The sequence below is a fragment of the Macaca mulatta genome, chromosome 1 (genome assembly GCF_049350105.2).
Source record: "Macaca mulatta isolate MMU2019108-1 chromosome 1, T2T-MMU8v2.0, whole genome shotgun sequence".
Lineage (NCBI taxonomy): Eukaryota > Metazoa > Chordata > Mammalia > Primates > Cercopithecidae > Macaca > Macaca mulatta.
In genome coordinates this window covers 227929691-228001188 of record NC_133406.1, presented here as the reverse complement: position 1 = coordinate 228001188, position 71498 = coordinate 227929691, and the positions used below count along the sequence as shown (strand labels likewise).

The 71498-nt window shown below is 43.9% G+C and overlaps 2 protein-coding genes and 1 non-coding gene across 3 annotated transcripts; all 3 read left to right on the top strand.

Moving 5' to 3' along the window:
- The first annotated feature begins 3479 nt into the window (after positions 1 to 3479).
- AADACL3 (arylacetamide deacetylase like 3) lies at positions 3480 to 16465 on the top strand. The gene is made up of 4 exons (XM_001118876.4): positions 3480 to 3714; positions 6782 to 6998; positions 8533 to 8596; positions 13221 to 16465. The coding sequence occupies exons 1-4, from the start codon at positions 3547 to 3549 to the stop codon at positions 13993 to 13995; spliced, it is 1224 nt and encodes a 407-aa protein (XP_001118876.2). The 5' UTR covers positions 3480 to 3546; the 3' UTR covers positions 13996 to 16465.
- A 16626-nt stretch (positions 16466 to 33091) lies between these two features.
- On the top strand, positions 33092 to 33195 carry LOC114675359 (small nucleolar RNA U13). Its single transcript, XR_013413323.1, has one exon. It is a non-coding gene; the product is annotated as a small nucleolar RNA U13 (small nucleolar RNA).
- Positions 33196 to 38624: 5429 nt separating this feature from the next.
- On the top strand, positions 38625 to 54103 carry CFAP107 (cilia and flagella associated protein 107). Its single transcript, XM_001106171.5, has 4 exons — positions 38625 to 38932; positions 48283 to 48396; positions 52248 to 52425; positions 53702 to 54103. Exons 1-4 carry the CDS (start codon positions 38822 to 38824, stop codon positions 53881 to 53883), a joined length of 585 nt encoding a protein of 194 aa, XP_001106171.3. The 5' UTR covers positions 38625 to 38821; the 3' UTR covers positions 53884 to 54103.
- Positions 54104 to 71498: the final 17395 nt, after the last annotated feature.

Below are 71498 nucleotides of genomic sequence, written 5' to 3'. Positions count from 1 at the left end.
ATTGAGGGTTTGAGGATGGGTCCCTGAGTCCAAATAAAACAGCAACATTTTATCATTTTTTGCTTTTTCCTATGTTTAGTCCTTTCATTATCCTTCCAGTATTTTAACATGAGACCTAGGGGACTCTCTGGGGGATATCTTTGTTACTATCTTTATCCCTCTTGCTCCCTGTCTTGCTCAGGGTATTTCCCATCTTGATGGTTTTGGGGTAAGGCTCAATTTCCCTTACTGGAAATTTCTTGCCTTTTGGGGTGAGGCTCAATTTCCCCTATTGGAAATTTCTTGCCTTTTCTACTACTGGAGGTTTGTGTGAGGTTCAATCCCCACTAATGGGGATGTCTCACCTCTTTTTAACCCCTAAGCCACTCCAACCAAGGAGTATTTCACCGCCCCCCTGCGACTTTCTTACCTTGGTCCCAGCCAACAAGGAAATACTTTACTAGCTCCTGCGGTGTCTTTTGCTCGGTCCATGCACAGACTTGCATGGCCGTTATGGAGGATCCTTTACCCCAGGTTGCTGGCCAGTTTCTTTCTGCATTACTGAGCTTGGGTTATTTCTCACACTGGATGGGTCCTGATTTCTCACTCCTGAGGCCGCCACAAGGGGGCAGGGCGCGCCTCCTCCTGAGAGAGAACCAAAGACCGCTCCTGGAGGGGAATGTAATCCTGGACGAGTCCCAAAATTGTTATACGTAAAGTTTTGGTGCTGCAAAAGAAATAGCACTAAAATACAAATGTTTTCTTCTCAGCAAGGTGATTTACTTCTATAGAAGGATGCACCCTTACAGATGGAGCAATGGTGAGTGCACACTTGGACAAGGGAGGGGAAGGGGTTCTTATCCCTGACTCATGTGGCCCCTGCTGCTGTGTCGTCGCCCTATTGGCTAGGGTTAGACCACACAGGCTAACTAATTCTGATTGGCTAATTTAAAGAGAGTGATGGGGGTGAGTGGTTTAGCGGGAAAAATGAATGAGTCAGCACGGAGCAGGTAATCAGAATGATTCAAGGGGGAGCAGGTAATCGGAATCAGTCAGGGCAGAGCAGGTAATCAGAATTAGTCAGGGCGGAGCAGGTTATCAGAATGAGTCAGTGCAGAGAAGGTAATTCGAATGGGTCAGGGTGGAGCAGGTGATCGAAAAAGTTTGCTTTATGAGGAAGTTAAGTTTAAAAGTAGAAGGTAAAGAACTGAACATACTAGGCCGGGCGCGGTGGCTCAAGCCTGTAATCCCAGCACTTTGGGAGGCCGAGACGGGCGGATCACGAGGTCAGGAGATCGAGACCATCCTGGCTAACACGGTGAAACCCCGTCTCTACTAAAAATACAAAAACTTAGCCGGGCGAGGTGGCAGGCGCCTGTAGTCCCAGCTACTCCGGAGGCTGAGGCAGGAGAATGGCGTGAACCCGGGAGGCGGAGCTTGCAGTGAGCTGAGATCCGGCCACTGCACTCCAGCCTGGGTGACAGAGCGAGACTCCGTCTCAAAAAAAAAAAAAAAAAAAAAAAAAAAGAACCGAACATACTGACATATGATTCTTTGAAGAGAAATTTACAATTCATATCTAATACAAGGATCTGACCTCTGCCATTGTAAGGCTCAACCTTCTGAAGTCCTTGTCATGTACTCTGGAGCAAGGGAGCACAGAAGATTCTGTGGAGACTCTGTGGCCAACCATTGGGGGAATCACATGGACATGGTATATAGCCAGGGAATGGCCACAGTGTTCTCATTCACATTCCAGTGGCTAGAATGCATTACTTGGTCCCACCCAGATGCCTTAGGGGCTAAAACATTGTCTTTCTGTGGGCATATGAGAAAAATGAGAGAGTTTGAAGAACACATAGAAATGTTCAGTCCTGGCCAGGCACGGTGGCTCATGCTTGTCATCCTAGCACTTTGAGAGGCTGAGGTGGGCAGATCGCTTGGGTCCAGGAGTTCAAGACTAACCTGGGCAACATGATGAAAACACATCTTTATTAAAAATATAGGCCAGGCACAGTGGCTCATGCTTGTAGTCCCAGTGTCAGGCCTCTGAGCCCAAGCCTGCACGTATCCATCCAGATGGCCTGAAGCAAGTGAAGAATCACAAAAGAAGTGAAAATGGCCTGCTCCTGCCTTAACTGATGACATTCCACCATTGTGATTTGTTCCTGCCCAACCTTAACTGAGCAATTAACCTTGTGAAATTCCTTCTCCTGGCTCAGAAGCTCCCCCACTGAGCACCTTGTGACCCCCGCCCCTGCCCGTAAGAGAAAAACCCCCTTTGACTGTAATTTTCCACTACCCACCCAAATTCTATAAAACAGCCAGGATTTAAATCCAAGTGTTGCAAATGCAGGGTTTCTCAACCACCTTACTGTCAGCTTGGTGGACTGCATAAGTCTTTGTGCATTGCAGGATGTTTGGCAATATCCCTGGCCTCTTGTCTATGGCACTCCAGCACCAGCCCTCTGCCCCTTCCTGAGTGGGGACAACAAAAATGTTTCCAGATATTCCCATATCTTCTGGGAGGTAAAATCTCCCCTGTCTGAGAACCACTGCTCTCTCACTCAAGCAGGGAGGCAGGAGACACAGCACATATTGCTATTGTTACTGCAGATGTGGGACTTGGTTGTTAGGGGAAGATTTCCAACGGTGACATCAACCTTTGACCTGACCTGGAAAGGCAAGCAAGCACAGTTTCCTGGATTTGCAAGAAAGAGGACAAAGCCTGTCTATTCATTCCATCACTCCATAGGCATTTGCTGAGCACCTACAAGTACCAAGCGCTGATCCAGCCTCTGGTGATAAAATGGCACAAAAAGAAAATCCCTGTCTTCCCAGACAATAAGCAGACAAGTGAGGCAGGTGATGATAAAGGTCACAGGGAAAAACCAAGCAGTGCGGGGGTGAGGAAGGTGGGGGATGGGGAAGATGGGGGATGGGGAAGGGCGGGGGATGGGGAAGGTGGGGGATGGGGAAGGTGGATGTAGTCATGCTGGTGGGAGTTAATTTAAATAAGATTGCCAGGGATGCCCTCACTGAGAAGGCAACATTTGAGCAGAGACCAGCAAGAGGGGAGGCATGGAGCCCGGCCGAGGTCTGGAGGAAGAATGGCATACAGAGAATGGCTTGCTGTACAACAGCTCTGGGACCTCCTCCACAGGCTGATGGATGGATGATAAGCTGGAGTTGAATCAGGGAGTCGGGGGACGAGGTCCAAGGACCGGTGGGAGGAATTGTGTTTGTGATGTCCATTGTGACTTGTGGCTTACCCAAGACTGTTTCTAGTTAGCAGTGCCAGATTGTAAGCTGAGACTCTAGAACTTTCTTTTCTGGCTGGATCAGGCTGGATGGGCCACTTTCTCCTCTGCATGGGCCCTGTCCTAGAACCACATCCTCACCTGAGTCTGTGACTCATCTGGGCTGGGTCAGTGTTTGTGGGACGGAGGGAGGTGGGGAAGGGCAGGTGTGACTTATAAATGGAAGAGATCTGCGGCTCCGAACCGTGTCCTAAATGGTTTACACTGCGCACAGCTTCCTCTCAGCCCGCTCTGAGCTGGAAGCAGCATGTGGGTCCTGGCCCTGATCTTCCTGGCAGCAGACTGTGTGTTCTCACTAGGGGTCACTCTGTGGGTCATTTGCAGCCAGTTTTTCATTGTGCACATCCCGGCAGCAGTTGGCCACCCCGTGAAACTGAGAGTCCTTCATTGCATCTTCCAGCTGCTGGTGACATGGGTGAGTTTTGTGTTTTGTGTGTCCCCTCCAGCTGAGCATTAAGGAAGGGAACAGGAACAATCACACACCAGAAGCTTCTAGCTGAATGAACACCGGTATTATGGGGCCCGCAGTGACGGGGAATCGCACCTTCTGAAACCTGCATAATCTCTATTCGGTGGTTCTCAGCCTCTTTGGGTGTTTCTGAAGCTGGCCCCGGCTAATAACCACAAAATTCGAAGAATGATCTGCTTTCTCAGTTAACAGAAGGAGAAAACCAGTCTGGTTCTATCCACCTGTGTGTCTCCCATCTGACTTTCTTTTTTGTTGTTGGTTTGTTTTATTTTTTAAATTGAGGTAAAACATGCACATAAAATTTACCACCTTTCCCATTTTTAAGTGTATATTTCATGTGTCCATAAATGCGTCCATATTATTCACAGCACTCGCCACTCTCTGAAGTTGTGAAGATACGAATGAATTTTCCTGAGTCTCTGGGCCCCCATTGCTATCTGCCTGCTAGCTAGAGTCAGCAAGCCACAAAGTAAACAGGTAGCAGATGAGTAAATTAGTGTCGGTGAGCAAAACTACAGAATATGACTTTAAAAATATGTTGTTGCTTTTGAGAGCTAGAAAGCTATCTAGGTAACATCTGGTGTAATTTGTTCAAATACCTGTAAATGGAACTGTGTAGGTGTTGCCAATATGGATTTCTTATAGTTTTTCTTGTACTTTGACAGAAATTGAATATACAAAATATTTTTTTGTAAGTTTCTTACATAACGAAAAGCAATCGCCAGCGCGTCTTCTCAAGAGACACCCTAGGTGTTTCTTCTATGTTATTCAAAATAACTTCTATGCTATTCAAAAGAATGTAGCTATTATCTAAAAGAGAAGATCCCGGGAACTCAAGTCTTCTGATCTCCAGAGTCAGCTTTTATAAGATGCACTGATTGGGTCCTAGGTTTTCCTGCCCTTGACTCTCAGATTCTGTAGTCCAGGCTCCCAAATACAGTGACTCGATTTCCTCCTTTACAAAGTAGGGAAAATTGCCCCTGCTTCACAGCATTTTGTGGAGACTGCATGAATAACCCTCTCCAGAGGGCTTATTATAATGCCTGGCACAGAGGGAGCCCTCTCTAAATAGTAGCCATTGTTACTCTTTCTTGATTCATTTATTTTTTATGCAAAGATGTGTCATGCAACTGCTGTGTGTCCTGCGCCAGTTCTGGGCCCTAGGGCCAATGACAGGTGAGAAAGATAAAGTTCCCACAGGTCTGCCTTGAGGGAGTTTGTAGGGTCCAGGCTGTGGGGGGCGGGGAAGTGGTCCATAAAGGACCAAACCCACAAGTGAACAAGCTACAGATAAACAGCTTCCCAAAGTGGAGAATGCAAGGAGGACAGCAAAACCCATCAGGGGAGTCAAGCAGGGCTTCTCTCTTTGGGCTCCTTGAGCTTCTGGGGTCACAGAACACAAGGGGGTCATGTATTTGGATGGGGTCAAAATTACCCTATTTTCACAACTAACCTCCAATTGAAATTCTTTCTATGAGGAATGAGGGCAACAAACCACAGCCCTGAAAGCCAGACCTTGACTTTGTCACCAAAGAGGAATCAGACATATTTGCATAGCCTATTAGATATTGTGGAAACTCATGTATTCTCCTCATTTCTTTGAAACTAGGGTAGTGTCAGGCAGCAGCTAGATCTTACTACTCTATGTGCTAGTAAGGAAACACCTATGTTACTATGTCATACATTTTAATATTTTGATAAGTATATTTAAATAAAACTGCTTTTCTTTATAATCCCATGTATTTATTTTATGTATTTAAAAATGTTCTGGGCTGGGTGTAGTGGCTCACACCTGTAATCCCAGCACTTTGGGAGGCTGAGGTGGGAGGATCGTTTGAGTCCAGGAGTTTGAGACCAGCCTGGGTGACATAGTGAGGCCTCTGTCTTTCCAGAGAAACAAAACAAAACAAAACAAAACAAAAGTTCTCAAATGAGGCCTGCAGTCTTTTACCCGTGGCCAAAATTGCTGTGGCACAGACAAGGATTAGGAAACACTGGAAAGGATACCCAGAGGGAGAGCCCTCTTTATTTATATATTTTTAACTTTTTTTTTGAGCTGGAGTTTCACTCTCATTGCCCAGGCTGGAGTGCAATGGCATGATCTTAGCTTATTGCAACCTCTTCCTCTCGGGTTCAAGAGATTCTTCCACTTCAGCCTCCCAAGTAGCTGGGAATACAGGAACCCACCACCACACCCGGCTAATTTTTGTATTTTTAGTAGAGATGGGGTTTCACCATGTTGGCCAGGCTGGCCTTGAACTCCTGACCTCAAGTGATCCACCAGCCTTGGCCTCCCAAAGTGCTGGGATTACAGGCATCAGCCACTGTGCCCGGCTGTATTTTCAACTCTTTATGAAACCTTGACATATACCAAAGGGGGAACAGGGTGCCCACTCTCCAGTGTCACCATCACTGACTCCTGGCCCATCTCCCTTCCTTGTGTCCCTAAATGTCCCTAACTTTTCCCTCATTTTCATTTATTTAAGAAGCTAATCTTGGACATCATATTATTTCATCCTAAAATTGTTCAGTAGGCATTTTCAAAAGATATGAACTCCCCCTTCCTGTTTTTAAAAAATGTACCCACACTATAGTTAGCTACACAGGCTTGGGGTGGCCAGATTGGCTGGGATGGCACAGGAAGGCCTCCCTGGAAACAGAGGTCGCGCCCGGGCTGAGGTGGAGCAGGGCCTCGTGGTGGAGGTGGGTGTTGCAAGTACAGGGGCCATCGAGGGCGCCCAGAAGTCTGGCTTGTAGTGGCTGGAGTGGAAGGTGTCAGGAGAGTGGGTTGAGAGGAGCTGGCTGGTGCTGTGGTCACCTGGGCCTGCATGAGAGTGGATTTTCCTGCAGGTGTCCTGAGGGCACTGAGGGCTTGAGCAGGGCTGTGGTCCAATCTGACTGCAGTTTCCAATCACTCCTTTTGTCACCTGTGGAGGGTAGGTTGTGAAGGCCAGACTCCAGATGGCCTGTGAAGAAACCCATCTCGACAGATTTCTTCTTCTCTCTCCAACAGGGGATGATTTTTGAGAAGCTCAGAATCTGTTCTATGCCCCAATTCATCCGTTTCGTGCACGATCTGCCGCCGCTAAAGTACGACCCCGATGTTGTGGTCACAGATTTCCGCTTTGGGACAATCCCTGTGAAGCTGTATCAGCCCAAGGCATCCACCTGCGCCCTGAAGCCTGGCATCGTGTACTACCACGGTGGCGGGGGCGCCCTGGGGAGCTTGAGTAAGAACCCTTTTCTCAGACCTCCCAAAGGGTGGTGGCACCCCTTAACATGACTTGAAAGAATGGCCATCTTCCTGGGGCTTAAAGTCTGCTATTATTACCAGGGAACACCAGGGCAGTTCATGGTTTGCAGATCATTGAGGGGGCAAAAATATGGGATATATTGCCCTCTTATGTATCTCCTTATTTACCTAAATGTAATCCTTAGTTAAATGTAATAATACTGTAATATAAGGAAGGATACTGTAAGGTAAAGATCCTGAAATATACCCTTACTTGCATTTATATGTGTACATATGTATATACATATAAATATATACATGTATATATCACTACTCTACTTATAATCACCACCTCTATTTAGTTGGAAATAAGGATATTTTAAATGAAAAGAATTAAAACACAGCATTTTGTGTCACATCAGGTGTTGCTAAGACAAATTCTGGTACAGGGCCGGGCGCGGTGGCTCAAGCCTGTAATCCCAGCACTTTGGGAGGCCGAGACGGGCGGATCACGAGGTCAGGAGATCGAGACCATCCTGGCTAACACGGTGAAACCCCGTCTCTACTAAAAAAAATACAAAAAAAAACTAGCCGGGCAAGGTGGCGGGCGCCTGTAGTCCCAGCTACTCGGGAGGCTGAGGCAGGAGAATGGCGTGAACCCAGGAGGCGGAGCTTGCAGTGAGCTGAGATCCGGCCACTGCACTCCAGCCTGGGCGACAGAGCGAGACTCCGTCTCAAAAAACAAAAAACAAAAAACAAAAAACAAAAAACAACAACAACAAAAAAATTCTGGTACAGACAAATAGGAAGATTTGAGAAAAATCAATGAGAGGAAAAAGTCACTACTGAGACAAGTTTACTATCTTAATTATTACTCCCAGGGAATTGGGAGAGGGGAAACATCTTTATATGCTTTCTAATCTGTGGAATGCCAGGGTCCCAGTGTGGCAGCCTTTGAGAATAAGGGATTTAATGCAAGGGTGATGTTGGTTTTGTCTATATGAGAATGATAGTAACAGCCAATATTTATTAAGCAATATTTATTAATATTACTAATTACACACAGGCACTGTGAGAACCCTACAGGTGGATGATCTCATTCTAACTCCAACACTCTATGAGTTAGATATTATCATTACTCCAGTTCACAGATGAGGAAATCAAGCCTCAGGAGGTTAAGAGGCGTGCTAGGCACTATGTCATCTCAAACTAGAAGGAGGCAAAGATGAGATTTGAACTCCAGTCTGTCTGAATCCAGAGCTCACACCCTAAACCTCTGCACTCTACAGTCAAACAGCTTTGCAGATATTTTTAATGACTTGTAGGATGGATCGGAGGGTGGGCATCTTAGAGAAAGTTGTTCAGGCAGTACCACGAAGGAGAATCAGTGAGAAGATTGACCGGCGCTTTGCTGGAGTAGAGGAAAACCTAGTCAGCGTCGGCCCAAGGGCTGTGTCTATAAGAAGAAGACAGCAACAATGGCTGGCAAAGGAAGCCTTCCTAGTGAATGTTAAAAACCATTTATTTTCTAGAAACCCACCATGGCATATGCTCTCGTTTGTGCAAGGAGAGTGACTCTGTGGTTCTGGCAGTTGGGTGAGTAAAGGGGAGATTCCAGGGAGCCAGCAGGGAGCAAGGCTCTGATGTGGAAAGATGGGGTGGGAAGAAGAAATGGGGGTGGGGGGTGGGAGCAGATTGGTGCTGGAGGAAGCCCAGAGGCGAGGATGGGCTGGGAGAAGCCAGTGAGTAGAGAAAGAGAAGGCAGCTGGGTGCGGTGGCTCACGCCTGTAATCCCAACACTTTGGGAGGCCACAGCGGGCGGAATTCTTGAGCCCAGGAGTTCAGACCAGCCTGGGCAACATAGTGAGATCCCATTTTTACAAAAAATACAAAAATTAGCCAGGTGTGGTGGTATATCCCTGTAGTCCCAGCTACTTGGGAGGCCGAAGTGGAAGAAGAACCTGAGCCTGGGAGGTTGCAGTGAGCCGTGATTGCGCCACTACACTCAGCCCGGGTGACAGAACAAGACCCTGTCTTAAATAAAACAAAACAAGAAAAAGAGAGTGAGAGAAAAATAAGGGGAGGTGAAGACAGATGGAGAGACAGAGAATGGGGAACCCCTTCCTCTGTGCATGTGGGCCTTGGGTTTGTTTAAACAGAGGCGTTTTGTGCGTTTGGAAGCTGGGTAGGAGGTGGTCTTCTTTAAGCAGATGAGGTGCAGAGTTTCACTACACGAACACCTGGGTGACATAGCTCTTCTTTGAGTAAAACAGCCCTGCACCTCCCTCTGCCAAATGCCTGTGGTACCCTGTACCATCACTCAAACAACCGAAATGCTGCCACATCCACTTCCAAGTGCTCCCAAAAGGGAGGTCCCTCTGGCAGAGACCCACTGAAGAAAGCGAGAAAAACAAAAACAAAACCAAACCCATTGTCTCTCCTAATGGATCTCTGACAGTCACCACCCAGCCTGGAGCCTCAAAGAGGGCGTGGTGGGCATTGGGTCCCCTGTTCTGCTGCCTGACGCAGCATCACACACATGGTTCCTCCTGGTTAAGTTTCCCTGTAGTTTCATGTAAAGGTACACACTCCAAAGAAATATCAGTTCTCTGCGTCTCAGTGGGGGTACATATGCCAACTTTCTTATGGCACAACTACCTGAAGAGAGTAGAAAATGAAGAGATGAAGCTGGGCACAGTGGTTCATGCTTGTAATCCCAGCACTTTGGGAGGCCAAGGTGGGTGGATCACTTGAGGCCAGGAGTTCAAGACCAGCCTGGCCAACATGGTGAAACCTTGTCTCTACTAAAAATACAAAAATTAGCCAGGCGTGGTGACATGTGCCTGTAGCCCCAGCTACTCAGGAGGCTGAGGCAGGAGAATCACTTGAACCGGGAAGGCAGAGGTTACAGTGAGCTGAGATGGCGCCACTGCACTCTAGCCTGGGTGACAGAGTAAGACTCCGTCTCAAAAAAAAAAAAAAAAAAAAGAAAAGAAAAGAAAAACAAAATTAAGAGATGAGATGAGAGAGAGAACTGGATAAACCCCTGACTTTACAATTCTTAGCTCCAGAAGGGTTTCTACCATGGGATGTTGCTGGACACCTTATCCTTCTGGTTGTGCCAAACCAAGAGATTGTCAGTAGAACATGCTAGCAAGTCTCCGCTAGAAAGTTATTTTCTAAATCCAAGGTAGACAGGATTTTGGAGTTAAGGGCATTGCTTTCCAGGACTTCCTATTCCCAGGTGGCCTGAAATGGGGGTATGGAATGGAAATGGCATCAGCCATTTGTTGGTCCCATAGAGTATTTCTGTTTCTTTCTCTTTCCTTTCTTTCTTTTTTTTTTTTTTTTTTATTTGTGGCCAGCATTGAAAAATAGTGAACTTTCTCACAAAATCTGGATTTCTGGAATCTCTTAGCAATACCAGGTAGGCATGGCAGCAATGGTGTTGAGTGTGCATAGCTTGTTTGGAAGAGTGCTGTATATCTCTGGCCTCTGGTGGTACAGTCAGTCCTCAACACTGTCGACAGGTTCTTGGAACTATGACTTGGAGTAAAACCAATTTTACCTATTACAAAACCTAGGCTAATTGATATAAACAGAATTAAGCTCTGATGGTATAATCCTGGCCACAAAACACCAGCAAATTTATTAAATTTTTTAAAAATTTATTTTACTACTTTTATATTTTATCATTTTTTTTTCTTTTTCTTTTTCTTTTTTTTGAGACAGAGTCTCGCTCTGTCACCCAGGCTGGAGTGCAGTGGCGCGATCTCGGCTCACTGCAAGCTCCGCCTCCTGGGTTCACGCCATTGTCCCGCCTCAGCCTCCTGAGTAGCTGGGACTACAGGCGCCCGCCACCGTGCCCGGCTAATTTTTTTGTATTTTTAGTAGAGACGGGGTTTCACCGTGTTAGCCAGGATGGTCTCGATCTTCTGACCTTGTGATCCACCCGCCTCGGCCTCCCAAAGTGCTAGGATTACACGCGTGAGCCACCGCGCCCGGCCTATCATTTTCTTTAGTAGAGGTGAGGGCTTGCCATGTTGCCCAGGCTGGTCTCAAACTTCTGAGGTCAGGCAATCCTTCTTCCTCAGCTTCTCAAAGTGCTGAGATTACAGGCGTGAGCCACTATGCCTGCTGTAAGCTTCTAAATAAAGACCAAAACCTGCTAATATTAAAAATTGAAATAAACGTGAGCTATACATATATTTTTAAAAGATTGATAAAAACAAAAAGATAATTGTTTACCCAATTCTTGGTGAATCAGTGAGTGATGGTGGTCATTCTGGTGGTGGGTTAAATCTAGGAATAAATGTTTGCAAGGTGAAAATTGTCAGGAGTACCTCTGAACATCTCCCAGTTCAAAACTAAGCACTCACAAATGTGGCAGGCTCACTGAGAGCTTCTGTACTGCATCATTTATTTTTGTGCAGATGTATGATTATTGTAGACTGTACGCATTTTTTTTTTTTTTTTTTTTTTTGAGATGGGCTCTCCCTCTGTCACCCAGGCTGGAGTACAGTGGTGTGATCTCGGCTCACTGCAACCTCCGCCTCCTGGGCTGAAGCAATTCTTGGGCCTCAGCCTCCTGAATAGCTGGGACCACAGATGCGCACCACCACGCCTGGCTAGTTTTTTGTATTTTTGGTAGAGGCAGGGTTTCACCATGTTGCCCAGGCTAGTTTTGAACTCCTGAGCTCAGGCGATCCATCTGCCTTGGCCTCCCAAATTGCTGGGATTACAGGCATGAGCCACTGTGCTTGGCTGACTTTATAATTTTTTTTTTTTTCTGAGACAGAGTTTCACTCTTGTTGCCTGGGTTGGAGTGCAACGGCGCGATCTCAGCTCACCACAACCTCTACCTCCCGGGTTCAAGGGATTCTTCTGCCTCAGCCTTCCTGAGTAGCTGGGATTATAGGCATGTGCCACCGCGCCCGGTTAATTTTGTATTTTTAGTAGAGACAGGGTTTCTCCATGTTGGTCAGGCTGGTCTTGAACTCCTGACCTCAGGTGATCTGCCTGCCTCGGCCTCCCAAAGTGTTGGGATTACAGGTGTGAGCCACCGCACCTGGCTGGCTTTATGCATTTTTCATTTTGCAATAACGTATATTCCTTCATCTATTTGGTTTCCAACTCACTTATTCTAATTCAGGGTCATGGGGGCTGGATCCTATCCCTGCAGCTTAGGGAACAAGGCAGGAACCCGCCCTGGACAGGACACCCTCCTATCGCAGGGCACACTCACACCTACACCCACATTCACTTGGACCGGGACAATTTAGACATGCTCATGAATGTAACATACACATCTTTGGGATGTGGGAAGAAACTGGGAGACCGGGAGAAAACCCACACAGACATGAGGAGAATGTGCAGACTCCACACAAACAGTAGTAGCCTAGGCTGGAGTCATTTTTCTTCCTTTCATCAATATAATGAAACAATGTTGAATGAAATGACATTATTTGAGGGCTGCTTTTTTTTTTTCTTCTTTGAGACAGAGTCTCACTCTGTCTGTCGCTCAGGCTAGAGTGCAGTGGTGTGATCATAGCTCACTGTAGCCTCAACCTCCCAGGCCCAAGCGATCCACTTGCCTTAGCCTCCTGAGTAGCTGGGACTACAGGCATCCACCACCACACCCAGCTAATTTTTTGTATTCTTTGTAGAGATGGGGTCTCACCATGTTGCCCAGGCTGGCCTTGAACTCTTAGACTCAAGGGATCGGCCCACCTCGGCCTTCTAAAGTGCTGAAATTAAAGGCATGAGCCACTGGCCTGGCCGACCTGCTGTATTTAAGTCTATAAGATCCCCCCTAACAAAATCTGTAGGTATGGCATGATTAATTAAAAACTCAAGCAGGCCTTGAAGTTGCTCATACAAGAATCATAAGACAGGAAGCAGGAGCAGGTGAGTCAGGGAAGCAACATGAGGTAGGTTCAGGAAGATGGGGCCAGTGTGGGTGATATTTACACTGTTGGCCAATTGGTGGATGTCTTGTGACACAGGTCCCCCATTAGGGCATTGAGATAGTAGGAATGGCACCTGCCTAGGTATGTGGGCTGTATGTGTCTCGTCTCATTTAAACCTCACACCTAACTACCTGCTCAAGTTTCAGAAAGGGAAGTGAATGGACTAATTTGGGCTAAAAGATGCTAGACGCTGATATTTTTGGATCTGCTGGGACGTTGGGTATCAACTGTGTTTCTTGATTCCTTTTCAGTTACCGCCAGTTACCTAAGCATAAGTTTCCAGTGCCAATAAGAGACTGCTTGGTGGCCACCATCCACTTCCTGAAGTCCCTGGATGCACACGGAGTGGATCCAGCCCGGGTTGTGGTCTGTGGTGACAGTTTGGGAGGGGGAATAGCCACGGTGGTTTGTCAAAAACTTGTGGACAGGCCAGATCTGCCCCGGATCCGAGCTCAGATCCTGATCTACGCCAGTCTCCAAGCCCTGGATTTACAAACCCCTTCCTTTCAACAGAGTAGAAACATCCCCCTGCTCAACTGGAGTTTCGCCTGCTACTGTTTTCCTCAATACCTGGACTTCAGCTCCTCCTGGCAAGAGGTCATCATGAAAGGCGCCCATTTGCCTGCCAAAGTTTGGGAAAAGTACAGAAAGTGGTTGGGCCCGGAAAACATCCCCGAGAGGTTTAAGAAGAGGGGCTACCGACCGATACCCCCTGAGCCCGTGAATGAAGCTGCTTACTTGGAAGTAAGTGTTGTCCTGGATGTGATGTGCTCGCCTCTGATTGCAGAAGATGACGTAGTGTCTCAGCTCCCGGAAACTTGCATCGTGAGCTGTGAGTATGATGCTCTCCGGGACGATTCACTGTTGTACAAGAAGAGGCTGGAAGACCTGGGAGTGCCCGTGACCTGGCACCATATGAAGGATGGTTTCCATGGAGTGCTTACCACCATTGACATGAGCTTCTTTCACTTTCCGTGCTCCACGAGAATTCTGAATGCGTTAGTCCATTTCATAAAGGGGCTGTGACCATCTTTCTTCTCTGCTGGTACTGCGGTGTGGATTCCACTGGCCTCCAGCCTCCCACAGGGCTCTCTGTTGCTGATTTAGGTGGTGCATAGTGGGGCTAGGGAAGGGGTGGAGGTTGCTGTCACTTTTCTAGTCCAGGTTCTAGAACCACATGATGCATGCTCCTGATGTCCAGAGGATGTGGTAGAAAAGACAGGTTTGGGGGTGGGAGTGGGGGTCTCTGTCTCTGTTCTCTGTTGGGAAAATCTAGGCTGACAATCTTCAGTGGCCATTTGTGGGAGTGAATCAGCAGGTAAGAGCTGTTCTCAGCCTCCCTATGGGGCAGTTCAGGCTCTCCAGATTGATCCAGACTGTGTGTGACTTGTGTCCACTTGGCTGGACTTTGAAATAGCACAAGGGCATCACGCACAACCTCACGGGGCTTTCCCAATGTGGCTCAGAGGCAGGAGCTCTGATGCTCTCGGCTGCTGTGAGGTAGTGGTGGTGGTGGAGAAACTGGCTTCACCCACCTCTTCTGTGAACAGTAGTGACTTTTCCTGCTGTTTCTCAGCCTCTGGGATCAGAGTCTTGACTGCCTGGGCTGGAAACGTTAAGATAGAATGGATAGAGCTTCCACAGTTGTTGGCATCGAGTGGTGGGTGAAGACAGCCTGCAGCTGCCCGACTTGGGGAGCTCTGGAGCTCCTGGAATCAAAGCCTGGCTTCCAACCAGAAGCCCCAAAGCAATATTCTAAGAGTTTGAGGAGAGAAGTTGGGAGGGAAGTGGGGTCCTGAGCTAGAGAACCATGAAGGCTGAGTCTAACTAGATAACCCTGTCCACAGTGCAAAGTCAAGACAGCCAAAGGAACAGAAGATGTATTCGTGAGAACTATTTCTTTTTTAAGACATGGAACCAACTCAAATTGGCCTCCATTAGAAAGAGAATAGATTGGCTTAGGTAGCGATGCATGCTAGGCATACATTAGGCAAGGTTTGATCCAGGAACTCACACAGTGCCATCAGCTGTCCTGTCTTCTCTGCTCTGTTCTTCTCTCCTCTTAATGCCACCTTCACCTCTCCATGTGGTGGCACTGATCAGCTTGATGCTTACCTTCTCCCAGGGTCAAGTTCATTATCATGGACTTGCCTCATTCTCAGCAGTCCCAGAAAAAAACCTCATTGCAACTTAATGGCTTTGTTGGCTTTCTGAGCAATGTGTCCAGTTGCCACAGCCAAGGGAATGGAATGATCTAAATGACCATTCCCAAGTCCTATGCCATCTTGAGAGTGGAGGGTGGAGTCAATTCACCTTGGTGCTTGGACTAAACATGGGGTGGTAAGTGACAACTTCCCTAATTGAAGGGTAAATGGTTGTTGGGTGGACACCAACACTTATTCTACTACAGAAGCTAAATTGAACCCTCAGGCAGGATATGTGAAAGTGGCAAGAGGTGTCAAGGACCACTGGGCAAGTTGGCCAACTGTTCCTTAGGAATGAAAATTCATTTGAAAAGAATGGTCAGGCTCCCATGCTGGCCCCACCTGGTCTTCTGGAGGCTCTGATCTTGGTTAGTTAGTGGTCTTTACAGGTCAAGGTCAAGGCCATTGCACAAAAAACCCTGTGCATGCCCTTAACTTGCTTTCAGTTGAACATTTGGGTTGAACTATGAGGCAGAGAGGAATCCTGTTGGGTGACTCCTTGCTCTATTCACAGTTGACCAGCAGGTGGTTTGTTGGAGAAACAGTAACCATCCCCTGAAAACACACACTGTGGTAGCCACTCAACTGTTGAAGAGCACTGGAGTCCAAGGGGTGAGGCCGCCTCTGAGACAGGCCTCTGAGTTGAGTCTGGGAGAGGCTCCCTCCCTGGAGTGTTGCTTTTCTTGTTTCACCCCTGCCTCTGGAGATGGGTGGAGGAACATGAGCTGACCTTCTGGGAAGTTAGGTTGGCGAGGAGTTGCTGAGGCACTGCTGGGCCGTGCCCAGTAGAGAGGAATGTATAACATTTTAAGAGGCTGAGAGCACCCCTGGCTGGGCTCATGCCCATGGCAGCTTCCTTCTGCAGATCATGGGAGAAATCAAGCACTTTCACCTAATGGCTAGATGATTGATTTGGGGATGAAATTCTCCACTCCTCTCCTTTACCACATCACCACTATCCTTCCTGCAATCCACCCACTAGACTCACTGAGTGGAAAAGGGATAGGAATGAATGTTCACCCAGGGCCGGCTACATGCTAGGCACTGTACTGGACCGTTTAAATTTGCCACCTCTTAGGTTCCTCACATTAATCTTACAGAGTAGGTACAGGCATACCTATGGATATTGCAGATTCAGTCCCAGACTACAGCAATAAAGCAAGTCACATGAACTTTTTCTTTCCTTAGTGTATATAAAATTACATTTCCACTATATTAGTTTATTAAGTGTGCAATAGTGTTCTGTATTTAAAAAGCATGTACATACCTTAATTTAAATATACCTTGTTGCTTAAAAATGCTAACAATCGTCTGAGCCTTCAGTGATTGCAGTAGCCTAGGCTACCACCGTCTATATGGTTTGCACATTCTGCCCATGTCTGCATGGGTTTTCTCTGAGTCCTCCAGATTTCTCCCAAATTCCAAAGATGTGTATATTACATTCATGGGAATGTCTAAATTGTCATAATCTTTTTGCTGGTTGATGGTCTTGCCTTCATGTTGATGCTGCAGGTGGTGGTTGCTGAAGGTGGGGGTGGCTGTGGCAATTTCTTTTTTTTTTTTTTTTAATTTATTTATTATTATTATACTTTAAGTTGTAGGGTACATGTGCATAACGTGCAGGTTTGTTACATATGTATACTTGTGCCATGTTGGTGTGCTGCACCCATCAACTCGTCATTTACATCAGGTATAACTCCCAATGCAATCCCTCCCCCCTCCCCCCTCCCCATGATAGGCCCTGGTGTGTGATGTTCCCCTTCCTGAGTCCAAGTGATCTCATTGTTCAGTTCCCACCTATGAGTGAGAACATGCGGTGTTAGGTTTTCTGTTCTTGTGATAGTTTGCTAAGAATGATGGTTTCCAGCTGCATCCATGTCCCTACAAAGGACACAAACTCATCCTTTTTTATGGCTGCATAGTATTCCATGGTGTATGTGTGCCACATTTTCTTAATCCAGTCTGTCACTGATGGACATTTGGGTTGATTCCAAGTCTTTGCTATTGTGAATAGTGCTGCAATAAACATACGTGTGCATGTGTCTTTATAGCAGCATAATTTATAATCCTTTGGGTATATACCCAGTAATGGGATGGCTGGGTCATATGGTACATCTAGTTCTAGATCCTTGAGGAATCGCCATACTGTTTTCCATAATGGTTGAACTAGTTTACAATCCCACCAACAGTGTAAAAGTGTTCCTATTTCTCCACATCTCTCCAGCACCTGTTGTTTCTTGACTTTTGAATGATCGCCATTCTAACTGGTGTGAGATGGTATCTCATTGTGGTTTTGATTTGCATTTCTCTGATGGCCAGTGATGATGAGCATTTTTTCATGTGTCTGTTGGCTGTATGAATGTCTTCTTTTGAGAAATGTCTGTTCATATCCTTTGCCCACTTTTTGATGGGGTTGTTTGTTTTTTTCTTGTAAATTTGTTTGAGTTCTTTGTAGGTTCTGGATATTAGCCCTTTGTCAGACGAGTAGATTGCAAAAATTTTCTCCCATTCTGTAGGTTGCCTGTTCACTCTGATGGTAGTTTCTTTTGCTGTGCAGAAGCTCTTTAGTTTAATGAGATCCCATTTGTCAATTTTGGCTTTTGCTGCCGTTGCTTTTGGTGTTTTAGACGTGAAGTCTTTGCCCATGCCTATGTCCTGAATGGTACTACCTAGGTTTTCCTCTAGGATTTTTATGGTATTAGGTCTAACAGCAATTTCTTAAAATAAGACAACAGTGGATTTGCCACATCAGTGGACTCTTCCTTTCATGAAAGATTTCTCTGTAGCAGGTGATGCTGTCCTATAGCAGTTTTACCCACAGTAAAATTTCTTTCAAAACTGGAGTTGGTCCTCTCAAACCCCTATGCTACTTTATCAACTAAGTTTATGTAATATTCTAAATCTTTTGTTGTCATTATAGCATTTTCACCGAGAGTAGATTCCATCTCAAGAAATCACGATTTTTACTTATCCGTAGGAAGCAACTCCTCATCTGCCCAAGTCTGTTCCTGAGATGGCAGCAATTCAGTCATATTTTCGGGCTCCACTCCTAATTCTAGTTCTCTTGCTGTTTCCACCACATCTGCAGTTAATGTCTCCCACTGAAGTCACGAACCCCTCAGAGTCATCCATGAGGGTTGGAATCAACTTATTCCAAACTGTTAATGATGATATTTTGACCACCTCCCATAAATCGTGAATGTTCCTCATGGCTTCTGGAATCGCGAATTCTTTTCAGAAGGTTTCCAATTTACTTTGCTGAGGTCCATAAGAGGACTCACTGCCTACGATAACTATAGCCTTACAAATTGTATTTCTTAAATAATTAGACTTGTAAGTCAGAATACTCCTTGATCCATAGGCTGCAAAATGGATGTTGTGTCAGCAGGCATGAACACAATATTAACCTTGTACATCTCCATCAGAGTTCTTGGGTTATCAGGTGTCTTGTAAATAAGCAGTAATATTTTCAAAGAAATCTTTTATTCTGAACGGTAGGTCTCAACAGTGAGCTTAAAATATCTAGTAAACCATGCTGTAAACAGATGTGCTGGCATCCAGGCTTCTTTGTTCCATTTATAGAGCACAGGGAAGATAGATTTGGGACTCTCGGAATGGAAATGAGCATTGGCTTCAACTTAAAGTCACCAGCTGCATTAGCTCCTAACAAGAGAGTCAGCCTGTCCTTTGAAGCTTTGAAGGCAGGCATTGACTTCTCCTTTCTAGCTATGAAAGCCCTAGATGGCATCTTCTTCCCCTAGAAGGCTGTTTCGTCTACAATGAAAATCTGTTGTTTCATGTAATTACCTTCATCAGTCATCTTAGCTGAGTCTCCTGGATGACTTGCTGCAGCTTCCCCATCTTGCACTTGCTGCTTCACCTTGCACTTTTATGATTATGTTATGGAGACAACTTCTTTCCTTCAACCTCATGAACCAACACCTGCTAGCTTCCTCACTTCCCCCTCAGCCTTTATGGAATGAAAGAGTTAGGCTCTTCCTCCAGATTAGGCTTTGGTTTACAGGAATGCTGTGGTTGGTTTGATCTCCTATTCAGATCATTACATTTTTCTGCATGTCAGCAATAAGGCTGTTTTGCTTTCTTATCTATCGTGTTTCTCTGGAGTAGCACTTTTAATTTCCTTCAAGAACATTTCCTTTGCATTCACAAGTTGGTTAACTGGTATAAGAGATAGAGCTTTTGGCCTGTCTCAGCTTTCAACATGTCTTCCTCACTAAGTTTAATCATTTCTAGCTTTTGATTTCAAGTGAGAGATGTGTGACTCTTTCTTTCACCTGAACACTTAGAGTTCCTTGTAGGGTTATTCATTAGCCAAATTTCAATATTGTTGTGTCTCAGGGAATAGGGAGGCCCTAAGAGAGGGAGAGAGATGAGAGGGTATCAGTCAGTGGAGCAGTCAGAACACACAATATTTATTAAGTTCACTGTCTTATGTGGGTGTGGTTCGTGGCACCAAAACAATTACAGTAGTAACATCAAAGATGACTGATCACAAGCCAGGCATGGAGGTGCATGTCATGGCCCCAGCCACTCAGGAGGCTGAGGTGGGAGGATTGCTTGAACCCAGGGATTTGAATACAACCTGTGCAACATAGTGAGACCCCTGTCTCTAAAAATTTTTTTTAATTTAAGAAAGGAAACAAGGCTGGGTGCAGTGATTCACTCCTATAATCCCTCCTAACACTATCCCTCCCCTTGCCCCCAACCCCCTGACAGACCCCAGTGTGTGATATTGCCCTCTGTGTCCATGTGTTCTCATTGTTCAACTCCCACTTGTGAGTGAGAAATGCGATGTTTGGTTTTCTGTTCCTGTGTTAGTTTGCTGAGAATGATGGTTTCCAACTTCATCCATGTCCCTGCAAAGGACATGAACTTATCCTTTTTTATGGTTGCCTACTATTCTACAGTGCATATGTGCCACATTTTCTTTATCCAGTCTATCATTGATGGGCATCTGGATTGGTTCCAAGTCTTTGCTATTGTGATTAGTGCTGCAATAAACATATATGTGCATGTGTCTTTATAGTAGAATGATTTATAATCCTTTGGCTATATGCCCAGTAATGGGATTGCTGGATCAAATGGTATTTCTGATTCTGGATTCTTGAGGAATCGCCACACTGTCTTCAACCACAATCGTTGAACTAATTTACGCTCCCACCAACAGTGTCAAAGTGTTCCTATTTCTCCATACCCTCTCCAGCATCTGTTGTTACCTGACTTTTTAATAATCGCCATTCTAACCAGGATGAGATGGTATCTCATTGCGGTTTTGATTTACATTTCTCTAATGACCAGTGATGGTGAGCTTTTTTTCATATGTTTGTTGGCTGCATAATGTTTTCTTTTGAGAAGTGTCTGTTCATATCCTTCACCCACTTTTTGATGGGGTTGTTTGCTTTTTTTCTTATAAATTTGTTTAAGTTCAGTATAGACTGTGGATATTAGACCTTTGTCAGATGGATAGATTGCAACATTTTCTCCCATTCTGTAGGTTGCCTGTTCACTCTGATGATAGTTTCTTTTGCTGAGCAGAAGCTCTTTAGTTTAATTAGATCCCATTTGTCAATTTTGGCTTTTGTTGCAATTGCTTTCATTGTTTTAGTCATGAAGTCTTTGCCCATGCCTATGTCCTGAATTGTATTGCCTGGGTTTTCTTCTAGAGTTTTTATGCTTTTAGGTCTTATGTTTAAGTCTTTAATTCATCTTGAGTTAATTTTTGTATAAGGTGTAAGCAAGGGGTCCAGTTTCAGTTTTCTGCATATGGCTAGCCAGTTTTCCCAACACCATTGATTAAATAGGGAATCCTTTCCCCATTGCTTGTGTTTGTCAGGTTTGTCAAAGATCAGATGGTTGTAGATGTGTGGTGTTATTTCTGAGGCCTCTGTTCTGTCCCATTGGTCTATATATCTGTTTTGGTACCAGTACCATGCTGTTTTGGTTATTGTAGCCTTGTAGTATAGTTTGAAGTCAGGTAGCGTCATGCCTCCAACTTTTTTCTTTTTGCTTAGGACTGTCTTGGCTATATGGGCTCTTTTTTGTTTCGTATGAAATTTAAAGTAGATTTTTCTAATTCTGTGAAGGAAGTCAATGATAGCTTGATGGGAATAGCACTGAATCTATACATTACTTGGGGCAGTATGGCCATTTTCATGGTATCAATTCTTCCTATCTGTGAGCATGGAATGTTTTCCATTTGTTTGTGCCCTATCTTATTTCCTTGAGCAGTCATTTGTAGTTCTCCTTGAAAAAGTCCTCATGTCCCTTGTAAGTTGGATTCCTAGGTATTTTATTCTCTTTGTAGCAATAGTGAATGGGAGTTCACTCATGATTTGGCTCTCTGTTTGTCTATTGTTGGTGTATAGGAATGATTGTGATTTTTGCACATTGATTTTGTATCCTGAGACTTTGCTGAAGTTGCTTATCAGCTTAAGGAGATTTTGGGCTGAGACGATGGGGTTTTCTAATTATACAATTATGTAATCTGCAAACAGACAATTTGACTTCATCTCTTCCTATTTGAATATCATTTGCTTCTTTCTCTTGCCTGATTGCCCTGGTGAGAACTTCCACTACTATGTTGAATAGGAGTGGTGAAAAGGGCATCCTTGTCTTGTGCTGGTTTTCAAAGGGAATGCTTCTGGCTTTTGCCCATTCAGTATAATATTGGCTATGGGTTTTTCATAAATAGTTCTTATTATTTTGAGATATGTTCCATCAATACCTAGTTTATTGAGTGTTTTTAGCATGAAGGGGTGTTTAATTTTATCAAAGGCCTTTTCTACATCTATTGAGATAATTATGTAGTTTTTGTCTTTGGTTCTGTTTATGTGATGGATTATGTCTATTGATCTGCATATGTTGAACCAGCCTTGCATCCCAGGGATGAAGCTTACTTGATCATGGTGGATAAGCTTTTTGATGTGCTGCTGGATTTGGTTTGCCAGTATTTTATTGAGGATTTTCACATTGATGTTCACCAGGGATATTGGCCTAAGCTTTTCTTTTTTTGTTGTGTCTCTGCCAGGTTTTGGTATTAGGATGATGCTGGCCTCATAAAATGAGTTAGGGAGGAGTGCCTCTTTTTGTATTGTTTGGAATAGTTTCAGAAGGAATGGTACCAGCTTCTCTTTGTACCTTTGGTAGAATTTGGCTGTGAATCCATCCAGTCCTGGGCTTTTTTTGGTTGGTAGGCTATTAATTACTGCCTCAATTTCAGAACTTGTTATTGCTCTATTCAGGGATTTGACTTCTTCCTGGTTTAGTCCTGGGAGGGTGTATGTGTCCAGGAATTTATCCTTTTCTTTTAGATTTTCTAGTTTATTTAAGTAGAGGTGTTTATAGTATTCTCAAATGGTAGTTTGTATTTCTATGGGATCAGTGGTAATATCTCCTTTACCATTTTTTTATTGTGTCTATTTGATTCTTCTCTCTTTTGTTCTTTATTAGTCTGGCTAGCAGTCTATTTTGTTTATCTTTTCAAAAAACCAGTTCCTGGATTCATTGATTTTTTGAAAGGTTTTTTTGTGTCTCTATCTCCTTCAGTTCTGCTCTGATCTTAGTTATTTCTTGTCTTCTGCTAGCTTTTGAATTTGTTTGCTCTTGTTTCTCTAGTTCTTTTAATTTTGACATTAGAGTGTTGATTTTAGAACTTTCCCCCTTTCTCCTGTGGGCATTTAGTGCTATGAATTTCCCTCTAAACACTACTTTAGCTGTGTCGCAGAGATTCTGGTACATTGTCTTTGTCCTCATTGGTTTCAAAGAACTTATTTATTTCTGCTTTAATTTCATTATTTACCCAGTAGTCGTTCAGGAACAGGGTTTTCAGTTTCCATGTAGTTGTGCAGTTTTGAGTGAATTTCTTAATCCTGAGTTCTAATTTGATTGCACTGTGGTCTGAGAGACTGTTATGATTTCTGTAATTTTTCATTTGCTGAGGAGTGTTTTACTTCCAATTATGTGGTCAATTTTAGAATAAGTGCTATGTGGTGCTGAGAAGAATATATATTCTGTTGATTTGGGGTGGAGAGTTCTGTAGATGTCTATTAGGTCTGCTGGGTCCAGAGCTGAGTTCAAGTCCTGAATATCCTTCTTAATTTTCTGTCTTGTTGATCTGTCTAATATGGACAGTGGGGTGTTAAAGTCTCCCACTATTATTATGTGAGACTCTAAGACTCTTTGTAGGTCTCTAAAAACTTGCTTATGAATCTCGGTGCTCCTGTATTGAGTGCATATATATTTAGGATTGTTAGCTCTTCTTGTTGCATTGATCCCTTTACCATTATGTAATGACCTTGTCTTTTTTGATCTTTGTTGGTTTAAAGTGTGCTTTATCAGAGACTAGGATTGCAACCCCTGCTTTTTTTACTTTCCATTTGCTTGGCAAATATTCCTCCATCCCTTTATTTTGAGTCTATGTGTGTCTTTGCATGCGAGATGGGTCTCCTGAATACAGCACACTGATGGGTCTTGACTCTTTATCTAACTTGCCAGTCTGCATCTTTTAATTGGGGCATTTAGCCCATTTACATTTAAGGTTAATATCATTATGTGTGAATTTGACCCTGTCATCATGATGCTAGCTGGTTATTTTGCACATTAGTTGATGCAGTTTCTTCATAGTGTCATTGGTCTTTATATTTTGGTATGTTTTTGCTGTGGCTGGTAATAGTTGTTCCTTTTCACTTTTAGTGCTTCCCTCAGGAGCTCTTGTAAGGCAGGCCTGGTGGTGACAAAATCTCTCAGCATTTACTTGTCTGTAAAAAATTTTATTTCCCCTTGGGTTATGAAGCTTAGTTTGGCTGGATATGAAATTCTGGGTTGAAAATTCTTTTCTTTAAGAATGTTGAATATTGGCCCCAACTCTCTTCTGGCTTGTAGAGTTTATGCAGAATGAACTGCAGAAAAGACCTGACATTTCTCTCTGGCTGCACTTAACATTTTTTCCTTTGTTTCAACTTTGGTGAATCTGACGATTGTGTGTCTTGGGGTTGTTCTTCTCAAAGAGTATCTTAATGGTGTTCTCTGTATTTCTTGAATTTGAATGTTGGCTTTTCTTGCTAGGTTGGGGAATTTCTCCTGGATAAGATCTGAAAGTGTGTTTTCCAACTTGGTTCCACTCTCCCTGTCACCTTCAGGTACACCAATCAACCATAGATTTGGTCTTTTCACATAGTCCCATATATCTTGGAGGCTTTGTACATTCCTTTTCATTCTTTTTTCTCTAATCTTGTCTTCACACTTTATTTCATTAAGTTGATCTTCAACCTCTGATATCCTATCTTCCACTTGATCGATTCAGTTATTGATAGTTGTGTATGCTTCACAAAGTTCTTGTGCTGTATTTTTCAGCCTCATCAGGTCGTTTATGTTCTTCTCTAAACTGGTTATTCTAGTTAGCAGTTCCTGTAACCTTTTATCAAAGTTCTTAGCTTCCTTGCATTGGGTTAGAACATACCTTTAGCTCAGAGGAGTTTGTTATTACCCACCTTCTGAAGCCTACTTCTGTCAATTCATCAAAGTCATTCTCTGTCCAGTTTTGTTCCCTTGCTAGTGAGGAGTTGTGATCCTTTGGAGGAGAAGAAGCATTCTGGTTTTTGAAATTTTCAGCATGTTTGTGTTGATTTTTCCTCATCTTCATGGACTTATCTACCTTTGATCTTTGATGCTGATGACCTTTGGATGGGGTTTTTGGGTGGGTGTCCTTTTTGTTGATGTTCATGTTATTGCTTTCTGTTTGTTAGTTCTCCTTCTGACAGTCAGGGCCCTCTTCTGCAGGTCTGCTGGAGTTTGCTGGAGGTCCACTGCAGACTCTGTTTGCCTGGGTATCACCAGTGGAGGCTGCAGAACAGCAAAGATTGCTGCCTGCTCCTTCCTCTGGAAACTATCCGAAAGGGGCACCCACCAGATGCCAGCTGGAGCTTTCCTGTATGAGATGTCTGTTGACCCCTTCTTGGAGGTGTCTCCCAGTAGGAGGCACAGGGGTCAGGGACCCACTTGAGGAGACAGTCTGTCCCTTAGCAGAGCTCAAGCACTGTGCTGGGAGATCCACTGCTCTCTTCAGAGCTGGCAATCTGCTGAAGCCGCACCTACAGCTACCCCTTCCCCCAGGTGCTTTGTCCCAGGCAGATGGGAGTTTTATCTATAAGCCCCTGAATGGGGCTGCTGCCTTCCTTTCAGAGATGCTCTGCCCAGTAAGGAGGAATCTAGAGACTCAGTCTGGCTACAACAACTTTGCAATGCTATGGTGGGTTCTGCCCAGTCTGAACTTCCCGGAGGCTTTGTTTACACTGTCAGGGGAAAACCACCTACTCAAACCTTAGTAACGGTGGATGCCCCTCCCCCCACCAAGCTCGAGTGTCCCAGGTCGACTTCAGACTGCTGTGCTGGCAGGGAGAATTTCAAGCCAGTGGATCTTAGCTTGCTGGGCTCCATGGGGGTGGGACCCACTGAGCAAGATGACTTGGCTCCCTGGCTTCAGCCCCCCGTCCATGGGAGTGAATGGTTCTGTCTCAGTGGGGTTCCAGGCACCACTGGGGTATGAAAAAAAGTTACTGCAGCTAGTTAGGTATCTGTGTAGACAGCCTCTCAGTTTTGTGCTTGAAACCCAGGGCTCTGGTGGTGTAGGCACCTAAGGGAATCTCCTGGTCTGTGGGTTGCAAAAACTGTGGGGAAAGCATAATATCTGGGCTGGATAGCACTGTCCCTCATCACACAGTCCCTCACGGCATCCTTTGGTTAGGGGCGGGAGTTCCCCGACCCCTTGTGCTTCTTGGGTGAGGCAATGCCCCAATGCCCCTGCTTCTGCTCGCCCTCCTTGGCTGCAGCCACTGTCTAACTAGTTCCAGTGAGATGAACTGGGTACCTCAGTTGGAAATGCAGAAGTTTCCCACCTTCTGTGTTGGTCTCGCTGGGAGCAGCAGACCAGAGCCGTTCCCATTTGGCCATCTTGCCAGATTCCCTCAGCATATGATTTGGAGACTGTTACCACACTCTCAATCATAATATTTCCACTTCCACTTTAAAATATCTTTTAGAAGTTAATTTTAAATTATATAAATGATACACCAATATACTCTCCTTTTGTTGTTGTTGTTGTTTTTAATGTTTTTATTAAAAAGATAGAGATGGTGATTGGGCACAGTGGCTCACACCTGTAATCCCAGCACTTTGGGAGGCTGGGGCAGGTGGATCACTTGAGGTCAGAAGTTTAAGACCAGCCTGGCCAATGTGTTGAAACCCCATCTCTACTAAAAATACAAAAATTAGCCAGGCATTGTGGTGGGCACCTGTAATCCCTCCTACTCGGGAGGTGAAGGCAGAAGAATTGCTTGAGACTGGGAAGCGGCGTAGGTTGCAGTGAGCAAAGATTGTACCACTGCACTCCAGCCTGGGCAACAGAATGAGATTCCATCTCAAAAAAAAAAAAAAAAAAAAAAGAGGTGGGGTCTCACTATGTTTCCCAGGCTGGTCATGAACTCCTGAGCTCAAGTGATCCTCCCACCTCCGCCTCCCAAAGTGCTGGGACTACAGGCATGAGCCATCATGCCTTGCCTATACTCTCCATTCAAATAAAACCTTAAAATATTAGAGATAAGGCTCAAGTCCTTCTGGCCACCTTCCTCTCAACTCTTTTCCTTTTTATCTTGATGTATGCACCATTACCTTTTTTAGGGGAGGTGGGTATGGTCTAATCCTTTAACGCCTGTTTCTGTGCATTTATCCACAGAAAATAAAGAGCATTATGTTATGGTATAATTTTTCCACATATTGCTACATAAAATATATTGTTCTGTATGTGCTGTTGTGAAATTTGAGTGAGTTTTCACTCAATAGTATATCTAAGAAATTCAGCCTAGTAAAAATAGATTTACCTTACTCTTTTTAGCTACTGCATAGTATTCTGTGGTTTGGCAATATTACACTTTTAGCCATTCCCTACTGATGAACACATTTGGTCTGTTTTCAGTTTCTCAATGTGATAAACAAATTTATAGTGAGCATTTCTGCACACATCTCCTTCTGCACATGTGATTCTCTGTGATAGATTCAAGAACTGTTAGCAGGGCACATCTTTTTTTATTTTATTTATTTATTTATTTATTTATTTTGAGACGGAGTCTTGCTCTGTCGCCCGGGCTGGAGTGCAGTGGCCGGATCTCAGCTCACTGCAAGCTCCGCCTCCCGGGTTTACGCCATTCTCCTGCCTCAGCCTCCTGAGTAGCTGGGACTACAGGCGCCCGCCACCTCGCCCGGCTAGTTTTTTGTATTTTTTAGTAGAGACGGGGTTTCACCGTGTTAGCCAGGATGGTCTCGATCTCCTGACCTCGTGATCCACCCGTCTCGGCCTCCCAAAGTGCTGGGGTTACAGGCTTGAGCCACTGCGCCCGGCCGCAGGGCACATCTTAAATGTTGATAGATACTAACAAAATGCTTGTTTCCTTTCTTTTATCAGCAGATCTCAGTTGGAAGGGAAGTAGTCACGTTGTAACAACCAATCCCTAAAGCAAAAAGAAAACTGATGAGTTTGACAATTGGCAGGATGGGAAGTAGCTGGTATGGCATATCTGTATTTTAAAAGGAAAGTTCCTTGACTCAAACCATTAGTGGATTTTTGCCTCAAATATCTTTGCCTCCATTTAACACAGCAAACGTTGTCAGAGTCAGCAAACGGGCTCCTAGTTATGCAGGTTGCCAAAGCTTGTTTGGTTCCCTGACAAGAACACCACTGCCCTAACATTGCAGCTTGCTGTCTTGCAAATTGCTGTACAAGGTTAAATCAGATAAGGCAGCGCCTGGGGTTCGGTTTCAAAGCATTTCTAGTCATAGAAAAAACACTCAAGGCTCTATCTCCATTACTATGAAACAATTCCCTGGCTGTCATCACTAAAGGACAGAGGAGTTTTAATTTGATGTTGAAGAGATAAATTTTGGACTTGTTGCTGCTGCATTCCCAAGGCCCTTCCAGGTGGTAGAATGATGCAGAACACGTGATCTGGAGCCAATCAGAGACCCAACATTTAACCTCTCAGCCCCTCAGTTTTCTTGCCTTGAAGTGGGGGATCATCATATCTAACGGGTTGTTCATGCTGACTCAATGCAAGTTGTGATTAGGTATATGCTGCTTGTCAGACTCAACTGTAGAGGGCAGGGAGTGCTGTTGATCGGACTCACAGCAAAGCCCCCGTTGGGGTTAAGAAGTTACTCTTGTATGCAGGAATTCTCTATTCAAAGAGAATCTAGAATTACATTCCTTGGGATTCTTCTGCCCCAAATTTTCAAATACACTCTTCTAATGAAGGAAAAGGATTAAATGTTGTTACTAGAATAAACTTGGTTTAGGCACAAAGAGAAGAAAGAATTGACGATTTTTTGACCTTTTCTATGTGACAGACATTTTGCCGGGTGCTTTTAGGTGACATGTCATTGAATCCTCATCATGTTATGAAGCATATAATATTTCTTCCCAATTTATAGATCAGGAAACCAAGGTTGACATGGCCCGGAAACTTGTTCAAAGTTTCTTGGTAAGTGGTGGAACTGGAATTGGAAGCCAAGTTGGTTTGCGTTCCAAATCCACCATCCTACAACCGTTCGGTTCCCGTTGCAATAACCTGACACTGATTTGCCATCTTTAAGAAATATTTCTAGGTCATAGTGGATCAGGAGTGAAGAAGTCAATTCATTATTCACTCCTTGGGTCCTGTCTTAGACTTTGCCTTCCCAGTAAGCCTTCCTACTCCAGTCAGGGTTAGATTCTTCTCCTTCAGGCTTGCATAGCAGACAGTAGTTCCTCAATCATAGTTCTGAGCACATTGCATTGTGATTATACAGTGACTGAAAATGTGAATCGGATTGGACTAAAGTGTTCCGTAATCCAATCCATACGCTGGATTAAAGTGGTGCCCAATTTCTAATGTTCACAGGTGCTTGGAAAAGCAAATGACAATCATCTCTGGATGAAGGAAATATTCTATGCTTTACATTATTTTTGCAAAGAGTTTTTAAAATACCAGCTACATGAGAAGAAAAGAGCTAGAAATAAGAACCCAATGAAACAACAGTAAAAAATCCACATTCTGTAAAAGAGGTCTGCTAACTATGCTCAAGGGGATAAAATATAAATCTGAAATTTGAGGAGGTTGAAAGTGGTAATTAAAAGTTCAGGAGGCAAAACAAAATTTAAAAAATTAAAATGGTAAAAGTAACATAGCATTAATGCACACGCACACACACACATATATATAGGAAACAAATAGAAATTCTAGAACTGAAGAATGCAGTAATCAAAAGAAAAATTCAATGGATAGACCTGTCAACAGAAAAACTTCAGCCAAGTTAAATTTAAAAGAGTTTAATTGAGCAATGAATGATTCACAAATTGGGCAGCCCCCAGAATCATAGCAGATTCAGAGAGACTCCAGAGGTGCCTTGTGGTGAGAACAAATTTATAGACCAAAAAAGGGGGAAGTTACATACAGAAATTGGAGGTGAGGTACAGAAACAGCTGGATTGGTTACAGGTTGGCGTTTGCCTTATTTGAACATAATTTGAACACTCAGCAGCCTGTGCATGGCTGAAGTATGACTTCTGGGATTGGCTAAGACTCAGCTGTTGTTACAGGTGCATACTTCTAAGTTAGGTGTTCAATCTTGTCTGCCTATTAAGCTAGGTTACGATTTGTCCACAAGGACTCAAATAGAGAAGTGCAGAGTCCTCCTCAGGCCATATTTAGTTTGCTTTAACAGGTTTGATTTCACCTTAGACACACCGGAAGAAAAGTTATGTAAACTGGAATCTAGGTCAGAAGAAACTGTAAGAAATCAAGCATGAAGAGACAAAAGCATAGAAAATACAGAAGAGGGGGCCAGAGGCATTGAGGATTCAGTGATAAGAAAGAACAAATATATAATTGGTGTCCTAGAAGGAGAGTAGAAAGAAAGGAGGCAGGAGCCATATCTGAACAGAAAATAGCTGAGAATTTCCTAAAATGATTGAAAGACATTTATCCATAAATCCAAGAAGCATATTGCAAGCAGCATAAAGCAATCCACTCCTAGATACATCAGAATAATGCTGCAGGAAACCAAGGACAAAGAGAAAATCTTAAAAACAAAACAATTGCCCAAATACCTTAAAAGAATTAGTAGACTGACACCTGTTTTCTCAGAAGCAACAATGACAGTCAGGAAACAGTGGAAAAATATATTCTATGTGTGAAGAAAAGTAACTGCCAAACTGGAATTCTACCCTCACTGAAAATATCCTTCAGAATCAAAGTAAAATAAAGATGTTTTCAGATAAATAGAAACTGAGGAAGTTTGCCACCAGCAGAACTCCTTTAAAGAATATTCTAAAGGGTTCTTCAGGAAAAAGGAAAATGATCACAGATGGGAGGTCAGAGATGAAGAATGGAATAAAAAATAATGCAAATGAAAATTATGTGGGCAAATCTAAGTAAATGCTAACTATAAAATGATAATAATAATAATAACACTTGTAATGTAAAATATATAGGAAAGAGAATTAAAGTACACAATAACATATAGGTCTGGAAGGGACCAAATAGAGTTAAATTGTTCTAAGGTCCTTGAGTTTTCTGGGAGGAGGGTAAAAATATCAACCAACATTAGACTTTGCTAAGTCATGAGTGCAGGGTAATTTATTTGGTAAACACTAAAGTAATAGAAAATAGTTTAGTCTATTATGGGAAGTAGAAAAATAATAGTTAAGGGAATTTATATTCTCAAAACAACAATTAAGGGAATTTATAGCCTTAAAAGCATATAGAAGAAAGGAATAAAGGCTGAAAATTAATGAACTAAACATCCATCTCAAAAAACCAAAAAACTGATAACAAAACAAATCCAAAGAAAATACAAGGAACATAATGAAAAAAATTAAGTTTTTAAAAGTATTTTTATACTTACCCTTTTTTTAAAAAAATTATTTTTTTATATCTTTAAAGGAATATTTCTGAAATAAAACAATAACACAATAGAGATGATCAACCATATCACGTTTTGGCTCTTGGCAAAGACTGATAAAAGTGGTACTATCTGGTGAGAACAATAAAGGTAAAAGAGAAAAGGCATAAATAATAAATACTAGGCATAAAGGGAACTTTAATAGAAGCCCTAGAGATACAAAAAGATAAGAAGAAGATATTATGAGCAATGTATGTCAAAACTTTTGAAAATTTAGATGCAATGTGAAAATTCCTAGAAAAATACAACTTACCAAAACTGGAAAAGGCAACAGAAAACCTATGTAGTTTTGTACCTAATAAAGATAGCGAATCTAAAATAGAAAAGCCTTCCAACAAAAACAAAACCAAACAGAAACCTCCTGGCCCAGATGGATTGATTTACATAATATTCAAGGAAGAAGTAACAGCCATACACACACACAAAACCTGATTTAAAAAGGAGCAAAGGCAAAGACCTAAAAAGAGAATTACAGTTAGACCCAACAATCCCATTACTAAGTATTTACCCAAAGGAAAATAAACCCTTCTACCAAAAAGATACCTATATTTGTATATTTATTGCAGCACTATTTACAACAGTAAAGACATGGAATTAACCCGGGTGCCCCTCAATGGTGTGGATTGGATAAAGAAAATGTGGTACAGGCTGGGTGCAGGGGCACACGCCTGTAATCCCAGCACTTTGAGAGACTGAGGCTGGTGGATCACTTGAGCTTACGAGTTTGAGACCAACCTGGGCAACGTGGTGAAACCTCGTCTCTACCAAAAAGATAAAAATTAGCCAGATGGCCGGGCGCGGTGGCTCAAGCCTGTAATCCCAGCACTTTGGGAGGCCGAGACGGGCGGATCACGAGGTCAGGAGATCGAGACCATCCTGGCTGACATGGTGAAACCCCGTCTCTACTTTAAAAAATACAAAAAACTAGCCGGGCGAGGTGGCGGCGCCTGTAGTCCCAGCTACTCGGGAGGCTGAGGCAGGAGAATGGCGTAAACCCGGGAGGCGGAGCTTGCAGTGAGCTGAGATCCGGCCACTGCACTCCAGCCTGGGCGGCAGAGCGAGACTCTGTCTCAAAAAAAAAAAAAAAAAAAAAAAAAAATTAGCCAGATGTGGTGGTACGCACCTGCAGAACCAGCTACTCAGGAGACTGAAACAGGAGGATTGCTTCAGCCTGGGAGGTTGAGGCTGCAATGAGCTGTGATCATGTCAATGCACTTCAGCCTAAGTGACAGAGTAAGACACTGTCTCTGAAAAGAAAAGACAAGAAAAGAAAATGTGGTACATATACATCATGGAATACTACATAGCCATAAAGAGGAATGAAATCATGTTCTGTGTGGCAACATAGATGCAACTGGGACCATTATCCTAAGTGAATTAATGCAGAAACAGAAAACCAAAAATCACATGTTCTCACTTATAAGTGAGAGCTCAACACTGGGGACACATGGGCACAAACATGAGAACAGTGGACACCAGGGATTCCAAAAGTGGGGAGGGGGAAGGAGGGCAGGTGTTGAAAACTCCCTATTGGGTACTATGTTCACTACTTGGGTGGCAGGATCATTAGAAGCCCAAGTTCTAGGATCTTGCAATATATGCATGTAAAAACCTGCACATACACCCCTTGAACCTAAAATAAAAAATGAAAAACAAAAATATGGGCAAAGGACTTGAATAGACATTTCTCTAAAGTGGGTATATAAATGGCCAATGAGCATGTGACAAGATGCTCGATACTGTTAGTCATTAGGGGAAATTAAATCACAATGAGATACCACTTCACACCCACGAGGCTGGTTGTTATTTAAAAACTGGAAAATAACAAGGGTTGGTGAGGAGGTAGTGAAATGGGAACCCTCGTGCTCTGCTGGCAGGAATGAGAAATGATGCAGATGCTGTGGAAAACAGATCTTTTTGTGGTTCGTGAGCCTGATGATTGGGTGTTCATGTACGTGTGTGAGATGTGCCACCCTTGAAACTTGTTATGACGTCAGCACGTCACCCATCTGACCTGGAAAAAAAAAAAAAGAAAAGAGAGAAGAAAACAGTTTTGTGGTGCCAATATCACTTCTAGGTATGAACCCAAAGAACTGAAAGCAGGGATTCAAACAGCTACTTGTACACCAGTGTTCATACCAGCATTATTTACAAAAGCCAAAATGTGAAAACACAGCAAATGTCCATCACCAGATGAATGGATAAACAATGTGTTAAATACATACAACGGAAATACCGTTCAGCCATAAAGAGGAATGCAGTTCTGATACGTGCTACAACATGGACGAACCTTGACAACATTATCTCGGGGCAAGAAAACTGACACAGGAGGACAAGTATTATATGATTCCACTTATATGAGATACCTAGACTAGGCAAGTTCACAGAGACAAAGGAGAAGAGAGAATACCAGGGGTTGAGGAGAAAGAGAGAATGGGGAGTTACAGCTTGAAGGGTACAAAGTTTCTGTTTGGGATGCTGAAAAAGTTCCGGAAGGTGTAGAGCAATGGAAACGCCCATACACTCATGGTGGGAATGTAAACTGATACAACCCTCTGGAAAATAATTGGCATTATCTAGTACAGCTGGAGGCACATATGCACTCTCTGATGTAGCAATTCCACTTTTAAGTATTTATCCTAGAGCAGTGGGTTTCAAAGTGAGATCCACAGATGCTTGGAGGTCCCAAGTCCCTTTCAAGAGGCCTGGAGGGTGAAAACAATTTTTTTTTCTTTTTTTTTTTTTTTTTTTTTTTTTGAGATGGTGTCTCACTCTTGTTGCCCAGGCTGGAGTGCAATGGCGCGATCTCGGCTCACTGCAACCTCTGCCTCCCGGGTTCAAGCAATTCTCCTGCCTCAGCCTCCCGAGTAGCTGGGATTACAGGCACCCGCCACAATGCCCGGCTAATATTTTGTATTTTTAGTAGAGATGGGGTTTCATTATGTTGGCCAGGATGGTCTCTATCTCCTGACCTCGTGATCCGCTCACCTTGGCCTCCCAAAGTGTTGGGATTACAGGTGTGAGCCACTGTGCCCAGCTGACAATTTTCATAATGCTACTAAGATGTTATTTGCCCTTTTCCACTAGAGTGCTGACTTTTTTTTTTTTTTTGAGATGGAATTTTGCTCTTGTCACCCAGGCTGGAGTGCAATGGCACGATCTTGGCTCACTGCAACCTCTACCTCCCGGTTCCAGCAATTCTCCTGCCTCAGCCTCCTGAGTAGCTGAGGAGGTGTGCACCACCACCCCCTGGCTAATTTTTGTATTATGACTAGAGATGGGGTTTCACCATGTTGGCCAGGCTGTTCTCGAACTCCTGACCTCAGGTGATCCACCTACCTCGGCCTCCCAAAGTGCTAGAATTACAGGTGTGAGCCACCGCGCCTGGCCCACAGTGCTGACTTTGATGGTGCAAAAGCATTTGTGGGTAAAATTGCTGGCACCTGTGCATGGATCAAGGCAGTGCCATTAATTATATCAGTATCCTTTATTCTTCACTGCCACACACTTACAGTTTAAACAAAAAAATTAAGTTCACTTAGGAATGTTCTTTGATGAAGAGGTATCAGTTATTACTTTGATCAAACCTCGACCCTGAGCAAATGCCTTTTTAGTGCTGTGTGTGATGAAATGGGAAGGAGATACAAATAAGGCACTGATGTTGCACATCCAAGGGTGAGCACTGTCTTGAGAAAGAGCATTTGTGTGGGTGACTGAGTTGTGAACTGAATTAATTAGCTGGGCTTTTTTTTTTTTTTTTCAATGAAACACCGTTTTTACTTGACAGACCATGATTACTTGCAGACAAACCATGATTACTTAAGTTTGAAATGTTTTCTTTTTGTTGTTGTTGTTTTTGTTTGTTTGTTTGTTTTGAGATGGAGTCTTCGCTCTGTCGCCCAGGCTGGAGTGCTGTGGTGCAATCTTGGCTCACTGCAAACTTTGCCTGCCAGGTTCAAGCGATTCTCCTGTCTCAGCCTCCTGATGAAATGTTTTCTTGATGTTTCCTTGAAAATGAATGAGGTAAGCCTGTCACTTCAAGGAAAACGACTGAGATTAATTGTTGCCAATAACAAAATTTTGAGCTTTCAAACTAGAACTGGAATTTTGGAAAACTTATGTCCACCACTGTGAACTTGACAACTTTCTAACAGTTCAATGCTTTTCTGATGATAACAGTAATGATGTTAGCAAATGCGATTTTTTTTTTTTTTTTTTTTTGAGACAGGGTCTCACTTTGTTGCCCAGGCTAGAGTGTGGTGGTGCAATCGCTGCTTACTGTAGCCTCGACCACCTGGGCTCAGGCTATCCTCCTACCTCACTCTCCCAAATAGCTGGGACTATTTGGCTGTGGATCACCACACCTGGCTAATTTTTGTATTTGTTTGTAGAGATGGGGTGTCATCATGTTGCCCAGGTGGATCTTGAACTCCTGGGCTCAAGTGATCTGCTCGCCTCAGCGTCCCAAAGTGCTGATATTACAAGGTGTGAGCCACTGTATCCAGCAGCAAGTGTGATTTTTAAAAATGTTGTACAGTTTGGAAGAAGATCTACACAGCTTAGGAAAGCAATATTTTCCAGATGACCACCAAAATCACCAATGGGCAAAAAATTTATTCAAATTTTTTTGTTTTGGAAAGTGGAGTTAATCTTTATTAAAAAATTAATTATGTTAACATGAAATAAGTTTTTTTGTTATTTTGAAATTAATAAATATATTTTAAATTTCTGTTTTAATTCCTTTCTTTCTTTTTTTTGAGACAGGGTCTTTCTCTGTCACCCAGGCTGGAGTGCAGTGGCACGATCACAGCTCCCTGTAGCCTCAAACTCCTGGGCTCAACGGATCCTGCCATCTCAGCCTCCCTAGTAGCTGGGCCTATAGGTGTGCATCACCATGCCTGGCTATTTTTCATGTATATATATTTTTAAGAAATTAGTTTCTCCATGTTGCCCAGGCTGGTCTTGAGCTCCTGGGGCTCAAGTAATTCTCCTGCCTTGGCCTCCCGAAATACTGGGATTGTACACATAAGCCACTGTGCTCAGACTGTTTTAATTTCTAATATGGTAAATATTGATGAATATAACCAATAACATGTTGATAAACTCGCTTTCTGGGAGAAAAAAACCAAACAGCCTGATATGTAGCCTTTGCCAGTTCTGTGGTGGAAATATTCCCACTGTGACTGACGTCAAGCTACCAATGTGACTTCATAGAGCATGTTATTGGGACGAGACCACAACTGGCTCTCATGAGCAGGTACAACCTGGCTCCAGCACCACTAACACAGTCCACTACAGGCGCCCGCCACCACACCTGGCTAATTTTTTGTATTTTTAGTAGAGACGGGCTTTCACTGTGTTAGCCAGGATGGTCTCGATCTCCTGATCTCACGATCCACACGCCTTGGCCTCCCAAAGTGCTGGGATTACAGACGTAAGCCATCGCGCCTGGCCCGGTATAATTCAGTTTTTAAAACCTTTTATTGTCACATAAAACACAAATATCAAAAAGTACATTAAAAATAAATGTACACAGATAAATGAATTATGGAATAGCAAACCCCACAAAAAACACCGAGTTGATCAGGAAATAAAATATTGCCAGCACGCCCAAAGTACTCCACATGCCCCTCCCACTCACAACCCACTCCTCCTCTAAAGGAAACCACTCTCTTGACTTTTATAGCCATCACTCCCTTGCTTTTCTTTATATGCTTGATGCCAAAGTATGCTCCTAAACAATAATGTTCAGTTTTGCCTATTTGTGGACTGCACAGGGAGATAGTCTCCAGCATGGGTCAGAAGTACTGTCTCTTCCAAGAGAGGAAGGACAGGTTGGGTTTCATGCTTCACAAGGCCTGTATTTATACATATTCAGCAGGTTTGGGGGAAGCTATTTACACTTATGAGTGGAACTGAGCACATACACAATGGAAGAACATGTATGTAACATACATCTTTCCTAAACAATAATATTTAGCTTTGTGTGTTTGTGGACTACATATAAATGGAATCCTACCGTATGTATTTACTCAAGTCTGGTTTCTTTTCCCCAATATTGTTAATGTTTTTAAGATTCACCCATGTTGCATGTAGCCATGGCTGCTATGACTGTTTTGTACATGATTGTCATCCAAAAGACCACCAGGATGGCTGAATAGCACGACAGCTTTATTGGTGATACCAGTTTGCAAACTGCGGGCAGCGTTTTAATATTAAATGAAGTGGAATTTGGCTCTTTATGTCAAAAGGTGAATGTAGGACACAAAGAGAGTTTGTGCACAGCCTCTATAAGCTGGCTGAAACTGGCTTTAGGTCTGCAATAACTTATGAGAAAAGAATGTTTGTAAGGCCAGTCCTCTGTCCAGTGAACCTGGGAGGTGGAGCTTGCAGTAAGCTGAGATCGTGCCAGCCCTGTCCCAACTGTGGTCTCTGCTAAATAAAGGTTTATTCTAATCTGCAGAACATCTTTCATGGTCTTTTCCTGCCACAGGCTTAGTTTCAGGATGGAACACGTAGTTTCCTGGACTTCCTCTATTTTTGTTTAAAGGCTGTTGGAAACTTTCTCTGAATTGCCTACTGAAATCCAGCCTCTTCATTTTTAGCAAGCGATACTGTAGCACAGAGTTTTGTTTAGTTAACTTAACCACGTGTTATAGACCATCTTCCTAAGTCAACCATTAAAACCCTTGCAGAGGATTTCATCATACGGATGAACTACAATTTATTGAACCAGCCCTCTGTTGATGGATATCTTGGTGCTTTTTAATTTTTTTTTTTTTGCCTAATGAATGAGCAAGACAAAGGCCCTTATCTCATTGGACTGAGCTCTGTGGGGATGGTGCCCAGGTCTAATTGCTAATGCATTGCAGCTGTAGCTAAGCACCTGCCATAGAATGTGAAATGATTGTGGAATGAATGAATGAAGACTGAGTGAATGAACCATATTATACCAGTGCGAGCACAAAGACAGAATTCTTTGTGCAAACCCCTGCCAAGTAGCAGACAGGAAATGGAGCCCAGTGGTTTAGGTCTGAACCAGAGGGGATTTAAATCTCTTCATGGGATTTAAATCTCATCACAACTGCATGACGTTAGGCAGCTACTTAATCTCTTTGCTTCAGTGTCCTCATCTGTAAAATGGGTATAATAATGGCATCTGCCTCAGAGGGCAGCTGTGAGGATTAAGCAGGTGAATAAATGTATATAAATGTCTTTGCTTGGAGCAAGCACATCAACATTCATTAAATAGTTGCAGACTTTAACTCACCCCAATTGTAAAAGTGTAGCAAGGATGATACTAGTATTGTGGTGACAACACAGAAACCAGGTTCTTCTGGCCAGTGCTTTTGTGGGGGTGGTTGGTTTGATTTGTATCTGTGAGGTCAATTCTGCTTCTGCAGAATCAGCTGTTCTCTTACAGAGAGTATTTATACCCAGAGTCTGTCACCATGGAGACAGTCAACAGTAGAGGGGCCATTTTATTCTCTGAGATTAGCAGGGAGTAGTCTACTACTCAGTCAGGAGGCCAGTTGGGAAGACAAAATAGGCACCCCAAACTCAGCAACTTCATAGCACCTTCCTCTCCCCCTGAAGCCTTAAACTGTGTCAAGTCAAAGAAACCTGGGGCAAATCCTTATCATGTTTTTGACTGCAGTAAATCCACAGCCACTCTCTACTCCAGGCTGGCAGATTGAGACCAAGTACTCAACGAAAGTGCTCACTGGAAATTGGGTGGAAGAGAGGAGAAAGGTAAGGAAACGAGAGAGGCTGGACAGAGGGCTCAGATGAGGACCGATGGGGAGAGGCAGGAGTGAATTTCATCTCTGTTTTCAAATGGAGGGCAGCAGATGATTGCATCTTGAAAATATTAAGATTGCATCTTAAATATTCAGCAGGTTTGGGGGGAAGCTATTTATACTTATGAGTGGAACTGAGTACATACACAATGGAAAAACATGTATGTAACGTACATCTTTGTTCTCTCTGTGCTCTACAAAGGATAGTTACATTCAAGCAATATTCATGCATTTTGCATGGTTTCTATGACTGGTTTATACATGACGGTCAGCGAAAAGACCATCGACACTCTGTTACAGATATAATAGGGACATTGAAAATACGGTAACAGGGTGTCAATGTAGTGCCTCTCAGCACTCTTCTCAATGAAGTGTTTCTAGGCGTATGGATATTTTCTGTCATTAATTCCTTTATACTTGATTTGAAGAACACTTGCTCTCCTTATTCTGGCCCTTCCCAGAATATGGTACCTCCTGAGGCCAGCTTGCCACTCTCTGCATTGATGTCTGGGGATTTGCTGCTGCTCTCTGGCACCTTTCCACAATCCTGCCCTACTAATGCATTTCAATTTTTACTTTTTTTCTTTTTTTTTGAGACACAGTCTTGCTCTGTTGCCCAGGCTAGAGTGCAGTGGCATGATCTCGGTTCACTGCAACCTCCGCCTCCCGGGCTCAAGCGATTCTCCTGCCTCAGCCTCCCAAGTAACTGGTACTACAAGTGCATGCCACCATGCCCAGCTAATTTTTGTTATTTTTAGTAGAGATGGGGTTTCACCATGTTGGCCAAGCTGGTCTTGAACTCCTGACCTCAAGTGATCTGCCCACTTTGGCCTCCCAAAGTGCTGGGATTATAGGCATGAGCCACCGCACCCAGCTTCAAGTTTTACTTTCAAATAGAACAATTTGGTTCTTGGTTTTCCTTTGTGTTTTAAAGGTCTTTGGAAAATACTTTGCCTGAGTTGGCAAAGTTTCAAGTTGGCATACTTGAAATAGAATATCTTCATTTGTGTTTGGCAAGACTGAGCCACTTAAAGTTTTTCAGAGACATCTAGACTTCCCCATGTCTTCTTGGGAAGTGGGCAAGGGAAAGAAAGTGAAATAGAAATGTCAGCTTTGGTATGGGGAAAAGAAGGGAAGGTTAAAGGCTGTTTTCATGGAGAACGTTAGTAATTACCACCTCTCTGGCCAGATACAACCTTCAGTCACCATCAGCTACAAATGTACTTGACCTTGTTTGGTGAGCAGGTGCGTGCAAGAGAAGTTCCAAAAGCAGGAAGGACTGGTTGAATACCTTCAGGTGCCCATGAGTGATGCAGTACTCAGGGATATTATGGCCTGGTCTCACACCTAGAGAAGATTGCATAAAAGTAGTGGAGTTGGAGTGACGTCAACAAAGTAGTGGACTAAGAAGCTCCAGGTTCTCATTCCCTATAGAAACATTAAAGAAAAAAACATAAAAACACTATAGGAGCTCTGGAAAACAAAGATATATAGCCCAGTCAAATGGCCAATCAAGAAAAAGACACATTCAAAATGAATAGGAAATTTCATGATGTTTTTACTTGTCCTTTCCCACTACCTCCCCAGCACAGCACAGCATAGTCTGCATTTTAGGGTAAGTGGCAGCTTGGCTCCAAGTTCCCTTCTTCAAATCCAGAGTGAGTGGAGCAACATTTGAACCTGTCTGGGGCTGCCTGAGGGATTGCTCTCTATTTCTTCTAACTTGGAGCTCAGACGGGAAAAGGTGGCATAGTTCAGATCTCAGGCTGGGAAAAGCCATGGAAAGCAATGACAGGCACAGCTAGTGAAAGCTGCCAGGGGATTACAGATCTATAAATATCTAGGGCAAGAGATTGTGGATAGAGGAATACGATAGAACATCTGAAGTCGAAGAAGAAGCAGGGGTGAGACTTTTTTTTGGAAATTAAAACATTTAAAAGCAGCTATGTATGTAGGGGAATTAAGAAAACACACACACACACACACACACACGCGCACATACACACACACACACACAGGTCCAGGCAAGATGTACACCAGAAAAGACTTGAGAATATTTTAAGCCTTCATGTTGGGCTGACCCCAAGACTCAGAACATTACTTGCTAGTTAGAAAAGGTCTTCCCTGCACAGAGCCAGTCTACAAAGACTGGAAGAGTTGGCTGCTTTTCAAATGCCCAATTTTCAATGAAAAATCACCAGACATACAAAGATACAGGAAAAAAAGAAAAGGCCCATCCAAAGGAAGAAAATAAAGTGAGAGAAACTCTCCCTGAATAAACACAAGCATCAAGGTACTAGTCAAATACTTTAAAACAACCATCTTAAATATGGACAAATAGGTAAAGGACACAAAGAACTAAAGTAAATCAGGAAAACAATACATGAACAAAATGAGAACATCAAAAAGGAGATTGAAATTATAAAAAGGAGTCAAACCAGTTTTAGAGCTGAAAAATGCAATAACTGAATTGAAAAATTCAATGGAGGAATTCAACGGCAGATTTGAATAGGCAGGAGAAAGAATCAGCAAAGTTAAAGGCAGTGAACAGAGCCTAAGGGACTTATGGGACATTATCAAGCAGATTAATATATGCATTAAGAGAATTGCATAAGGAGAAGAGAGAGAGAAAGGGGCCAAGAGAGCATTTGAAAAAATAATGACTAAAATCTTCCCAAATTTGAGTAAATACATAGATCTACAAATCCAAGAAGTTCAATGAACTCCAAGTACGAAAAATATAAAGAGTCCCTCATTGAAACACTTTATAATTAAAATATTGAAACCCAAAACAAAGACAGAATCTTGAGAGCACCAGGAGAAAAGTAACTCATCAAGAACAATGGCTCCTCAGTGAGATTATTAGGGGATTGACCAGATGAGGTGGCTCACGTCTGAATCTCAGCACTTTGGGAGGATAAGGCAGGTAGACTGCTTGAGCCCAGGAGTTCAAGACCAGCTGGGCAACATGGTAAAACCCTATCTCTACAAAATATATACAAATTAGTTGGGCACAGTGGTATATGCCTGTAGTCCCAGCTACTCAGGAGACTGAGGTGGGAGGATCACTTGAACCTGGGAGGTGGAGGTTGCAGTGAGCCAAAATCATGCCACTGCACTCTAGCCTGGGTGACAGAGTGAGAGTGAGGCCCTGTCTCAAAAAACAAACAAACAAACAAACAAACAAACAGATTATTAGGGAATTTTCTCAGCAGAACCCTTGGAGCCTGGAAGGCAGTGGGATAATATATTTAAAGTGCTGATAAAAAAATACTGTTATCTGATAATTTTGTATCCTACAAAACTGTCTTTTAAAAATGAGGGAGAAGTTAAAACATTCCCAGATAAACAAAAACTGAGGGTGTTTATTGACAGTAGACCTACCTTGCCAGGAAAGCTAAAGAGAATCCTTCAAGTTGAAACAAAAGGACATTAGACAGTAACTTGAAGCCATACAAAAATATAAAGTTATCCAGTAAAGGTAAATATGTAGAAAAGCATAAAAACTAGGGTTATTATAATTTTGGGGTGTAATTCCAGTCTTTATTTTTGACAGAATTTAGAAGACAAAGGCATAAAATTATAAATCTATGTAAATGAGTATGCATTATATAAAGATGTAATTTGTGACTTTAATAACATAAAGCAGAGAGAGGCAAAGCTATAAAAGAGTAGAGTTTTGGTATGCAATTTCAGTTGGTCACAATTTATAATATGTTGTTATAGCTGTAGGATATTGTGTATAATCCCCACGGTACCCACAGAGAAGATGCCTATAGAGTATTCACAAAAGAAAATAATAAGGGAATCAAAATGTGGCCCTCAAAAATTAAACACAAAAGAAGACAGTAAGAGAGCAAATAAGGGACAAAAATCTACAAGACATACAGAAAACAAATACTCAAGTGGCAAAAGTAAGTCCTTCCCTATCAATAATCACTTTTAAATGTAAATGGATTAAACTTCCAAATAAAAGGCATACATTAGCAGAGAGATTTATAAAACAGGATCCAACTATATGCTGCCTACAAGAGACTGACTATAGATTGAAGCACACATGTAAGTTGAAAGTGAAATGAAGAAAAAAGATATTTTTTTTTGCCAGAAGGGAGCAGGTATGGCTAGTATCAGGCAAAGTAGGCTTTAGGTTAAAAACTATTATGAGACAAAGAGGGACATTATATATTGATGAAAGGGCCAATTCACCAAGAAGAAGGTACAATACACACATGTATACACCAAATATTAGAGCTCTGAAATATATGAAGCAAAATGGACAGAATTGAAGGGAGAAATAGATGGCTCCACACTAATAGAAAGGTACTTCAATATCCCACTTTTAATACTGGATAAAAAAACCCCAGAAGATCAGTAAGGAAACTGAGGACTTGAACAACCCTATAGACCAATTGGACCTGACAGACACTCCACCCAACAAAGGCAGAATAGGTGTTTTTTTTTTTTTTTCTCAAGTACATATGGAATATTCTCCAGGATGGGCCATATGTTAGACTACAAAACAAGTTTTAATAAATTATAAAGATTAAAATCATAAAAAGTACCTTTTCTGATCACAAATGAAATGAACTTAAAGATCAGTAGCAGAAGAAATACAGAAAAATCCACAAATATGTGGAAATTAAACAACACACTGTTTTAAAAAAAATCAGTAAAGAAAAAAATCACTGAAAAATTAGAAAATAATAATGAAAATACAACATACCAAAACTTATGGGATTCAGTGAAAGTACTGTTAAGAGGGAAATTAACAGCTGTAAACACATTAAAAAAGAATAAATATCTCAAATTAACCTAACTTTACACTTTAAGAAAACAGAAAAACAAAGAACAAACTAAATGCAAAGCTAGCAGAAGGAAGGAAATTAAAGATTTAGAGAAGAGGTAAGTAAAATAGAAAATAGAAAAACAACAGAAAAAAATCAATAAAACCAAGCTGGGACCGGGTGCAGTGGCTCATGCCTGTAATCCCAGCACTTTGGGAGGCCGAGATGGGTGGATCATCTGAGGTCAGGAGTTCGAGACCAGCCTGGCCAACATGGTGAAACCCCATCTCTACCAAAAATACAGAAATTAGCTGGGTGCTGTGGTGCATGCCTGTAATTCCAGCTACTAGGGAGGCTGAGGCAGGAGAATTGCTTGAACCTGGGAGGCAGAGGTTTCAGTGAGCTGAGATTGTACCACTGCACTCCAGCCTGGGTGACAGACCGAGACTCCATCTCTAAACAAACAAGCAAGCAAACAAACAGAAAACCAACTTGGTTTTTTGAAAAGCTCAATAAAATTTACAAATGTTTATCTCTATTGACTAAGGGAAGAAAAGAGGAGATGCAAGTAACTAAAATTAGAAATGAAAGTGTGAAATAATTACCAACTTTTTTCTGACATAAAAAGATAATAAGAGAGTACTGTGAACAATTTATGCTAATAATTGGATAACTTACATAGTTCTCCATGAAATGGAGAAATTCCAAGAAATACACAATCTATCAAGACTGAATTATAAAGAAATAGAAAATCTGAATAGATCTATAACTAGTGAAGAGATTGAATTAGTAATCAAAAATCTCCCAACAAAGGAAAGCCTAAGACCAAATGACTTCAGTGGTGAATTATAACAAATATTTTAAAAAGAATTAACATCAGTCCTTCTCAAATGCTTCCAAAATATTGAAGAGGAGGAAATCAATTCTAACTAACTTTATGAGGCCAGCATGACCCTGATACTAAAGACGAAGACATCACAAGAAAAGAAAACTACAAACCAGTATTCTTTATGAATATTGATGCAAAAATCCTCAAGTAAATAGTAGAAACCCCAATTCAATATTATATTAAAAGGGTTATATACACCATGATCAAGTGAGATTCATTACTGGAATGCAAGAACGGTTCAGGGCTGGGCATAGTGGCTCATGCCTATAGTCCCAGCACTTTGGGAAGCCGAGGCAGGCACATCAGTTGAGGTCATGAGTTCGAGACCAGCCAGGCCAACATGATGAAACCTCGTCTCTACAAAAAATACAAAAATTATGTGGGTATGGTGGCACATGCCTGTGGTCCCAGCTTGAAAATGGCTTGAACCTGGGAGGTGGAGGTCTCAGTGAGCCAAGATCTCACCACTGCACTTCAGCCTGGCCAATTCTGTCTTAAAAAAAAAAAAAAAAAAAAAGGTTTAATATATAAAAATTAATCAGTATACTAGAACGAAGGAAAAAAAACTACCTGATCATCACAATGTAGAAAAAGCATTGGGCAAAATTAAACTTCTTTTTATAAAAAAAAAAAAAAGCATTCTACAAACTACACATAGAAGGAAACTGCCTCAGCATAATAACAAAAACCCACAGCTAACATAATACTCGATGGTGAAAGATTGAAAGCTTTTCCTTTAAGATTAGGAATAAGACAAAGATGCCAGCTTTTGCCACTTTTATTCAACATCGTACTGGAAGTTCTAGCCAGAAAAATTAGGAAAGTAAAAGAACAGCTTCCAAATTGGAAAGGAAAAAGTAAAATTATCTCTCTTTTTGCAGATGGCGTGATTTTATATATAGGAAACCCCTAATGATTTTATATGTCGGAAACACACATGCACCCATACACAAACTGTTAGAACTAATAAACGAGTTAAGCAAAGTATGCAAAAGTTGATTGTGTTTGTAAACACTAACAGTGAACTCTGAAAAGGAAATTAAGAAAACAATTCTATTTACAGTAACATCAAAAAATACAATACTTAAGAGTAGGCTTAACCAAGGAGATGAAAGGCTTATATACATTGAACACTACAAAACACTGCTGAAAAAAATAGAGGACATAAATTAATGGAATGACACCCTGTGTTCATGGATGGAAGACTTCATATTGTTAAGATACCAATACTACACAAAGCTATCTACAGATTCAATGCAATCGCTATCGAAACCTCAGTAAAGTTTCTGCAGACATAAAATCCATCCTAAAATTCATATAAAATCTCAAGAGACTCCAAATAGCCAAAACGGTCTTGAAAAAAAGAACAAAATTGGAAGACTCACATTTCTTGGTTTCAAAACTTACTAAAAGCCACAGTAATGAAGACAGTGTGATACCGGCATACAGACAGATACATAGACCTATAGAACAAAAGAGCCTACAAACAAACATTTGTATATACGATCAAACGACTCTTGACGAGGATGCTAAAACTGTTCAGTGGGGGAAAGGACAATTTCTTCAACAAATGGTGTTCGGTAAAGTGGATATCTGTGTGTAAAAATATAAAGTTAGGTCCTTCCCTCATTCCATATACAAAACTGAACTCGAAGTGGATCAAAGACCTGGATAAGACCTAAAACTACAAAACTCTTAGAAGAAAACACAGGGGGTTGGGTGTGATGACTCATGCCTGTAATCCCAGCACTTTGAGAGGCTGAGGCGGGAGGACTACTTGAGGCAAGGAGTTCAAGACCAGCCTGGGCAACATAGCAAGAGCCCATCTCTCTCTTTTTGAAATTAAATAAAAAAGAAGAAAACACAGGGGAAAAGTCTCATGACATTGGCTTTAGCAAGAATTTCTTGATATGACACCAAAAGCACAAGCAACACAAGAAAAAAATAATAAATTGGACGTCATCAAAACAAAAGACTTTGTGCCTCAAAGGACACTATCAACAGAGTAAATGATAACCAGTGGAGTGGGAGAGAATATTTGCAAATCACAAATCTGATAAGGGGCTAATATCCGGAATATGTAAAGGACTTCTATAACTCAACAATAACCAAAGACAAGCAACCTGATTAAAAAATGACAAAGGAGCTGAATAGATATTTCTCCAAAGAAGATGTACAAATGGCCAATAAACACATAAACATAGTCAGCCTCACTGATTATTAGGGAGGTCCAAATCAAAACTACAATGAGATACCACTTCACCCTTTAGTACGGCTAGTATCAAAAAACAGAAAATAACAAGTGTTGGTGAGGATATGAAGAAATGGGAACCCTTGGACCCTAAATGATACTGCCACTGTGGAAAACAATATGGCAGTTCCCCCAAAAAATTAGACATAGAATTACCATATGATCCAGCAATTATGCTTCTGGTTGTATGCCCAAAAGAATCAAACGCAGGGACTCAACGAGATATTGTACATTCACAATAATAGTAACTATTCACAGTAGTCAAAAGGTGGATGCAACCCAAGTGCCCATTGATGGATGAAAGGATAAACAAAATGTGTAAGTATACTATGGAATATAATCAAACCTTAAAAAGGAAGAAGATTCTGACACATGCTATCAAATGGATGAATTTTGAAGACATTATACTAAGTGAGCTAAGACACAAAAGGACAAATATTGTATGATTCTACTTACATAGGGTGCCTGTAACAGGCAAGGTCATGCAGAGAAAGTAGAATGATGGTTGCCAAGGGCTGCAGGGAGAGGAGCATGGAGAGTTGGTGCTTAATGGTCACAGAGTTTCAGTTTTGCAAGGTAAGTAGAGTTCTAGAGATGGATGGTGGTGATGATTGCACAACAGTGTGAATGTCACTGAACTGTAGAGTTGAAAATGGCTAAAATGGTAAATGAATTTTATGTTGAATATATTTTACCATATTAAACGTTAAGAAAACTAATTAGAGAACAAAATGTAATTTAAAAAGTGAGAGAGTTGGAAAGAATGAGGAACGAAGAAGAGAAAGAAAGGGAGGACTGGGCACAGTGGCTCATACCTGTAATCCCAACACTTTGGGAGGCCGAGGCGGGTGGATCACAAGGTTGAGAGATCAAGACCGTCCTGGCCAACATGGCAAAACCCTGTCTCTGCTGAAAATACAAAAATTAGCTGGACACAGCGGCGCGTGCCTGTAATCCCAGCTACTCCAAGGCTGAGAGAGGAGAATCGCTTGAACCCGGGAGGCGGAGGTTGCAGTGAGCCGAGAACGCTCCAGTGCACTCCAGCCTGGTGACAGAGCGAGACTCCGTGTCCAAAAAGAAAAAAAAAAAAAGGAGGAGGCAAAAAGGAGACAAGAGCAGGGAGAGAGAAGATGAGAAAGGACACAGGTGCGGATGATTAGAAGGTGGCCAGGGGAGACAATGACAGCTCTTCCCAGGGGTGACGCATGGCAGGCTCCCTGTCCCCAAGCAAGCTCTTTTCCTGTGTTGGGCAGGATGTCCTGGGGTTTGTATTTACCTTTTCCCGACCCATCTTCTGATGGCCCAGGAGGTAAGGGGACCCAGCAGAAGTTTGAGAAGTGGCATCTCAGAGGCTTTCCTGAATATTTGGTCTTTTCCAGTTCACCAGAGACACTGACAAGACACCCCAATCCATTTACGGAAAAGAATACATCACTTTCCCAGACCACAGACCGGACCAGATCTCCAGGTGGTACGGGAAAAGGAAAGTTGAGGTAAGAGGGAGTGGTGGCTGGGACACTCAGGCCTGGACCCCACCCACAGCTCAGGGGACACCAGCCAGGTTCTTATAGGTGTATTATCCTCTTGGGGAAAACAGGAGTAGTCTCATTAATACCCTCCCAGCCCAGGGGCTGCAGATAGCACTAACCCATAATTACCTGTGTGGGCTGATGATCTGTTTAATCTCAAACTGGTAGCATTCCCTCCAACCTATATCCCAGCACCTGGATCACACTCTTCCAACAGAATATGGGCAAAGAATGTGAGAAACAGCAACAAAAAGGTAAATGCTGCATATAGTCGGGAATCACATAAGGCACTGCAAAAGCAGCTAGCAGTGATGTATTTGGACAAACAGTGTTGTGTATTATCCGTGCTGCAGCTTCCTGTTCTTTTGTATGAAAAGTCAAGCACCATTCACACGTTGTATTGACTGGGCTCTTGTCTGTGGGAATCATGGTGTTCCAGGGGTTGGAAGCAGAAAGCAGGGCATTGCAACCTCAGAACATGCCCCCCACACCCAAGGAGGGGCATTTGAGACTATTATTACCTTTAGCAATCCCCCTGGTGAGTATCTAGGAGACAATTATTAACTTGGTGTGCCAGAGGCTCAGAGATCCTGGCGCTTCCAGGAACAGCAGGGAAAGCGGTCTCCTACAGTAACCCCTGTGGGCAGCTCCCAGCCGGCACAGCCTGGGGAGAGCGAGCTTGTAGGTGCTCACCCACTGGGTGCGCAGCTGTGCTCTGTCCCCACCACACTCTGGGAGTTCCCTTGACTTGTTTCTTTTGCCAGCCTGCTGTTCTCATAAGTGATTTCTGTCTCCCCGCTCCCACCGCACCTGACCCTACTACACCTGCTTCAACTCAGGGTGGCAGCAGAGACGCACGGAATAAGGTCGTGGACATCTTTTGGAATTGGGGCATTTTAGTGTTTGGAGGGACCCAAGAGATCATTCAGCTCAGCGGCCGGAGGTGTCAAGTGTCTTTTTCAAAGCTGTGTGGCTTATTGGTAAGGGATGAAGCAAATTGCTGCTCTGCAACTCAGGCAAAGAATGTCCTCAGATTCCATTCGTCATCTGCCAGAGTCGCCTATTTGCATACTGCATTTAGGGATCCACGTTAGGATAAGCAGCAACAGATTTTCAGCTCTGTGCTGGCAACCCCAGACCACTCCCTCATCCTCAGACCACGCTGACATCCCCAAGCAAGTTGATGCTCTGGGGCTGCTGAGCTTCACCGGTAGTGGGCACCAAAGACACAAGTGAATTGTAACATAAACAAGTCAAAGTTAGAAGCCAGGATCGGGCCGGGCGCGGTGGCTCAAGCCTGTAATCCCAGCACTTTGGGAGGCCGAGACGGGCGGATCACGAGGTCAGGAGATCGAGACCATCCTGGCTAACACGGTGAAACCCCGTCTCTACTAAAAAATACAAAAAACTAGCCGGGCGAGGTGGCGGGCGCCTGTAGTCCCAGCTACTCGGGAGGCTGAGGCAGGAGAATGGCGTGAACCCCGGAGGCGGAGCTTGCAGTGAGCTGAGATCCAGCCACTGTACTCCAGCCTGGGCGGCAGAGCGAGACTCCGTCTCAAAAAAAAAAAAAAAAAAAAAAAAAAAAAGAAGCCAGGATCGGGGGCTCTCGGTCTCCAACCATCCATGTGTGTGAGGTATTGACCCTAGTTCTCAGTACATTGTAGAGCATTTAGAGAGCTTTTCTGAAAGACCTTTGGACCCATTACAAGCTCTGACCAAGAGTTTAACATACAATCTAGTTAAAATTAAGAACCCCCGCACCCACCCCACCCACACCCCACACTGTCCTCTCCAAAAGAACAGACAATTGAATATTCATTTCTTCTTTTCTTTTCCTTTCTTCTCTTCTCTTCTCTCCTCTCCTCTCCTCTCCTCTTCTTTTCTTTTCTTTATTTTGAGACAGAGTCTCGCTCTGTCACCCAGGCTAGAGTGCAGTGGTGCGATCTTGGCTCACTGCAACCTCGGCCTCCTGGGTTGGAACAATTCTCCTGCCTCAGCCTCCCGAGTAGCTGGGATTACAGGTGTGTGCCATCACACCCAGCTAATTTTTTTTTGTATTTTTAGTAGAGACAGGGTTTTGCTATGTTGGTCAGGCTGGTCCTGAACTCCTGGTCTCAAGTGATCCGCCCACTTTGGCCTCCCAAAGTGCTGGGATTACAGGCGTGAGCCACTGTGCCCAGTCCTGAATATTTATGTCTAATGTTTCTGTTCAAATTGCCTGCTTGTGGGATGGGGCTCTGAACATAACCCTGCTACCACACGGCTGCTTCAACTCTGTCAGCTCTTCTGTTTCCTTCATGATGCCCTTCTTCTCCTAGGACAGCTTCCTTCTCCATCTCCCACTCTCCACTTCCACTTGCTCTTCCTTCTTAGGCGAAAACGATTCCAAAGCTCATATCCCCAACTGCCTCCTTTATCTGATTCTCACACACCAAGCCAATGTTTCCTCTGCCTTAAATCACCCCAGGGCTAAGTAGTGGACAGTAGAGACCACCTCTAGGGCCCAGAGCCCACAAACTATTCACACATCCAGTCCTAAACTTGTCCACCCTAAACTTGCCTCACCCAATGGTTCCCATGGAAACCACAGTAAAGGCTCTGGGCCCTGCTCCCCGCTCGTTCCTTCCGCCTCCCGACCAATGACCAACACTGGTGCTTCCTTATGTGGCCCTGCAGGGCATGGCGTACTCTTCCTCTTGAGAACTGTAAGTAACAAGCTCTTCTTTCAAAGGTAGTTGTCTCTGTGTCTGTCACTTTCCCAAATAAGGAAAAATCCCAGGCACCCAATAAAGACAGCAGGACCACACCCCAAATCAAGAGAAACTGCGAGAAAATTCCTCCTGGCGTCTCTCCCTCCCAAGCCACGAGGCTGCTTCTGCACTTCCCTCTGTTGATGGGAAACCCTCCAAGTCACTTCGGCACTGGAAATACACTACGGGGTACCTGGCGATGTGGATCTTGGGAATCCTGCTTAATGTCTGTGCCCACCCCCCTTGTCTTCCTCTGGCATTGTGATCTGACTTATTTATGGGACCACCACTTGAAATATTGGGTGCAGCTGGCATTTCCAGACCATAGCAGACACAGGCCTCCCTGTCTGCTCCAGACAAGAGGACAAGCATGGAAATCAACATTATCCCCCCTTGTAAATCAGTGCAGTTCCCCAGGATTCCCTTCTGGGCCCAAGAGGATTTTCTTAGGAAAAGCACTGAATCAGGCAGACATCCCAGAGAAAGGAGAACATGGCTTTCTTCTCCCTGTAAATTACTCCTCACCAAAGAAATCACTCCCCTAGTTTCCAACTGAGCGAGCAGTAAATCGTGTGCAGGAGAAGATAATTTATAGGGTGTTGTCTGATTCTTCCCACAGTAACAGACTGAAATATAAGGCACACACGTCAGGCTGGCTTTCACCATCTTTTCCTTGCCCTTAGGAACAGGCTTGGATGCATGAGACTTGAGACAAATAGGCTGCAATTTCAGATCACAAGTGAGGTGGTACTGACTCTTCCCATTCAGCAGGATGTCCTGGCTTTAATTTTAATGTGCCAACGTAGCTCATTCTAGGAATGAATTGACTTGGCATGGGACCGGCCATACAGAGAACTGACTGCAGCTAGCTGGGATGTGTTTGAAGGTGGGATGCCTCAGAGTGGGATAAACAAGTGTGTTTCTGAAGACCTTTTGCCAGCCCATGGATGCCCACTCTCTCCATTAGCGCCAAAGACCCCTACATGTGGCAGCTCCTGTCTCCACCATGGCCAGGCGGATGCCTTGCTCCTATCAGTAATGAGCCCACTGTGTCTGTCCTTCCAGGGGCTCCCCTACAAACACCTGATCACCCACCACCAGGAACCCCCACATCGCTACCTGATCAGCACCTATGACGACCATTACAACCGGCATGGTTACAACCCGGGGCTGCCTCCGCTCCGCACCTGGAATGGACAGAAGTTGCTGTGGCTGCCAGAGAAGTCTGACTTCCCCCTTCTTGGTATTTTTATAATTCAGGGTTTTCCTCTGAATTGGTCTGTAAAGGTGCACAGACCAATGCAGCTATACCTGCCTTATGCAGAAGGAGCCACACAGGTGGCCCTGGCTCCAGGAGAGCAGTGGATGACACAGTCGGGGCTGAGTCCTATTGTCCCCTCAGGGCTACCTCCTGTGCTCTCCCCTTGATACGGGATAATCTTGGCTGTGTAATGAAGCCATCACCTGTGCCCCATGATGGCATGCTTAGAGCACAGGTGGCAGGGAGCGCATCCACGCATCCTTCCTCCCAGTCGTATTTACTACATGAATAGTGACAATATTTCCCAGGTAGTGCTCCTTGCTGCAATGGTAACAAACACTGAGGAATTTCTGGCCTCGGGGAGTTGACATTCCAGTGGGGAAACAGGTAAGACACCACTAAAAAGTAAGAACACTTAAGATCACATAGATAATTTTAGACCGGAATGTGTGCTATGGAGAGAAAACAGGTAATGGATAGAAAGTGAGGTGGTGAATTTGTGAGCCTCCTTTGGTTCACACGTTCCTCCTTGGAAAAGTGAGGGATGGTCTTTGTTGAGGAGATAGTTGAGTTGGGAAGAAGGGAACCATACAGGGATCGATGGGGAGGGCATTCCAGAGGAAGGAACAGAAAGTGAAAAAGGTCTACGGCAGGAATGGAGGAGGGCCATGTAGGGGCTCACAGGGCACAGTGAAGGGAATGAAATTTGTCCTACCCACAATCCCAAGACCTGGAATGCATTTTTGTAGGAGAGTGCCTTGATCTGATTTACATTTCAAGCCACGTCCACCCTAATGAGGACACAGAGCAGTGCCATCTCTTTGTGGTCCTACCTTTTGATGCAAAGGGACATAGGTCAGAGGATGAGCTGCTGGTCACTCTGCATTACTTTTGCATGGGATTCTTCTCAACATCACTCTCCATGCACACAGCTTCCTTCCCGAAAGGGGTGGGACAATTACTCAGGACTAGCGAGGCCACGCACAACCTCACCATGGGGGCTGACTTCTCCAAGGCCCCCGTGGCAGAGCCTGGTCTCCCCTGAGCACTTGGGATGCAGGTGCACCTTGAGACCGCCAGGGGCTGACTGAACCAATGCTCTCTGCAAGGCTTCTTCCCTCTGGGGCTCTGCTGGCCTTGGTGCCTGACAGAGCAGCCTGGGAAAATCTCCAGCGCCCCTGCTGCCCAGTCTCGTGGCCATTTAGAGCAAGACTCCTTCTCTAAGCCCCATTCAACAGGACCCTGGTTTCTCTTGCAGCTCCCCCTACAAACTATGGACTCTATGAACAACTTAAGCAGAGATGGCTCGCACCCAAGGCTGGCCTGAAGCAGAGCACGTACACTTCATCCTACCCCAGACCTCCGTCGTGCGCTCTGTCCTGCAGGGAATATGCGATTCCGGTCCCTCCCCATCGCCTGCATCCTGTCCCACACTTCTGAGAGCTGCCACCCCAGTAGCAGCTCAGATAGAACCAACTGGAGACCCACAGCATCCCTGGACTTGCCAGACAACAAGCGGCTGCAGATAAACTCAGAGTACAATATCCGGCCTGTCAAGGATGCCCTCAGAATAACCATCTGCATTTGGCGGTACCTGTCCCCTCCTCAAATCCCACAGGTTCCTTTCTTTCCATCCCACAATTAAAGCTCTTTGACACTATTGCTGGGCTATGTACGTGCACAAGACAGATTCAGACTGTCAGAGAAAACAGGAAGGGCCCTTAAGTTCCACCCTGTTGTTTCACAGGAGGGGAAGCTGAGGTCCGGAGAGGTAATGAGACTTGCTGAAGAGTCTAGTCCCATGGAGGAAACGAATCTGATGATGAAACCCATCGTGAAAACTCCACAGAATGACCGAATGTGGTTCCCAGGAGGGCAGTGCTGCAGAGCTGGCGTTGGGGAAGGACCCCAGCTTGTCTGTCATTGCCAAGGCAGAGGAAGGCGTGCTCTGGCCCCATGGGACTCGGAAGGGGAAGACACATGGCATTTCCTCTGTCTCTGAGCTCGCAAATCTTTTTTTTGTTTGTTTGTTTGTTTGCTTTTTTTTGAGATGGAGTCTTGCTCTGTTGCCCAGGCTGGAGTGCTGTGGCATGATCTCGGCTCACTGCAACCTTCACCTCCCGGGTTCAAGTGATTCTTCTGCCTCAGCCTCCTGAGTAGCTGGGACTACAGGTGCGCACTACTGTGCCCGGCTAATTTTTGTATTTTTAGTAGAGACGAGGTTTCACCATATTGGTCATGCTTGTCTCGAACTCCTGACCTCGAGATCCCCCTGCCTCAGCCTCCCAAAGTTCTGGGATTACAGGCCTGAGCCACTGTACCTGGCCGAGCTCTCAAATCTTTATGAGCCTGGACAGAGGGCAGAGCCTCTGGTGAGTGATTTGGGAGAGAGAGTAGATCTCCTAGCAGAAGAACTCAGGCATCGTCCTCGCCTAGGACAGGGGTCCACAAGCGCGCATGCTCAGTGCTCACACAAAACTTCCTCTTTGAAGAAATGCCAGCAGACACCTTGGGCCCTCTGCATGCTTGGCTCATGGGCACAGGTGTGTTTTGTCAGTGATTTTGTACTGCAGACCAGTAATATGACTCCCAGTTTGGGAACCTGAGTCTTTGCCATTGTTTTCACAGGACACCTGCTGGCCTCAGGCCACCTACCTTAGGGTCACATTGGCACCTACTAAGTTCCTTCCTTAGTCATCCAAGCGTCCATGTAAGGACGCTGTCTTCCATCCTGACTGAAAGTCAGAGCCGGCACAGGTTAGGTGCTCTATAAATGTTTGTTGGATGAGTGAATGACAGGAGTTGAACGAATGAGTTGAATGAATGAATGACAGGAGGAGGAGCGAGGGGGTACAGAAAGGCTGCCTCAGGAGACAGCTGTGGGTTAAAGTGGAGCTGGCTGTCCTCACACCTCCAACATCCAGCCATTCTATTGAGCGTCCATTGAGCCATATCTGGGCCTGGCCCTGACCTCACAGAGCCTCAGCCCAGCAGTCAGGGAGGAGCATGAGGTAAATGGCTGCAGGACAGAGAGCTGCGGCAGCTGGAGGCCCTGGGGGACAGTGAGGGATTGCGGGGAGTGAGGGAGACCCAGGATATGCTAAGCAAGGGTGTCCAATTTTTTGGATTCCCCGGGTTACATTGGAAGAATTGTCTTGGGACACACATAAAAAAAACGAACACTGGCCAGACGCAGTGGCTCATGCCTGTAATTCCAGCACTTTGGGAGGCCAATATGGGTGGATCCCCTGAGGTCAGGAGTTTGCAACTAGCCTGTCCAACGCAGTGAAATACTGCCTCTATTAAAAATACAAAAATGAGCTGGGCACAGTGATTCATGCCTGTCATTCCAGATACTCGGGAGGCTGAGGCCGCAGAATCGCTTGAACCCAGGAGGCGGAGGTTGCAGTGAGCTGGGATGGTGCCACTGCACTCCAGCCTGGGCGCCAGAGTGAGACTCCATCCCAACAACAACAACAACAACAACAATAAACTTACACTAACGATAGCTGATGAGCTAAAAATATATAGCAAAAAATACCATAATGTTTTAAGTAAGTTTACAAATTTATGCTGGGCCACATTCAGCCTGCAGGCGGAGGGTTGGACAAGCTTGTGCGAAGGTAAAGGATGTCAACGGGCAGGGGTTGACAGGTGATGAATGAAGACCTGGCCTGTCTAGGTAGGGCCAAGGAGAATCAGGTAGGTCAAGGCCAGAGAGCTGAGGGAGATTACCCAGCTGAAGGGACAGGTGGGGAGGGAAGAGAGGGTGGCTTGGGCCATGGGGGCAGCACGTGTGAAGCCTCTGACTTGGGAAGAAACTAAGCAGGTTCCTTAAAAGTCCAGAAAGACCGTGCGTTGGTCTCCTGCTGCTGCTGGAACGAAATACCACAAACTCAGTGCCCTTAAGCAACACATGTTTATTTGACCGTTTTTTATTATAAATGTGAATAGGCCGGGCGCGGTGGCTCAAGCCTGTAATCCCAGCACTTTGGGAGGCCGAGGCGGGTGGATCACGAGTTAGGAGATCGAGACTATCCTGGCTAACATGGTGAAACCCCGTCTCTACTAAAAATACAAAAACTTAGCCGGGCGTGGTGGCGGGCGCCTGTAGTCTCAGCTACTTGGGAGGCTGAGGCGGGAGAATGGCGTGAATCCGGGAGGCGGAGCTTGCAGTGAGCCGAGATCACGCCACTGCACTCCAGCCTGGGAGACACAGCGAGACTCCGTCTCAAAAAACAAACAAACAAACAAACAAACAAACAATAAATGTGAATAAATGCACATTTGTTCAAAATATCGTAAGCTCAGTGCTTTAAAACAACACACATTTATCCTCTTGCAGTTCTCTTACAGGTAAGAGTCTACAGTGGGTCCTCAGGGCTGCGTTCCTTCTAGAGGGTCTGGGGCAAATTGTTTCCTTGTCTTTTCCAGCTTCTAGGGCACATCACTGCTCCCCATCTGGTGCCGCCATCAGCCTGTCGAGAGCCCGCAGTGCAGCCTCTTCCTTCCTCTCTCTCCCCTTACAAGGATCCCTGTGACTACACTGGGTTCCCTGGATAACCCAAGATAACCTCCATCTCAAGATCCTTAATTTAATCACACCTATAAAATTCCTTCTGAATGTAAACTAACATATTCACAGGTTCCAGGATGAGGATATGGACATTCTAGGAGGGATGAGGAGAGAAAAGTTCTGTGCACTTGACACCTGCTCAGTCACTTACTCGCCTCCTACCCACAATGTGTCTGGTCCTTTCCAGGCAGCTGGGATGGTCAAGGGGCAGGGGCAGGTGGAATCCTATGAGGGCCACCGACTGTGGCTGCCCTCACCTGGTCAGCTGCTTCACTTTCCACCCACGCACATTAAAAAGTCACTGTGAATGTGAGAGTGACCAGAAACTCAATTGAGCCGGAGTATTGTGTTCAAGGTCAACAGTGCAACCAGATCAACAAGATGGGGTGCACAACCAACAACCAAGGCTCCAGTTGACCAGGGCGGAGGTTCTCCCCAGCTGTTCCCAAAGGAAGATCAAGCCAGTGGGAGTCTATTTCCTACAGCCCTGCTTCAACCCAACCAGGGGTTCTCAAACGTGAGCCACATCAGCTTCACCTGGGGGCTTGTTGAAACACAGATGCTAGGCCCACCCCCTGAGTTTCAGGTGGGGCTGAGAAGCTGGGTTTCTAATGAGTTCCCAGGGGAAGCCAGTGCTGCTGGCCTGGGGACTGAACTTTGGCAACCACGGCACTAGGCTGAGCTAGTCTAATTCTTTTTTGTTTTTTAATTAATTTATTTTTGTTGATACATAATAGTTGTACATACTTTTGAGATACATGTGACCATCTGATACATTTATATAATCAAATCAAAATAATTTGGATATCTGCCACCTTAAATATTTCTTTTCTTTACGGTGGGAATATTCCAATTATTCTCTTCTAGCTATTTTGAAATGCACACTTAATGTTAACTATACTATCCCTACTGATCTATCAAACTCCAGTTCTTACTTCTAAGTGTATATTTGTACCCATTAACCAACCTCTATTCACCCACCCCTCGCACCCAGCTCTTTCCCGCCTCTGGTAACCACCACTCTATTCTCTATCATCATGATATCCACTTTTTAAGCTCCCACGTATAAGTGAGAACATGCGTTATTTGTCTTTCTGTGCTTGGATTATTTTACATAATGACATTGTTTTATATAATGATTATTTGAACATAATGACCTCCAGTTCCATCCATATTGCTGAAAATGACAAAATTTCACTTTTAATGGTTGAATGATATTTCATTGTATAGATATATGTACCACATTTTCTGTATCCATTCATCCATTCATGGACACTTACGTTGATTTCATGTTTTGGATATTGTAAATAGTACTGCAGTAAACGTGGTCGTGAGGACATCTGTTTGATATACTGATTTTCTTTCTCTTGGATATATGCTCAGTGATGGGATTGCTGGATCATATGGTAGTTTTAGTTTTTTGGAGAACCTCCATGCAGTTTCTGTAGGGGCTATACTAATTAATTTACATTCCCATCAACATTGTACAAGAGTTCTCCTTTCTCCATATACTCACGGGCATCTGTTATTTCTTGTCATTTTGATAAAAGCCATTCTAACTGGGATAAGGTGATATGTCATTGTGATTTTGATTTGCCTTTCTCTGATGATTAGTGATATTGAGCATTTTTTCATATATCTGTTGGCCATTTGTGTGCCATCTTTTGAAAACTGTCTATTCAGAACTTTTGCCCATTCAAAAATGGGATCATTTGATTTTTTTCCCATTGACTTGTTTGAGCTTCTTGCATATTCTAGTTATTAGTCTCTTGCCAGTTGGGTAGCTTGTAAGAATGTTCTCCCATTCTGTGGGTCATCTCTTCACTTTGATTGTTTCCCTTGCTGTGCAGAAGAAGCTGTTTGCCTTGATGTAATCCCATTTGTCTATTTTTGCTTTGATTGCCTACGCTTTTGAGGCCTTACACAAAATATCTGCCCCAAACCAATGTTCTGGAGCATTTTTTCAAGTTTTTCTCCTGGTTTCATAATTTCAGGTCTTAGTCTTACACAGAATATCTTTGCCCCATCAATGTTTTGGAGTAATTTTTCAGGTTTTTCTTCTGGCTTCATAATTTCAGGTCTTAGATTTAAGACTTTAAACCACTTTGCTTTTTTTTTTTTTTTTTTTTTTAGATGGAATCTCGCTCTGTCACCAGGCTGGAGTGCAGTGGCGCGATCTTGGCTCACTGCAATCTCCACCTCCCGGGTTCAAGCAGTTCTCCTGCCTCAGCCTCTCGAGTAGCTAGGACTACGAGCACGTGCTGCCATGCCCAGCTAATTTTTGTATTTTTAGTAGAGACAGGGTTTCACTATGTTGGCCAGGATGGTCTCGATCTTCTGACCTCATGATCTGTCCACCTCAGCCTCCCGAAGTGGTGGCATTACAGGTAGTGAGCCACCGCGCTGGCTCAAGACTTTAAACCACTTTGACTTGATTTTTGTATACAGTGAAAGATAGGGATCGACTTCCATTCTGCACATGGCTATCCAGATTTTCCAGCACCACTGATGGATGAGACTGTCATTTCCCAGTTGTATACAGGCTTACTGCCTTTGTCAAAAATGAGTTGGCTGCAAATGTGTGAATTTATATCTGAATCTGCTATTCTGTTCCATTGGTTTATATGTCTATTTTTATGCCAGTACCATGCTGATTGGGTTACTATAGGTTTGCATTATATTTGGAAGTCAGGTAGTGTGATGCCTCTAGTTTTGTTCTTTTTGGTCAGGATGGCTTTGGCTATTCATGGTCTGCTGAGGTTCCACATAAAAATTGTAGAATTATTTTTGCTATTTCTGTGAAGAATGCCATTAGTATTTTGATAGGAATTGCACTGAATCTGTAAGTTGCTTTGGGTAGCATTTTCATTTTTAATGACATGAATTCTTCCTATCTATGAGCATAAACTATCCTTCCGTTTTTTCTCATATCCTCTTAAATTTCTTTCACCAGTGTTTTATAGTTTTCCTTGTATTAATCTTTCACATCTGTGGTTAAATGAATTCCTAGGTATTTTATATTCTTTGTCGCTGTTGATAATGGAAGTGATTTCTTGATTTCTTTAACAATCTTTAAGATTGTTTGCTGTTGGCATATATGAATGCTATTAATTTTTGTACGTTGACTTTGTATCCTACAATTTTACTGAAACACACTTTTTGTTAAAGTCTTTAGGTTTTTATAAATATAAGATCATATCATCTGCGTACAAGGTTAATTTGACTTCTTCCTTTCTAACTTGGATGCCCTTTATTTCTTTCTCTTGGCTTATTGCTCTGCCCAGGACTTCCAGTATTATGTTGAAAAACAGTGGTGAAAGTGAACATCCTGGTCTTGTTCCAGATTTCAGAAGAAAGGCTTTCAATTTCTCCTCATTCAGTATGATGTTGGTTGTGGGTCTGTGAAAAACGCCATTCATGATTTTGAATTGTGTTCCTCTATACCTACTTTGTGGAAAGTTTTTATCTTAAAGAATTGTTGGATTTTATTGAATGATTTTTCAGCATCTATTGAAATGATCATATAAATTCAGTTCTTGGTTCTGCTAACATGATAAATCACATTTATTTATTTTCGTATGTTGAACCATCCTTGCACCACTGAGATGAGTCTTACTTGATGAGTGTAAATGATCTTTTTAATGTGTTACTGATTTCGGTTAGCTAGTATTTTTAGAGGATATTCGCATGTGTGTTGATCAGGGATATTGGCCTGTAATTTTCTTTTTTGGTTGTGCCCTTGTCTGGTTTTGGTATTAGAGTAATGCTGGCAGTTCATGTATTTCTATTTTATTTGTAAAATTTATTTGGAATAACAGATTGTGCAGTGAAAATAAACATAGTAAACGTTAGACCTGATGCTCTGGACCCCAGCTCTTGCACAAGCCTCTCACTGTGGAACTTTATTACAAAGCATTAAAATGAGCAGCACTTTGGCAGGGACTAGGACAAATTCTGGGTGAAATGAGACAGAAGGGGGCCAATGGCCCCAGGTCCCAGATGAGTGGAAAAGAGGCTTTTATCAGCTGGGAGCTATGGGAGAACCCCAGGCCCAGTAGGCATTGCTGCAATGACCTCATGGTATGTATGTGTGCATTTGTGTGTGACCACCTGGAAAGTCACAGCTCTCCAGGATGAGCTGTCCTCATAGCAGAGAAAAGTAAAACGTCCCATATCCCTGGCAGGACACATCTCCCAGGAGTTCAGCAAGAAGACATGGGATCTGTGGACAGGAGGGCACTTGATAAAATCCCTCATTTGAGGTTGATGTGAAAAGTTGAACTCAAGATCCTGAGGCCCTACATCCTTCCTACTCCCCACAGGGCTCCTGCTGAGCCAGCCCTGCCTCCCAGATACAAGAGCCCAGGGAGAAGGTGGGAGAGAGGAAAACCCGCTGGGATCTCAGGGCATGGAAGGAGCCCTGGACCTTTCTCCCTGTGATGCCTCCCCTACTCTCACGTTCCTCTGGTCCTGGAGCTTCAAGGACTCCTGCATCCTTTCCTTCCCACAGCCCTGCCTTTGACAAAGCTCCATGCGTTTGCCTCCAGCTGGGTCCCCAACCCCAGGCTCTGGGAGCTGTGAGGAGGCTCAGGGCTCCTGCAGTCTGCAGGAGGAAACCTTGCTCTACATGAACCTGTATGGGTTCTGGGATCCCTTCCTGCACAGGGCCACCTGCAGGTCCCACACATGCATCTTCCCTAGAAGAGCCAATGGGGATGGGCCAGGGCCCCAAACCTTCTCCCAAACTCCACATCCAAAGGAGGGAGAGGGATCACCTGAAGCACAAACCTGGTGTGTGTGCTGGGTGGGTCCTGGCCCCACTGTCTCCTCCTGATCCCAGAGGCCAGGGATGTGGCCACAGGCGCCCTACCAACTCCCTATGCACCCCCAACCCAAGATGAACAAACTCCTGCAGACTCCCAGGCCCACCCAAACTTAAAGAAATTAGGAGAATTCTCCAAGGGGAGAAGACAGCGGCTGCCTCTGTGGTGCTGTGCCCAGGAGGAAGATGATCACTGTTCAAACTGCCTTGGCAAGTTGTTTCAAAGAAATAAAGTCCTTGGATTCTCAGTGTTTTGAATTACGTTGCACTTAATAAATATTAGTTTTACTAATGTTTTCCACTTACCTGTCTGTTTTTATTCAGCAGTGAGAGAGTTCTTCATATTCAACAAAAAGTGATTAAAGGACATGGGATATCTGTCATTTTTCCCCATGGATTATTAAGATCACTCTGCACATTTCATTCTGCATAGTCATTTTTTTCTGACCTGGGCTGCAGTGCTGAGCCACGTGTACTCTGTTGAGTTCATTTTCCAGATTCTTTGCTTTCTGTTTGTCTTCCTCAGTAGCACTGAGAATAGTAGATGGCACATCCCAGGCACTCAGTAAAGATTTTTGAATGAATCAAGGGGAGCGGAGGGACAGGAAGGCACTGCGTGTTGGGGGGTCACATGTGCCAGAATCTTTCCTGAAAACTTGACCCAGAGTCTCCCCTCCAGGGCCTCATGACGCTCCTCAGCACTGGACATGGCAGGATTTTTCTGACTGAGAATCAATGTGCACCTTCTCCTTCCACAGGGAGGTGCTGGTCCGGCTGCTGGGCCCTGTTTTGACTTCCATGCCCCAAGACATTTCTCTGGCTTGCAGGAGGAGATTTGGCGTCTCTTGGATGACAGGGACTCTGGGCCAGACTCCGTTCTCCCTCATTCCCTCCTGAAAAGCCCACTCCTTCCTGTTCCATGAGGCTGTGACGAGCGAGGAGACAGAAATGCACAATTTTCAGAGAGCATCCCTTCCCCTGGCCTCACACCAAGGCTGCTTCCCTCTGACCTGTCCCTTGTCTCTGCATTCAGGATGGATGCGTGCCACCTGTGCTCCCTCCCCAGGACTCCCCACTGGACTGACTCTGTGCTCCTGGGGCAGGGTGGGGCAGTCACTGGTACCTCATGCAGACCAGGGCACACGAACGGCCTTGGGAACTCACAGGGTCATATCCGGGCCCCAGTCCCCCCAGAGTCTCAGGCACAAGGCCATAGCTGTTCAGGGACATGGCTCTGTGAGAACCAGAGAACCTGGCCCCTGCCCTGCTGCCACCTCCTTCCTCCTCCCTTATTCCAGCCCCACCAGCTTCTCTAGCCACTCACTCCCTGACTTGACTTTGCTCTTTACCTTAATTCCTCTGGCTCTGTCCAGCCTGTAGTGAGTCCCAAGAACTCCCCCACCCCCAGGGTGCTACAAGCACCTCCCTAGCATCAACTGTCTGCTCCAAGGGTGACCTCCTCAGATCCTTATTGGAGGAAAAAAAGGACAGCCCCTGCTAGGGCAAGAAGTGACCTGACTCAGACAGAAAACAAACTTATAACATCCCAGGTGCAGCCTTGTCAGCTTTCAGGCTGGGCCAGGGGAGCCTGGAAAGGGAAAGCCCCTGCCCCAGAACCTCTCCCAGGGATTCCCATCAACCTGGAACCCCTAGGAGAACCAGGGGAGTCAGGTCTTCCTCTGCAAGCCAGGCAAGGTCACCCTGCAGCAGTCCAGGTGCCTCTTTAGGTCCAGAGCAGCAGCTGAGGAGCTCCCCGCTTTGCGCCTTGCTGTATTCACCAGAATGCCTCAGTAGAACTTGGGGAGAATTCCTTCTTTACTGCCGATGACAGAGAAAGGGTGTCCAAGCATCATGGCCATGTTCCAAGGTCCAGGAGAGATGGGCTGATGTTCCTGGGATGCAAAGAGAATGGGCTGCCCTGGTCCTTTCCAGGTTCCCCTGGCCCAGCCTTAGAGCTGAAAAGGCTGCACCTGGAGAGGAAAATGGAAGCTCAGAAATATTCTAGAGACCCCGAGCAAGGGCCTGGAGGAAACTTTGAGATCCCAGTGAGGATTCCGTGAGTGGAGAAGGGATCAGGTCGTCCCTTGAGATGAGCTGTGAAGGCTGCTTTGATCTGGGCAGCAGACAAGCACCTTGAGCAGAACAGGCAACAGGACATGGTAGAATAGCCCTGAAGTGCAGGATTCTCACCAGGGTCCTGGGGGTGGTGCAAGACTCCCTGAATTGGGCAGGAAGGGAAACCTGTCAATCAGTTCTTTCCACGGTTCCAAGACGGCCGAATAGGAACAGCTCTAGTCTACAGCTTCCAGCATGAATGACGCAGAAGATGGGTGATTTCTGGATTTCCAACTGAGGTACCGGGTGCATCTCACGGAGTCTTGTCGGACAGTGGGTGCAGGACAGTTGGTGCAGCCTACTGAGTGCGAGCCAAAGCAGGGTGAGGCATTGCCTCACCTGGGAAGCGCAAGGAGTCAGGGAATTCCCTTTCCTAGCCAATGGAAGCTGTGACAGATGGCACCTGGAAAATGAGGTCACTCCCACCCTAATACTGCCCTTTTCCAATGGTCTTAGCAAATGGCACACCAGGAGATTATATCCCATGCCTGGCTCAGAGGGTCCCATGCCCACAGAGCCTCGCTCGTTGCTAGCACAGCAGTCTGAGATCAAACTGCAAGGTGGCAGGAAGGTTTGGGGACGGGCGCCCGCCATTGCTGAGGCTTGAGTAGGTAAACAAAGAGACGGGGAAGCTCAAACTGGGTGGAGCCCAACACAGCTCAAGGAGGCCTGCCTGCCTCTGTAGATTCCACCTCCGGGGGCAGGGCATAGCTGAACAAAAGGCAGCAGAAAACCCTGTAGACTTAAATGTCCCTGTCTGACAGCTTTGAAGAGAGTAGTGGTTCTCCTAGCACGGAGTCTGAGATCTGAGAACGGACAGACTGCCTCCTCAAGTGGGTCCCTGACCCCTGAGTAGCCTAACTGGGAGGCACCTCCCAGTAGAGGCAGACTGACACCTCACATGGCTGGGTACCCCTCTGAGATGAAGATTCCAGAGGAATGATCAGGCAGCAACATTTGCTGTTCAGCAGTATTTGCTGTTCTGCAGCCTCTGCTGCTGATACCCAGGCAAACAGGGTCTGGAGTGGACCTCCAGCAAACTCCAACAGACCTGCAGCTGAGGGTCCTGACTGTTAGAAGGAAAGCTAACAAACAGAAAGGACATCCACACCAAAATCCCATCTGTACGTCACCATCATCAAAGACCAAAGGTAGATAAAGCCACAAAGATGGGGAAAAAACAGAGCAGAAAAGCTGAAAATTCTAAAAATCAGAGCGCCTCTCCCCCTCCAAAGGAATGCAGCTCCTCACCAGCAACAGAACAAAGCTGGACAGAGAATGACTTTGACGAGTTGAGAGAAGAAAGCTTCAGATGATCAAAATTCTCTGAGCTAAAGGATGAAGTTCGAACCCATTGTAAAGAAGCTAAAAACATTGAAAAAAGAGTAGACGAATGGCTAACTAGAATAACCAGTGTAGTGAAGCCCTTAAATGACCTGATGGAGCTGAAAACCATGGCACAAGAACTACATGATGAATGCACAAGCTTCAATAGTGTGGGGAAATGAAAGAGAGATTACACTGTTACTTTGTCTATGTAGAAAGAAGTAGACATAAGAGACTCCATTTTGTTCTGTACTAAGAGAAATTCTTCTGCCTTGAGATGCTGTTCATCTGTAACCCTAGCCCCAACCTTGTACTCGCAGGCACATGTGCTGTGTTGACTCAAAGTTTAATGGATTTAGGGCTATGCAGGACGAGCTTTGTTAAAAAAGTGCTTAAAGACAATATGCTTGTTGAAAGTCATGCCATTCTCTAATCTCAAGTACCCAAGGACACAATACACTGCGGAAGGCCTCAGGGACCTCTGCCTAGGAAAGCCAGGAATTGTCTGAAGTTTCTCCCTATGTGACAGCCTGAGATAGGGCCTTGTGGGAAAGGAAAGAACTGACTGTACCCCAGTCGGACACCCATAAAGGGTCTGTGCAGAGGAGGATTAGTAAAAGAGGAAGGCCTCTTTGCAGTTAAGATAAGAGGAAGGCATCTGTCTCCTGCTCGTCCCGAGGCAATGGAATGTCTCTGTGTAAAACCCGATGGTATGTTCTATTTACTGAGATAGGAGAAAACGGCCTTAAGGCTGGAAGTGAGACGTGCTAGCCGCAATACTGCTCTTTAATGCACCGAGATGTTTGTATACATGCACATCAAGGCACAGCACCTTTCCTTAAACTTATTTATGACACATAGACTTTTCTTCACATGTTTTCCTGCTGATCCTCTCCCCACTATTACTCTGTTGTCCTGAAACATCCCCCTCTCCGAGATGGTAAAGACAATGGTCAATAAATACTGAAGGAACTCAGAGACCAGTGCCAGCACGGGTCCTCCTTATGCTAAGGGCCGGTCCCCAGGCCTGTTTTTCTTTCTCTATACTTCGTCTCTGTGTCTTATTTCTTTTCTCAGTCTCTCGTTCCACCTGATGAGAAACACCCACAGGTGTGGAAGGGCAGGCCACCCCTTCAAGTAGCCAATTTGATCAACTGGAAAAAGGGGTATCAGTGATTAAAGATCAAAACAATGAAGTGAAGCGGGAAGAGAAGTTTTGAGAAAAAAGAGTAAAAAGAAACGAACAAAGCCTCCAAGAAATATGGTACTATGTGAAAAGAACAAATATATGTCTGATTGGTGTACCTGAAAGTGACGGGGAGAATGGAACCAAGTTGGAAAACACTCTGCAGGATATTACCCAGGAAAACTCCCCCAACCTAGCAAGGCAAGCCAACATTCAAATTCAGGAAATACAGAGAATGCCACAAAGATACTCCTCGAGAAGAGCAACTCCAAGACACATAATTGTCAGATTCACCAAAGTTGGAATGAAGGAAAAAATGTTAAGGGCAGGCAGAGAGAAAGGTCAGGTTACCCACAAAGGGAAGCCCATCATACTAACAGAGGATCTGTCAGCAGAAACTCTAAAATCCAGAAGAGAGTGGGGGCCAATATTCAACATTCTTAAAGAAAAGAATTTTCAACCCAGAATTTCATATCCAGCCAAACTAAGCTTTATAAGTGAAGGAGAAATAAAGTCCTTTATAGACAAGCAAATGCTGAGAGATTTTGTCATCACCAGGCCTGCCCTACAAGAGCTCCTGAAAGAAGCACTAAACATGGAAAGGAAGAACCGGTATCAGCCACTGCAAAAACATGCCAAACTGTAAAGATCATTGATATTAGGAAGAAACTGCATCAACTAACGAGTAAAACAATCAGCTAACATCATAATGACAGGATCAAGTTCACACATAGCAATATTAAACTTAAATGTAAATGGGATAAATGCTCCAATTAAAAGACACAGACTGGCAGATTGGATAAAGAGTCAAGACCCATCAGTGTGCTGTATTCAGGAGAGCCATCTCACATGCAGAGACACATATAGACTCAAAATAAAGGGATGGAGAAAGATCTACCAAGCAAATGGAGAACAAAACAAGAAAAAGGATTGCAATCTTAATCTCTGATAAAACAGACTTTTAACCAACAAAGATCAAAAGAGACAAGGCCATTACATAATGATAAAGGGATCAATTCAACAAGAAGGGCTAACTATCCTAAATATATATGTACCCAATACAGGAGCAGCCAGATTCATAAAGCAAGTCCTTAGAAACCTACAAAGAGACTCAGACTCCCACACAATAATACTGGGAGACATTAACACCCCACTGTCAACATTAGGCAGATCAACGAGACAGGAAGTTAACAAGGATATCCAGGAATTAAACTCAGCTCTGCACCAAGTGGACCTAATAGACATCTACAGAACTCTCCACCCCAAATCAACAGAATATACATTCTTCTCAGCACCACATCACACTTATTCCAAAACTGACCACATAGTTGGAAGTAAAGCACTCCTTAGCAAATGTAAACAAACAGAAATTATAACAAACTGTCTCTCAGACCACAGTGCAATCAAACTAGAACTCAGGATTAAGAAACTCACTCAAAACCACTCAACTACATGGAAATTGAACAACCTGCTCCTGAATGACTACTGGGTACATAATGACATGAAGGCAGAAATAAAGATGTTCTTTGAAACCAATGAGAAAAAAGACAAAACATACCACAATCTCTGGGACACATTTAAAGCAGTGTGTAGAGGGGAATTTCTAGCACTAAATGCCCACAAGAGAAAGCAGGAAAGATCTAAAATTGACACCCTAACATCACAATTAAAATAACTAGAGAAGCAAGAGCAAACACATTCAAACGCTAGCAGAAGTCAAGAAATAACTAAGATCAGAGCAGAACTCAAGGAGATAGAGACACAAAAAACCCTTTAAAAAATCAATGAATCCAGGAGCTGGTTTTTTGAAAAGATCAACAACATTGATAGACCACTAGCAAGACTAATAAAGAAGAAAAGAGAGAAGAATCAAACAGACACCATAAAAAATGATAAAGGGGATATCACCATCTATCCCACAGAAATGCAAACTACCATCGGGGAATACTACAAAGACCTCTATGCAAATAAACTAGAAAATCTGGAAGAAATGGATAAATTCCTGGACACGGCCGGGCGCGGTGGCTCAAGCCTGTAATCCCAGCACTTTGGGAGGCCGAGACGGGCGGATCACAAGGTCAGGAGATCGAGACCATCCTGGCTAACACGGCGAAACCCCGTCTCTACTAAAAACACAAAAAATTAGCCGGGCGAGGTGGCGGCTACTCGGGAGGCTGAGGCAGGAGAATGGCGGGAACCCGGGAGGCGGAGCTTGCAGTGAGCTGAGATCTGGCCACTGCACTCCAGCCTGGGCGACAGAGCGAGACTCCGTCTCAAAAAAAAAAAAAAAAAAAAAAAAAAAAAAAATTCCTGGACACATACACCTTCCCAAGACTAAACCAGGAAGAAGTTGAATCCCTGAATAGACCAATAACAGGCTCTGAAGTTGAGGCAATAATTAAAGAGCCTACCAACCAAAAAACATCCAGGAACAGATGGATTCAGAGCCAAATTTTATCAGAGGTATAAGGAGGAGCTGGTACCATGCCTTCTGAAACTATTCCAATCAATAGAAAAACAGGGAATCCGGCCAGCATCATCCTAATACCAAAGCCTGGCAGAGACACAACAACAACAAAAAGATAATTTTAGACCAATATCCCTGATGTTCATCGATGCAAAAATCCTCAATAAAATACTGGCAAACCGAATCCAGCAGCACATCAAAAAGCTTATCTACCATGATCAAGTGGGCTTCATCCCTGGGATGCAAGGCTGGTTCCACATATGTAAATCAATAAACGTAATCCAGCATATAAACAGAACCAAAGACAAAAACCACATGATGATCTCAATAGATGCAGAAAGGCATTTGACAAAATTCAACAGCCCTTCACGCTAAAAACTCTCAATAAATTCGGTATTGATGGGACATATCTCAAAATAGTAAGAGCTATTTATGACAAACCCACAGCCAATATCATACTGAATGGGCAAAAACTGGAAGCATTCCCTTTGAAAACTGGCACAAGACAGGGATGCTCTCTCTCACCATTCCTATTCAACATAGTGTTGGAAGTTCTGGCCAGGGCAATCAGGCAGGAGAAAGAAATAAAAGGTATTCAATTAGGAAAAGAGGAAATCAAATTGTCCCTGTTTGCAGATGACATGATTGTATATTTAGGAAACCCCATAATCTCAGCCCAAAATCTCCTTAAGCTGATAAGCAACTTCAGCAAAGTCTCAGGATACAAAATCAATGTGCAAAAATCACAAACATTCTTATACACCAATAACAGACAAACAGAGAGCCAAATCATGAGTGTACTCCCATTCACAATTGCTTCAAAGAGAATAAAATATCTAGGAATCCAACTTACAAGGGATGTGAAGGACCTCTTCAAGGAGAGCTACAAACCACTGCTCAACGAAATAAAAGAGGACACAAACAAATGGAAGAACAGTCCACACTCATGGATAGGAAGAATTAATATCGTGAAAATGGCCATACTGCCCAAGGTAATGTATAGATTCAATGCCATCCCCATCAAGCTACAAATGACTTTCTTCACAGAATTGGAAAAAACTACTGTAAAGTTCATATGGAACCAAAAAAGAGCCTGCATTGCCAAGACAATCCTAAGTCAAAAGAACAAAGCTGGAGGCATCACACTACCTGACTTCAAATTATACCACAAGGCTACAGTAACCAAAACAGCATGCTACTGGTACCAAAACAGAGATATACACCAACGGAACAGAACAGAGCCCTCAGAAATAATACCGCACATCTACAACCATCTGATCTTTGACAAATCTGACAAAACAAGAAATGGGGAAAGGATTCCCTACTTAATAAATGGTGCTGGGAAAACTGGCTAGCCATATGTAGAAAGCAGAAACTGGATCCCTTCCTTACACCTTATACAAAAATTAATTCAAGATGGATTAAAGACTTAAATGTTAGACCTAAAACCATAAAAACCCTAGAAGAAAACCAAAGCAATACCGTTCAGGCCATAGGCATGGGCAAGAACTTCATGTCTAAAACACCAAAAGCAATGGCAAGAAGAGCCAAAATGGACAAATGGGATCTAATTAAACTACAGAGCTTCTGCACAGCAAAAGAAACTACCATCAGAGTCAAGAGGCAACCTACAGAATGGGATAAAATTTTTGCAGTCTACTCATCTGACAAAGGGCTAATATCCAGAATCTACAAAGAACTCAAACAAATTTACAAGAAAAAAACAAACAACCCCATCAAAAAGTGGGCAAAGGATATGAACAGACACTTCTCAAAAAGAAGACATTGATGCAGCCAACAGACACATGAAAAAATGCTCATCACCACTGGCCATCAGAGAAATGCACATCAAAACCGCAATGAGATACCATCTCACACCAGTTAGAATGGCAATCATTAAAAAGTCAGGAAACAACAGGCGCTGGAGGGGATGTGGAGAAATAGGAACACTTTTACGCTGTTGGTGGGACTGTAAACTAGTTCAACCATTGTGGAAGACAGTGTGGCGATTCCTCAAGGATCTAGAACTAGAAATACTATTTGACCTAGCCAACCCATTACTAGGTATATACCCAAAGGATTATAAATCATGCTGCTGTAAAGACACATGCACATGTATGTTTATTGTGGCACTATTCACAATAGCAAACACTTGGAACCAACTCAAATGTCCATCAATGACAGACTGGATTAAGAAAATGTGGCACATATACACCATGGAATACTATGCAGCCATAAAAAAGGATGAGTTTATGTCCTTTGTAGGGACATGGATGAAGCTGGAAACCATCATTCTCAGCAAACTATGGCAAGGATAAAACACCAAACACCGCATGTTCTCACTCATAGGTGGGAACTGAACAATGAGAACACTTGGACACAGGAAGGGGAATGTCACACACCGGGGCTTGTTGAGGGGTTGGGGGAGGGGAGAAGGATAGTAAACACGCTTTACCTTCTAGAGGGGACCAGGACTGTATCTCGTCCCATGCCCTCAAAGACAATATTATGTTTTGAGTCTACAGTGTCTCTTTTGTAATTATTTCCTTTTTAATTTTTGAAT

What these genes read in the sequence shown, in the direction of transcription:
- AADACL3 (XM_001118876.4), top strand. Translation starts at nt 3,547, where the DNA reads ATGTGGGTCCTGGCCCTGATCTTCCTGGCAGCAGACTGTGTGTTCTCA. An exon ending in TCCAGCTGCTGGTGACATGG is followed by an intron (nt 3,715 to 6,781) that starts GTGAGTTTTGTG and finishes TCTCTCCAACAG; the next exon opens with GGGATGATTTTTGAGAAGCT. An exon ending in TCTGTGGTTCTGGCAGTTGG is followed by an intron (nt 8,597 to 13,220) that starts GTGAGTAAAGGG and finishes ATTCCTTTTCAG; the next exon opens with TTACCGCCAGTTACCTAAGC.
- CFAP107 (XM_001106171.5), top strand. Translation starts at nt 38,822, where the DNA reads ATGTTTTTGACTGCAGTAAATCCACAGCCACTCTCTACTCCAGGCTGG. An exon ending in GGGTGGAAGAGAGGAGAAAG is followed by an intron (nt 38,933 to 48,282) that starts GTAAGGAAACGA and finishes GGTCTTTTCCAG; the next exon opens with TTCACCAGAGACACTGACAA. An exon ending in ACGGGAAAAGGAAAGTTGAG is followed by an intron (nt 48,397 to 52,247) that starts GTAAGAGGGAGT and finishes CTGTCCTTCCAG; the next exon opens with GGGCTCCCCTACAAACACCT.